The sequence below is a fragment of the Miniopterus natalensis genome, chromosome 1 (genome assembly GCF_054644295.1).
Source record: "Miniopterus natalensis isolate mMinNat1 chromosome 1, mMinNat1.hap1, whole genome shotgun sequence".
NCBI classification, from domain to species: Eukaryota; Metazoa; Chordata; class Mammalia; order Chiroptera; family Miniopteridae; genus Miniopterus; species Miniopterus natalensis.
In genome coordinates this window covers 172,528,957-172,599,762 of record NC_142081.1, presented here as the reverse complement: position 1 = coordinate 172,599,762, position 70,806 = coordinate 172,528,957, and the positions used below count along the sequence as shown (strand labels likewise).

Genomic DNA, 70,806 nt, shown 5'->3' with positions numbered 1-70,806 from the left:
TCAGGGCACATGCCCGGGTTGTGGGCTCGATCCCCAGTCGGGGGCGTGCAGGAGGCAGCCGATCAATGACTCTCTCATTGATGTTTCTCTCTCTTTCCCCCTTCCTCTCTTTGAAATCAACAAAAATATATTTAAAAATAAATAAATAAAGGCATAACTTCATATAAAAAAAAATGAACGGTAGCTGGGTGGGAGGGTTGAGACTAGCACTCAGAGGACATTGCACATCTATAGCACGCTAGTGCAGGGAAAGGAGAAACTTGGAGTTCTCTGCTTAAATTCCTGACTCCAGCAGGAATCATCCTCTCCATGCCTCCTGGGGCTGCTTTTCTCCGCCAAGAGCCTGGTGGAAGTTTGGCCTAGACTCTCTGGATGGTGAACCTACAGATCATTTTATTTCCTCAAAATGTGGGCATGCAGTTTTCCTTTCTGAAGGCATTTGAAATTTTTAAAAAATTTTGATTTTTAGACAGAGAGGAAGGGAGAGGGGGAGAAAGAGTCATCAATGTGAGAGAAACATCAATGGGCTGCTTTCTGCACACCCCCTACCAGGGATGGAGCCCACAACCTGAGGACGTGCCCTGACCAGGAATTGAGCCTGCAACCTCCTGGTGCACGGGAATGATGCCCAACCAACTGAGCACACTGGCCACAGCTGAAGGCATATTTTTAAAGCACAAAAAACCAAGTGAGAATGTAAATACATTGAGGATCTGGTAGCGGCAAAGAGACAAGGCCCGAAGTGTGCAGACTGTAAGAGTAAAAGAAAGGGTAAGAATATAAGGAAGAATGAAAATATGAGACAAGGAGAACGAATGTGCTTTTTTTCTCTCCTGCAGAGTTTATGTCGCTGACTATCCAAAGACAGATTGAGTTGAACAAGCAGCATGTCTGAATCGAGTGTTGTAAACACACACACACCGAGAAGCCCACAGGAACACTGTAAATGTGAGCACGTCGGCAGCGAGGCATCCAAGTGTCGGGGGGCTTGATGGGGATACCACACAGCTGTGTGTTCTCAGCCCTTCTATCCCCAGACACGTTTCATTTTTGAGTGAGGGTGGTTGTGTTTGTAGTTAGGATGAGCAAACCCTTTCTAACTTTATTAGTTAGGATTGTCAACAAAAGAATGTCTAGCCTAAGAAAAAGTCTTTAAAAATTTAAAAAATATATATATTTGAGAGATAAAGAGAGAGACAGAGAGAGAAACATCAATTTGTTGCTCCACTTGCTTACACATCACTGGCTGCTTCTCGTATGCACCCTGACTGGGGATCAAACCTGATGCCTTGGCTTAGCAGGATGATGCTCTAACCACTGAGCTACTAGGCCAGGGCAAAAAAAGTTCTTAAAAGAGTTTATTTGAGCCAAAATGACAACAACTGCCAGGAAGCAAAATCTCAACAGATTGAGAAAATGCTCTGGAGAATGGCAGTTTTGCAGATAATTTAAGAAGGGTTACATGAGTCCATTGGTGGTAGATTAAGGGGGCAGGGGAAAGCAAAGCAGCAAAATCTCTGGGACTGGATAAAAAGTAAAACGGGGAGATACATTGGTGGGTCCAAGATAGTTAATAATTAATACTTACAGCACATAGAGATGGTATGGTATTTGGGGAACAAGACAACAATGGGGGGTTCTGTGGTCTTGTGCTCTGTTGCAGTGGTTGTGCCAAGGGGTCTAGAAAAGAAAATTATTCTGACATTGCAAAGGTATGTTATCTTAGATGCAAAAAGACAATAGACAGGCTCAGTTACGGTAAAGATTGACCTTTGTCAAGGAAGCTACAGGCCTAGGATACCACTACTTGTCATGACCCGCTTTCAGTTACAAATTTTAATGTTCAGACCATCCTATGTGGTTTCTTTTGGGCTCTGAGTTTGTAGAGACCACCATGCAGGACTCCCCTGAGCTTGTCAGGTTTAGTACATGGCCCCTTTTTGATCCACAATTTCCCCTTTTAGTCATAAATCAATATGAAAGATGCGTTGATGACCAACCTCTTGTTTGGATAATGTGGTCCCACGGTGGTAAGAAGGCTCATTCCTAGGAAGTCTTAGTGTCGGCATTTGTCTTGTGAAATGGTGAGCCATTGGGGATGGGGCAAGACTGTAACCTTGGAGGCAAATCAAGGACGAATTTTTCTCAAAAGAGAAAGGCAGGTAAATGGGAGGCAGTCAGGTCTTATGGGCCTTCATTAAGAAAAAACCCCTCTGGATCATTTCTAACCTGCGAGCTATCATGATCCAAATTTTGCTGCCTGTCTCACTTTTCTGTATTTTGCGTATAGTACTGTTGTAGGCGGCGGGAAAGGCATGAGGTATTAGACCCATGGGGTCAGACTAGACCTGGGTTCAGCAACCTCGGTACTTGAGTTCTGGTTAGGAAAGAATTCAGAGCCAAGACTCAAACAATAAGAGAACATTTATTTATAAAATCACAGAGGTAGAAGTAATTTGTAGGAGGAATGGGATTAGGAAACAAGTTATAGAGGCAAAGGAAGGGCCCTTGGAGCTTGGGTGTGAGGAAGCTAATAGTAATGAGCTGGCAGTGAGAGGGAGGGGGAGGGGAAGGGGGAAGGGAAAGGTGCGCATATGCTCCCAGGAGGGAGAGCACTACGGGTCCTAAGGGTTTTAAGGGTGGAGATTTTAGGAGAAGGCCCAGCGGAAGATCTTAATAGAATATTCAGGGTTGTGGTCTCCACTGATTGACTGGTCGGTGCAGGACAGGGGTCATTATTCAACGCAGCTGGTCCTGAGGGCAGCCTTGGTGTCACTGTCTGGTATGGCTGCTTTTCTTGGGCCTAGAGCTGAAATACAACTGAGGTCTAAAAGTTATCTCTAGGGAGCAATGGTCAGGGGGGCCAAACCTCAGGGGAGGAAAGATCACCCTGGGGGCAAGTTCCCACCCTATAATTGTCCTTTCCAGGTAGAGGAGGGAGGGTTGCTTTGTCCTTGCTCTGCTCAAGTCTGTCTAACTGCCTACCACAGTTTAACATTTACACCATATACCTCCTCGGTTTTCACAACGTGACCATGAGATGGGTTGCCATTTACTGGTGCTATTATTATTATCATTATTTTAATATGCTCCATCTACTCCCCATTGGAAGCACTCAAGTGTCATTCATTATTAATCTGATTCCTACTAGTTGTGCAGTTGGAAACGGTAACTTTGAGGTTTAATTGGGGCCAGGGCTGTAAGAACACAAAGGTGTAAATTACAATTACCATCAAAAAATTTCCAGAGGCCAGGAGGACAGTAAGGGTTTCATAAGTAAATGTCCTGCACCTCAGCAGCTGTTACAGAGGGCCATATTTTTCAAAATCCACTCCAGCTTCCACCTGAGTGAACAAGTAGTCCTTGTTGGTTAGGGGGTAAGCATGTTCCCGTAATTGGGTGCTAGCATTTTTACATAAAATTCCTTTCTCAAGATTCCTTTTCTACTAACCTTCTACAATGTCTCTTGTCCTTCTTAGTTTGTCTCTTTTCACTTATTCGGAAACAACCAACTTATTAGGATAAACTACTTCCTTTTAACTTCTCTCAAAAATGCATACATCTCTTTCGTTTCTTCTGTAATAATATTCCTTCTAAATTTCCAGAGAGAAACCATAAAGAGTATTATTGTTAATACAAAAATTATCTCATACGCTTTCAGCAATTATTAATAGTTGGGCTATACAAGAAGAAGTTTTGAGAAAAGCCCAAAGAACAACTATAACTATTATAATGACCAATATTATTAGCAGATAGATAAAGACAATCAAAGTTCAACATCAATTTGTAGGAATACAGGCCTTCTAGATGTCTAGGGATAGCTGTCTACCTCTGATGTGGGTGGCTTCTCCTCCTTGAGCAGTTGTTGATGTCTGCTGTAGGCAGAGGTGAGGGTCAGAGATGGGCAGATGTCCATCTGCAGTGAGGCATCGTTAAAAAATGTTTTTGATGAGAAATGTAAGTCCTTGAATTTACACCATTAAGTTCAGCTGCACATGGATTAGTTAGTAATACTTGATAAGGTCCCTTCCAACAAGGTTGGAGAGAGTATTTATTTGTTTGTTTGTTTGTTATATAATTTTATTGATTTTAGAGAGAGGGGAAGGAAGGGAGAGAGAGAAACACTGATGTGAGAGATATTGACTGGTTGCCTCCTCGTATGTACCCCAACTGGGGATCGAACCCCTAACCTGGATATGTGCCCTGACTGGGAATTGAACCAGTGACCTTTCAGTGCCTGGCATGATGCTCAACCAACTGAGTCACACCGGCCAGGGCTGGAGAGAGTCTTTAATTGATGTCTTTTCCAATGGACAATATCTCCTGGTTGTAAGTCATAATCTCTGAAGTCTTCATCTCACTGTGGAATGAATCAGTTGCTAGTTTATCACTTTCTTTAAGCTGGTTAATAAGTCCTTGATAATAATGCATAATGTTTCCTTTTGGTAAGGTTGGCTCATATGACCCTTTATCCAGATGCATGAGGTGGCCAGTGACTATTTAATGAGGAGAAAGACTGCGTTTACAAAAAGGAGTAGATCTCAGGCTGACCATCTGTGTAAGGATAGCTTTTGTCCAAGGGAGGTTAAAAGCTTTAAAAATTTTACCTAGTTGAGTTTTAATTGTACGATTTGTACATTCCATTAATCCAGAGGACTGGGGTAATGAGCCCAATGAAAATGCTGTAGCACAGGCCAAATGTTAAAGGTGGATTGCATTATTTGCCCAGTGAAATGAATTCCTTGGTCACTATGTAATTCAGAGGGAATTCTGCAATTGGGAATTTTTTCCCCAATAATAATTTACCTACCCTTAAGGCTGTTATTCTTCTGCAAGGTAATGCCTTAACCCAGTGAGAAAACAGACAGATCATAACTAACACATATTTGTGTCCTTGAGATGGTGACATCTGGATAAAATCCAATTACCACACTTCAGATTAACCTAAAGGAAGTAGGAGATGTCCTGGGGACCCATGCAGTGATTTTCCGGGGTGATATTTTGGATACATAGAACACCTGCTATACATTTTATGAGCTACAGTAAGAGGTTTCCAGTAATACAGGAGGGGGCAAAAGTAGGTTTAGAGTTGTGAGTATGATAAACAGAGTTTATTCTTGTATTATTATTATTTATTAATTATTGTATTATTTTCCATATGAACAGCTGTAAACCTACTTTTGCCCCACCCTGTGTTGTTTTCTCCATGAAATCATCTTCTAAGGACCCCAGTGTATTAGCTCATGCACATGTTGAAGTCTAGGTAATTGAGCTCCTGTAGGTAAGATTGGTCTCTGATTGGGTCCAAACCATATCTGCTTGTCTGGGTCAAAGTTTCTCCCTTTTACTGCCATGTCCTCTTTTCTTCTTCTGTAGCTCTCTGTTGGGACAGTAAAAGTCAACCTTTTATTGATTTAATAGGAAGCAAGGAGACTTTCTGGGTCTGGATAATCTGGCTGTTTCACACTGCCTGTCTAGCTGCAGCATCAGTTAAATGATTTCCCTTTGCTTCCATGATTGCAGCATTAGAACGTCCTGGAATTTTGATAACTGCCCATTGTGTCAGTTGCTGTATGGCACCTAACAGTTTTGCAACCTGTTTTTCATTCTTTCTGGGCTTCCCTGAGGAAGTCATAGAAGCCTGGCTGCTTCCATAACATTCCAAAGTTGTGAGCTACTCCAGAGGCATAGGAACCGTCAGTGTACAGACTGGATTTTGATCTTTGGCCGATTGGCAAGCTCGAGTTGGAGTCAGAGCAATTAGTTCAGCCTGTTGGGCAGCTCTTAGTCAGGTAAATAAGAACCTTCAGTGATGTCCATCATGGACGTAATTGCATATCCAGCTGAGTAATGTTCCTGTTCATCTTTCAGATCTGATCCATCTGTAAATTGAATTAAGTCAGCATTATCAATAGGAGTTTCCTGTAAGTCATTCCCAGGGACAAGAAGGTGGGCAGTGAGCAAAACACAGTCGTTGGATTCTGCAAAGAAGGTAGCAAAGTTGCTGGGTTAAGGTTGTTGCATCCATCTTCTTTGGGAAAACACCAAATGACGGATGACATTGGTGCTGCAGGAAGGCCTGGAGGCCCCAGGACCTTGGAATGAGAGGCTATGGTGACTTCCTTGGAGGATTTGGGAGCAGCATCCAGGGAAAAGTCATGGCCGGGTCAGACCAGGGCCAAGGACGTGGAGTTCAGAGAGGCGAGGCCAAGGGCAAGAAGTGGATTTCCATCACCAAGCTGGGTCACCTGGTCAAGGACATGAAGATCAAGTTCTTGGAGGAGATTTATCTCTTTTCCCTGCCTGTCAAGGAATCTAAGCTCATTGACTTTTTCCTGGGGGCATCCCTCAAGGACGAGGTTTTGAAGACTATGCTCATGCAAAAACAGACATGCACTGGCAGAGGACCCCGTTCAAGGCATTAATCATCCGTCATTGGAGACGGCAATGGACATGTTGGTCTGGGTGTTCAGTGCTCGGAGGAGGTAGCCACTGCCATCTGCAGGGTCATTATTTTGGCCAAGCTCTCTATTGTCCCTGTGCTGTGAGGCTACTGGGGACATAAGATCGGAAGCCCCACACTGTGCCTTGCAAGGGGACTAGCCCCTATGGTTCTGTGCCGGTGCACCTCATCCCTGCTCCTGGGGACACTGGCATTGCCTCAGCTCCTGTGCCCAAGAAGCTGCTGCTGAGGGCTGGTATCGACAACGGCTACACCTTAGCCAGGGACTGCACTGCCACCCTGGGCAACTTCTCCAAGGCCACCTTTGGTGCCATCTCCGAGACCTACAACTACCTTACTCCAGCCTCTGGAAATAGACTGTTTTCACCAAGTCTCCCTATCAGTAATTCACTGACCATCTTGTAAAGACCCACATCAGAATTTCTGTGCAGAGGACCCACGCTCCAGCTGTGGCTACCACATAATTTTATACAAGAAAAATAAAGTGAATTAAGCCTGTATTTTTTTTTAAGACTGTTACATCAAATTATAGTAATATTAGATGCAGAAAGCAAGAGTAGGTCATTAAAAGCTCACCGACTGACAGAAGTGTTGAGTGTGATGAAAGAACGTTCAGTGGAGATTCAACAGAATGAGGAACATAAATCGAGAGCCCATGATTATTCCTTGTGTTTGTTTGCGTAACATGGCAGAGCAGAGACGGCTGTCCTACGGGATGGGAGCCCTCTAGCTGCCGAGTCTAACTGCTGACTATAATATCCTATAGGTCTATGATGATCTCTGTATTTTTGAATTAAAACTCCTAAAGTATTTCCTTTATCTTCATGTATAAAAAGGGAAAAAGTTTATAAGTAAGCTGTCCCAGAGAAAGAGCTTTAAATAATTCTTTCTTTAGAGCTTTTACAGCTTGTTTCCCTTCTGGGTTCCACTGAATTGGATCAGGTTGATCTGATTTTAATAAGACATATAGAGGTTGGTCTGTTAATTAAAAATTTGGAATCCAATTGTGACAACATCCAGTCAGACCTAGGAACACTTTATGCTTTTTTTGTTTGTTTGTTTTATTTTATTGTTGAGAGTATTACTGATGCCCCCCATTTTCTCCCCTTTGCCCCCCTCCCCCACCTCTCATCCCTCCCCAGTTCTTCACCTGTCTGTTGTCTGTGTCCATGGGCTGTGCATATATGCTTAGCAGTTCTTTGGTCAATCTCTTGCTGCCCTCCTTTCCGCCTTCCCTCTGAGCTCTGTCAGTCTGTCTCCCGTTTTCATGTCTGTGGACCTATCTTGTTTGTCAATTTATTTTGTTTCTTAGATTCCACATATAAGTGAGATCATGTGATATTTGTCTTCCTCTGCCTGGCTTATTTTGCTTAACATAATATTCTCCAGGCCCCTCCATACTGTCCCAAAGGTTAGAGATCCATCTTTTTTACAGCTGCGTAGTATTCCATGGTGTGAAGGTCCCACAGCTTTTTCATCCACTCAGCTACTGATGGGCACTTGGGCTGTTTCCAGATCTTAGCTCTTGTAAATTGTGCTGCTATGAACATCGGGGTGCATATATTCTTTCTGATTGGTGTTTCAGGATTCTTAGGATATATTCCTAGAAGTGGAATCACTGGGTCATAAGGCAGCTCCATTTTTTATTTTTTAAGGAAACTCCATACTGTTTTCCATAGTGGCTGCACCAGTCTGCATTCCCACCAGCAGTGTACCAGGGTTCCCCTTTCCCCACACCCTCGCCAGTGCTTGTCATTTGTTGATTTGTTGATGGAGCCATTCTGACAGGTGTGAAGTGACACCTCATTGTGTCTTTTTTAAAAAAAAAAAATGTTTTTATTGATTTCAGATTGAGGAAGGGAGAGGGAGAGGGAGAGAGAGACAGAGAGAGAGAGAGAGAGAGAGAGATATCAATGGCTAGAGAGAGTCATTGACCGGCTGCCTCCTGCACGCCCCCCACTGGGGATCAAGGCCGCAACCCAGGCATGTGCCCTGACCGGGAATTGAACCTGGACCTCCTGGTTCATGGGACGACGCTCCACCACTGAGCCATGCCTGCTGGGCTCATCGTGGTTTTAATTTGCATCTCTCTAATGATTAGTGACTTCGGTCACTTTTTCATGTCTGTTGGCCATCTGTTTGTCCTCTTTGGAGAAGCATATATTCATGTCCTTTGCTCACTTTTTAAGTGGATTGTTTGTCTTCCCCTTGTTGAGTTGTCTGAGTTCTTTGTATATTTTGGAAACTAACCCCTTATCAGATGTGTGGTTGGCAAATATGTTCTCCCAAACCGTGGGTTCCCTTTGCACTTTGAGGATGGTTTCTCAAACTATTCCAGAAAATTCAAGAAGAGGGAAGACTCCCAAGCTCTTTTTATGTTTGTTTGTTTTTAGAAGAGGAAAGGATATCAAGTAACTAAAGAATTTTACTTGGGGTAAACAGAATCGAAGCTTATCCATTGAGACCCTATGTCCCTTTATGGCTAGCTGTGAGAATAGGTAAATTAGGTCCTCTTGAGTGTCTAACATGTCCCAAAGCATATAAGTGAATCATCTATATATTGAATTAGAGTGGAATATCTGGGAAATTCAACATTATTCAAATCAGCCTTTAGTATCTGAGAAGTAGGTGAAATTCTTTGTATATCCCAGGGGCGTTGCTGTCCTGGTACACCCCTGATCTTCTCAGGTAAAAGCAAAGAGGTAGTTACTGTCTTTTTTTTTTTTTTACAGGAATGCTGAAAAAGGTACTACATAAATCTATCACTGAAAAATATTGGCAGTCCACAGGAATAGCTGATAATAGAGCATGTGGATTGCAATCACAGGATGCCTGGAAATAACTGTTTTATATATAGCTCTGAGATCCTGTACAAATCTCTATCCTTTCCATTTGGTTTTTATACAGAAAGGATAGGAAAATTAAAGGGACTCATGCAGGGGATTATAATCCCCTCTTAAAGTAACCTTGCAAAATGGGCTTAATTCTAGCTAGTGCATCGGGTCTTAAAGGATATTGGTGAATATTAGATAAAGGCAGAGTATTGTCAATAGTTATTTTAATAGGAGTGGCTGACTTAGCCTTACCAATATCTGTACTGGGTAAGGCCCGAAGGTGCACTGGAACACCGTGTAACAAATGTTCAGTCAGTCTCAAGATTAGTTTCCTCTTGAGGAGTTTCCTTTAAAGTCATTATTTTCCCACTTGGTTCAGTATCTGATTTATTTAGTTTTAAATACATTTCACCCTTCTGGGAAAAGAATATGTGGGCATCATTGGTTTCAAGAAAGTCTCACCCTATCAGGTAAACTGGGGAAGATTTGACCACCAAAAATATATGGTGCCTTGTAAATCCCCTAGTTAAAAGGGAGCAGGTTGATTAGACATCTGCTGTTCAGATACCCATGCCATTGGGACAGAAGCTTTACTCCAAGGGACAGGGCAGCTGAACTGAATAGAGTTAAGAATAGATGGAGTAGCCCAGTACCTACAAGAGCCTTAGTAACTTTCCCTTTTAGGGTAATTTCTCCTGAAGTATTAGAAGAAGGGGAAATGCCCTCTCATAGTCCTTGGAGCAGCCCTATGGTTGCTTTTGTTTCTTTTCTTTTTCTAAATCCTATTCATTTTCTTTCTTTTTTTCTTTTTATGTTAATCTTCACCTGAGGATATATTTTCCATTGATTTTTAGGAAGAGTGGGAGGGAGGAAGGGAGGGAAGGAGGGAGGGAGGGAGGGAGGGAGGGAGGGAGGGAGGGAGGGAGGGAGGGAGGGAGGGAGGGAGGGAGGGAGGGAGGGGGAGAGAGAAGGAGAGAGAAACATCAATGTGAGAGAGACACATTGGTTGGTTGCTTCTTGCGCTCACCCCGACCTGGCCAGGGATTGAACCCGCAACTCAGATATGTACTTGCCTTTGATCAGGAATTGAACCCACAATCCTTTGGTGTTTGGGCCGACGCACTAACCGCTGAGCAACACTGGCCAGGGCCCCACTCATTTTCTACAGTCTTTCTTAAGGTGACTTGACTTTTTCTAATACGAACAGACTCCCCCTCCCTTTGTCTAAGATTTTTGGGAAGGTCTGAACTGATTGCTTAACTGCTGGAGCTGTAAGTTCATGATTTTGGCAGCTTTCTCTTTTTCTCTCTTTTGAATAGTTTTAGATAGCTAATCAGCCAGAATTGCCAGTTTATTAGTACACAGGGTCGGCTAGTTTAATTTATATTGTATAAGCTCTTCCCCTTGTCCTTCAAAAAATGCCAAATTTAGTAAGGGATCATTTTGATGATCTTTTAAACTGTCTGGAGACAAGGCCTTAGTATTGTTTGAAGGTTTTTTGAGGTTCTCTTGCATTGCTGGGTCTTGGTCCAGTTCATTTTCCAGGGAAAAATGTCAGGCATGGTTTGATAAAGTTGGGCTAATTCCCTGAATTTTTCCTGGTGTGTCTCTTTTTTAAAAAGTCCTAAGTTTTTCCAGCAGACCTGGTTTATCTGTTCTGTTGCTTTCCTCTCAGAAACCAGGCATAGTCATTGGAATAGGTCAGAACAGCCAGGGTCATATGTTTTATCAGTTAAATCAAATTCCTTTGTGAATCCATCCAGGTCCTGGAGGTGATTGGAAAAATCTTTAGGTAGATTTCTTAATTCTGTTCTAGTCCATAGAACATACACACTAGCTGGTTCCTCTCTGCCGGACACCGACTTTTTTCTCCAAAGGGAGCTTCCAGGCTTTCTGTCCTGTGTTGCCCCTAGGTCAGCAGGGAGCTGAAGTGGAGGAAGTGTGGAATAGAGACAGAAGAGATAGGAAAAAAGATAAGTCTGGACAACAAAGTAAAGGGTAGAGCGGGACAGATGGAGAAGAGGGAGAAAGGGGGTGTTGGCTTTGAGCAGCTTCGGAAATGGTCTTTTTGTAGTTCAAAGACGGTCTCTAAACTTTTCTTATGAACATCCTGGAGAGAAGAAAGTCTCTCTGTTACACTTCAGAGGCCTCTGTTTGACAATTGAGGTAAACCTCTTGTTCATTTAGTTTGATTTTAGGGCAGGCTTTTTTTTTTTTTTTTCTTTTCCTATGGTGTGGGCACACACACAAAAAATAATTTAGGTGTTAAAAGAACTCCATTTCAGCCATCTAAAGTTGATAGATATCTCTTTCTGGCTAAATCTTCCCACTTCTGTAAGTACTTGCATGTGAAGGCTTCCTATGAATTGTACATGTGCAAGAGTATTAGTAGGGGCAAGGGCCTGGGGGCTTGTGGACGTTAGATTTCATGTTAATTTTAGTTTTCATTTGAGATCTGCAGAGTCTGAACAAATTTCTAGGGATATTGAGTAGTGGGTTGAAATGTGCTACTTAGGGCTTGAGCTCCAATGGGCTGTCACCTCCCAAGTGGCTTCAACCCTCTTACGTATCTTGGTTTCTCCCCAGGCTGTCTAATACAAAGGTGAGGACTCAGAATGCTAGGTGACCCGCCTTTATGTGTGTCCCCCCAGATGAGTCAATTATTTAATTACAGTTGTGTTGGAATTCCCTATGGGGCCCTGCTCATTTTGAGGATTACCCTCAAACACCTCCTCGTAGATTCTTAGTCACCTAAGAATACCTGAAACTTGAGCTAAAGGGAGTAAATGCCCCTTATCTTCAGAGCTGAACAAGTTTAGACTCTCATTTATCCAGCAAAAGATTTTGTTCAGATCCATGGTAAACTTTTTAAGTTCCAATTGAAAACCCCAAATTAATAACAAGCCACCCATTTTTTCCTCCTGTCCCTGAGTTATCTCAACCCTTATCCTTAGCCTGCATTAGCTCTACCATTAACCTTTAGTGCCACCATGGTAGGCAGTTAGACAGACGTGAGCAGAGCAAGGACAATGGGTCAGGTACAGAAGGTCACCAGGGTGGAAAGCTCCCATGGGTGCCTAGCAAAGGGCAATTGTAGAGTAGGAACTTACCCCCAGGGTGACATTTTGTTCCCTAGCATATCACTGGTTATGCAGTTTGGCTCCCAGACCTTTCCTCTTTAGGAGATAACATTTAGATCTCAGTTGTATTTCAGCTCCAGGCCCAGAAAAGCAGCAAAACCAGACAAGTAGACACCAAGGCTGCCCTCAGGACCAGCTGCATTGAGTAATGACCCCCTGCCCTGCACCGACCAGTCAATCAGTGGAGACCACAACTCTGAATATTCTCTTAAGATCTTCCCCTGGGACCTCCCCTAAAATCTCCACCCTTAAAACCCTTAGGATGGACGGCCCAGTGTGCTCTCCCTTCCAGGAGCGCTCCAGCGCCTTTCCTCTCCCCCTCCCCCCACATGCCTTACCATTAGCTTCCTCATTTCCAAGCTCCAAGGCCCCTTCCTTTGCCTGTATAACTTGTTTCCTAAGCCCATTTTCCTAAGCTCATTTCTTCTACAAATTACTCCTTCTACCTCTGTGATTTTATAAATAAATGTTCTCTTATAGTTTGAGTCTTGGCTCTGAATTCTTTCCTAACCAGAACTCAAGTACCGAGGTTGCTGAACCCAGGTCTGGTCTGACTCCATGGCTCTAACACCTGATGCCGTTCCTGCTGCCTACAACACCACCCCAAGGAGATATATATATATATATATATATATATAGTCTTAATATGTCTTTATTGACTTCAGAGAGAGGAAGGGAGAGGGAGCGAGATTAGAAACATCAACGATGAGTCATTGATCTACTGCCTCCTGCATGCCCCCTACAAGGCATGTGCCTGGACCAGGAATGGAACTTCAGTCTCCTGGATCCTAGGCTGATGCTCAACCACTGAGCCACGCCTGTTAGGCCAAGGATATTTTTTTAAAGAACAGCCCAAATAATGTCAGAGCTGCTAACCTTAAAACAGGACGGCCCGGAATTCCAAGGAAAACTCATCCAAGTTCATCCAATACAAAGTGGGGAGCTGGCCACAATGGGCTCCTGTTGCTAACTAACGCTGGGTCCAGGTCTGCAGGGTGGTCCTCGGTGGGCTCCTTTGGAATCCTGCCCCACTATGCCAAGTAAATGTCCATGAAAGAATGTCTAGCCTAAGTAAAAGCATTATAAGAGTATGTGAGCCAAAATGATGACAATTGCTGGGAAGCAACATCTCCATGGATTGAGAAAACGCTCTGGAGAATGGCAGTACTGCAGCTTATTTTATGCATTAGAATCAAAGGAGGACAATTAAGGAGGTTTACACAAAATTGTGGGGGGAACAAACTCTTCTTTAACTTCAAGGTTCTTCTGGCTGGTCTAATAATCAAATAGACATAAGACAGGTTAGTAAGAGAAAATAACAAATGTAATACATACACATATGTGGTAACCCTGCATACAGGAGAGAGTCAGAGGCCCCACAGGAGTGAGAGGTTCAGAGAGAGAAAGGGGATCAGCTAATAAGACATCCTGAGCCAGTGATGAGGTATGTGACTTGGGAGCGTCAAAAAGTCATTGCAGGATGATAGGAAGAGCAGACGTTTAGTAAATAGGAGTTTGCCCTGCCCTAGAAACCAAAAGATGTTATCTCTGGTCATCTCCCATCCTGGGCAAGGCCCCTAATTCAAGTTGTTCCAGGTGGTCAAAGGAAGGGAGAAGTTTCTCTGGAGCTGGCTGCCAGTTGCCTTGATAGCAAAACAATCTGCCTACCACAGAGGCACATCTTGGGGTGACTCGTTTGGAACCCCCCACAAAATTCATGTGGTGGTAGATCGAGGGGGCAGGAGAAAGCAAAATGGGGAAATCTCTGGAATTGGATAAAAGGGAAAATGGAGAGACACATACTTCTTTTAAATTGGTGGGTAAAAATTAGTTAGAAGTTAACATATACAGCACACAGAGATGATATTTGGGGGACAAGATAACAATGAGGGATTCTGTGGTCTCTTGCTCTGGTGGAGTAGGGATGACCTGAGTGGTCTGGAAAAGGAAATCACTCTGACATTCCAAGGGTATGGTTCTCTTAGATGCAAAAAGACAACAGGCTCAGTTAAGGTAAAGGCTGACCTCTTCAATGAAGCTACAGGCCTAGAACATGACTACCATCATTACCCGTTTTTAGTTGGGAATTTTTATGTTCAGAACATCCTATGTGGTTGTTTTTAGTCTCTGAGTTTGTAGACCCACCATGCAGGCCTCCCCTGAGCTAGTCTGGTGTGTAGCATGTGGCCCCTTTTTTGTCCACAGGATCAAGCTTGGCTGCATTTAACAGAAAAATTCAAAATAAGAGTCTTAACAAGATAGAATTTTATTTCTCCTTTATTTCAAGAGGACAGTTGGTTATCAAGGTTTGTTTATAGGTTCACTGGCCAGGGACTTTCCATGTTATTACACCATTGTGTACAATTTTCTTACTTTTTTTAAAATCCTCACCAGAGGATATTTTTCCCATTGCTTTTCAGAGAGAGTGGAAGGGAGAGAGAAAGAGAGAAACATTGATGTGAGAGAGACACATAGATTGGTTGCCTCCTGCATGAGCCTCTATCAGGGCCAGGGATCGAGCCTGTAACTGAGATACGTGCCCTTGGCCGGAATTGAACCTGGGACCCTTTAGTCCACAAGCCAATGCTCTAACCACTGAGCCAAAAAGGCTAGAGCCAGTTTTCATTTTTAAGGTTGCCTCATAGTATAAGATGGCTGCTGAAGCTCCAGTCATACATCTGCTTTCCATCTAGCAAAAAGACTGGATTGAGAAGAATGTGTCCTTTACTATTAAGGATTCTTCTTGGCAGTTGCACACACAATTTCTTTTTACATTCCAGTGGCCAGAAGTTTTCTTCATGACCACATCTAGCTGTACGAGAGACTGTGAAAGAAAGATTTTGTTCCAGGAAGAAAAACAAACAAACAAAAGCCCCTAAACCAGAGGCTCAATTACTGAGAAAGGAGAATGATGACTGGAGGATAATATGCAGTCTTTGTCCCTGCAATCAAATATATATTCCCTGAAAGTGAGACCTGCCTCAGTATCTCCAGTGCACGCTGAGGGTGGACGGTTAGGAGTAGGGGATAGTGACCTAGTAAAGTATCCTCAGGACAAGGCTCTGGCTTCAACTCCACTTGGTTCTTTGGGTGATCTGAAATCCAAATGTGGATACAAATGTATATTTAAGAGTATAAATGAGGGAAACATGATCTAGTATCACCAGTCATATAATAATTAAAGCTCTCATGTTTCCATAGAATGTTTGTAATCACTCATACATACAAAATCGCCAGATATGTCTGGCCAAGATTTATAATGTTGAACTTAGATGTTAACTGTAGGCAGCTCTTTAAATTCAACTAACTCCCATTATATGAATTCAGAGACAACGGCTGAGTATCCCGGCGATAACGATTCTTGGTTGTTTCTCCTCAGCATCTTTTCTGCCCACCAGAAAATGCTGGAGTTACTTAAGATTCTGTTCTGGATTTTCCCCTCATTGTAATCCTTCCTTCCTGAGCTTTTCCAAATGTATCATGTTTAAGAGTAGACTTGTCCTTTGTCTTCCCAAATTTGTGTTCCTTTTGTCCCCTGAGTAAACAGCACCAGCGTTGGGCTAAGCCAGGGACTCTACTCCCCCTTACAGCTCACATTCAGTCAAGGGTGCCACGAATTCCACTTCCTTCTCTCAGATTCGTTTTCCCCAACCCCCCTGCCGTCAGCTCCAGGGCCAGGGAATCATCCGACCTTGCTAGATTACAGTGGGAGCCTCCATGCCTCCTGGAGTCACCTATACTGATCTTGCCTAAAACTCAACTCTGCCCTAGTCCCGCTCCTCCTTAAGTTAACTCTGATAGTTTCAAAGAATTAAATCTAGACGCTTGACATGGCCTGGAAGGCTCCATGATCTGGCCTCTCTCGTGGTCCTCATCGGGACCTTTACAATTCCAAATTCCAGCCACTCCAAACCTCCTTTATGACCAGTGACCTCGTGTTGTTTTCCACCTTTAAGCCCGTGCACATTAGATTCCTCCCCAACTAGAGTCTTAATCCCCTTAGGCTCACAGAGATGTCTCTTCCTTCTAAGATGTCCTCTCTGCCCCACAAGTTGGCGTTAGGCTCCTCCTCTGTGCTCTGACGTCACTGTGCACCTCTAACATTTGCTCACAGCCCTATATTGCAACTTTATGTTAACTGATTGTTTGCTCAACTAGTCTATAAGCCCTGGGGAGGCAGGGCTGTATCCTTAGAACTTGGCACAGAGTCTTGGTATCTTCAGCTCAGTAAGGATTGTATTCCATTGGATTAAGACAAGCTCCTCTCAGCCCACGCTGGGGATCCCAGCTGTACCCATTCTGCAGAGTTTGGGGAGGTTCTATGGCCCATGATTCAAGACTTTGCCTGGTCTGCCTTCTCTAGCCGTCTTTTTCGTGACAGTCTCACAAAGAAATGAGTGTTGTCCCAATGGACCCTCTCTCAGTACTCAGCAGTGAGACTGCAATGGGGAGAACCCCAGTGGCTAGATGAGAGTATTCTAGCAAATTCCTTGAAGGCAAGGACCATAGCCATTCTGCTTACTCCTCTCTCCCTAATATAGAGCCAGACACAAGCAGATGCTCAGTGAGCGTTTCTTAAATCAATGAAGCAACTCTCCAAAGCTGAGAGGAAAGTATTCTGATTGGGACGTGCCATATGTTTTTGATGAATTAAAAAGTGGAAAGAGAAACTCTTCCAAAAGTAAGATTAGGGGGCAGTCAGGTTAGGGAGGGCGACTGTGTGTGAGATGCATGCATGGGACACCTTGCCTTACCAAGTGAATTCTCTAAAAGTCAGGGTGTCTGGTGCACAACCCTGCAAGACATCAAGGGGTTCTCTCAGTGATCCTCACATCAGGTTCCCCAGGGCTGAGGCCTCAGTGTTCCTTCTCCCAGCTTCCTTACAGGGTGTGGGGGGATATGCTGCCAGGCCTGTCTTTAAATTGTCAGTTGCTCGTTCTGATCCTTCCTGGCTTCACCTCCTTCTTTCTGTCTTCCTTCCTGCGGCCCGTTTTTTGAGAGGGCCTGAGACACTGGGGGTTAATAACTGGGAAGATGCCCCCCCGCCCCACCCTTATGAAATAGAATATGAAATAGAAAACTAGAGAGACCTTTACCCAGCTCTTGAAGCCAATCCAAGAGCACAAGAGGTGAACGGGACAGTGACTGCCTGTGGAAAAGCCTGAAAAAAGAGAAAGAAAATTCCTTAGCTTCTTTCTGGGCTTCGTATACATCATCTCATTTAATTTTCATAACAATCCAGACATTGGGCCCATTTATAGGGATGAGGAAACTGAGGCTAAGAAAAATGAGCTGTCTTGACCAGATCACACAGTAACTGGAACTAGGACATGGTTAGGCAGATCCTGGCACTGCTATATGCAAATTGCTTAATCCCCTGCTTTTGTTTGCTCTCCCATTAAATGGGGATAATCATGCACAACCCAGAGGGTTGTTTCGGGGATTAAATAAAATAATACGCTGATTAAATAATGTGGCTCATATTCAAACATATGTACTATAATTAACGTAATTGTGGAACCCGGGCTCCCCTGGGTAACTGGCTTTCCACTCACAATGCCTCTCTGGGGGAAGCTTTTTCTTTTTACATCACAGGGCCCTGCTGTACTGGTACTCCTGGGACTTCCAGAGGACAAGGCCCTTTCTTCAGTCCGGCTGACCTAAACAGAGCCACCCCCTCCCTCCCCTCCCAAGCCACAGCTGTGTGCTGGAAAGCTGGACAGCCAGGCCCCTAATAGAGAGCAGACCTCCCAATCCCCTCAGTCCCTCCCCCTCCCCTCGCAGTGGTTTTCAAATTAAAAGTAACTAAGAGCTAAGGCCTTAAAGAGAAGGAGAGGGGAGTAGGAGGCGCAAAAATATTAAGGAAGTGGGGCTCTCTCCCTAGGAAAAGGGTATCCAAAATCTGCATCCAGATCCACCTCTCCCACCTCGGAGGAGTGCAGGCCCACCCGGGCGGGGCCGGGCAGGAACAGAGCTTGCAGTCTCCGGTCCTCACGAGGTCTGCAGGCAGGTGGTGGCGTTAGGAGCCCTAGGAGAGGGCGCAGCTGCTCACCTCCCAGGAGCCGCTTTCCACTTCTCACTGCAGACATCTCCAGAGACAGAGCCCCCCCCCAGGAACCCAGAAGAGACGCTGCACCCTTAGGTCAGCCAACATCCGGAAGAAGAGGGGGTGCGCAGGAAGCCTGGAGAGAGAACTGTCACCCCAAGTTACACAGGCCAGTGGGGACCCTTTTGGAGAAGTAGCTCTTCCTCCTTTCCCAAGACTTGGGCGGCTCTGAATTCTAGGTGTGTAAAGGGAGGCTCGGAGCACATTTCCAAGCCTCGGCCGGCTCAGAGCCGAGGCAAGGGCTGAGCGCTCCCTGGGCTCCCCCGGGGACCCCACACCTGTGTGCCACCTCCACGAGCCTCCTCCGAGTCTCCCCCACGAAGGGTCCCTTCGCGGGGCCCGGGGAGGCGCTGGCGGTCGGGAGCTGGAAGGGGTGGGGGAAGGGGCAGTTAGCGTCTTTATTTTCAAACCTGGAGGCTGGAAGTGTGCCCCCGCCCCCTCAAAAATCGCGCTTGTTTACATGTGATTTTCACAGCGGCTTCGATAGCTGCCACTGTCCTAGGTCTTCTAAGGCAAAAGGACCCACGGCATCCTACGGGAAAGTAGAACTGGGGGGTGGGGCCGACAGCCGCGGAGCAGCGGGGAGGAAACAAAAAGCCAGCTCAGCGGGAACGCCCCCGGGAGTCGAAGGTGAGACGCCCGAGCTGCGGCCGCGTCTACCGCCGGGCGGGGGTCGGAAGAACGAGCCTGGGGGGCGGGGCGGGGCGGGGGTGTGTGTGTTTTGGTTTTCAGTGACCATTTTAATTTGGTTGTAAAAAGTTTTCGGGGACCCTCTTTTTGATGGCCGGCCCCACTGCCCCTCTCTAGACCCTCGCATCCAGTTGCGCGTCGCCTGCGGGCCCGGACGGGCGAGGCCGGGCCCCGGAGCTGGCCTCCTCCCCGGGGCCGCAGCCACCCAGGCTCCCGGTTTGGGGAGAAAACCGTCCTTCTTAACCCCATGATGATTTCTCAAGTAAAAAAACACAAGAGGTTGAAAACCAAAATCCAGTGCGGGCTGGGACCTTCCGACAGCTGCGCGGGCCGGCGAAGGTCGCTGTTCGGGGCGCCGGGCAGAAGCCGACGGCGAGGACGACGGGCCCCGCAGCCCGCGTCGGACGGGCCCCGCTTCTTGCCCGCTGCGGCTCCGGGACCCCCCAGGACCCCCCAGGACCCCGGGCGTCGGGGAAACAGCCTGGAAGGATCTTAGGGCGACACCGGCAGAGCGCGGCCAGGCCCGCCCGGCCCCCCCGGGCCGGCTGCCTCGCGCCGACCGACCTCCTCCGAGGCCTGGGAGCGGCCGCGGGGCGCACACGGCGGGATTCAAACCCGCCTATGAGCGGTGGGAGGGGCGGGCGGGTGGGGGCTGCGGGCCGGACTCGTTTTAGCCAAGGGCCCGCCTCTCTCCGTGGGCCTCCAGCCCCGAGGTTGCTCCTGACCACCCGGTTTATTTTGATTTTGCAGCAGGGAAGGCAGATGTTGACCTCTCTCCCTCTTTGCTCGGCCCAGGCTCGGCGACATCTTCCCCCCAACCATTTGTTTCCTCGCGCCACCCCCCACCGGTGCGCCATCCCGGGAGTCAGCTCCCCGGGCCTTTAAACCTTCTGGAATGTCACACATGGAAACCTTTAGCAGACGTTTGTTAATGATCATCACAAAGGCATCATTCAAATTAGGCAGGTAATTACTACCAGAAGGACAACTGGGTGCTCACTTGCTCATCCATTCTCTTGGCTTTAAACTCGTGAGGAGTTAGGGCCCCAAGACACCCCGGGCGAGCCCCCTTTCCGGGCCCCCGTAAGCGTCTCCGAAATGAACTGTGAGGTTACTATTCGTAGGCGGGAGCGTTGGGGTCCCGCGTTCAGGGGACTGGTGCGGCGGGGCTGGCGCTTTCCCAGTAGCAGAGCAGCCTCCCCGCCTCGCCCTCTGCCCTCTCGGTATTTGATAGAAAAACCTCCATCTCAACTTGTCTTTACTAGTAGCATGAAACCCGCTTTTTCCTATTATTCCGCACTCTAATTTTTACGGGGGTCGTTAGTGTCCGTTCGTTATCTACAAACATTACGGTATCCTGTTAGCATTCCGAACAAGGGGCTGTTCATATATTTGCCTTCAATGATTTCCTGCAGGAACATGTGGAAGTAATAGTGAGCAGTGCAGTCACCCGAACTGAAGATGCACGAGAGGTTGGCGCGCAGAAGGGCTGGAGAGTGGGGCCCCTGGCCCAGCCCCAGGCGTCTTCCCGAGCCTGACACCCCGGGAGCCCATCCCGGTTAAGCACAGCACCCCCTGGAGTACTTCTTTGTGACCCTCCCCTGCCTGTTGTCCCGCGGCCACCCTCCTGATGAGAGAGAAGGTGATGGCTGGCCAACCTTCCAGTTCCAACCTGGCCCGGGGAATTCTGAGAGTGTGGGGTGGGGTGGGGGTAAAGGATGAGCCCCCCACCCAACAAGAGAATTCAAAACTGGGAGTAGGCGGGGAGATGAATGCGCTCCCCTCCCCCGCCCTGGCTTGGAAGGTCGCTTGGTTCCTGGAGCGTCAGCGCCCCCTTTCCTTCGCTAGCAGGATCGTTCTCTAGCTTTGCGCTTTGGGAATTAGGTTTGGGGCTCCGCTCTTCACCCCTTTGGCGGTGGAAGGGTCCGACCCACTCCGCAGGAGGAAGCTTGGGGCACCGTCAAAATGCACCCTCCCCCCTGAACCCGGAGGTGGCGGGCCTGTGGTGGACGATCCCCCAAAGCCCAAGCCTGGGCCTTTTAATGTACTTGATAGAAGCCTGGGCAACCTCGCCCAGATAACCCGAAAACAAAGGCGCCACAAGATAAGTGGCTCCATGGGAGTAAAGGTCTTTCTTTCAGAGAACTTTCCAAACCTACGCAGACCCTTGATTCTTTGAATCCCCTTTCAAACCCGTGTTCAAAACAACAACAACCAAAAACAACAAACAAAAAAAGCCACGGTCTTCACGTCGGCCTCAACAGTTTGTCTAATCCCATTAAAGGATTAGCAACTACACCGCACTTTCCCAACAAGTCCTCGGGTTCAGAACGGCGCAACCGCCCGGAAACCTCCCCCGAGGGCCCTGCTTCTGGATGGGCCGGGAATGTCTACAGAAGGGGCACTTCTCGATTCCAGATTTATATTCTCTCCGGGCGCTAAGTGCGATTTTACATGGCGTTTGTCTTCCTTTCATAGAGACTACTAAGCAATAGAGCAGCGTAGGGTAATGCCCCCCCCCCCAAACCAGGAGGCCAGCTCCTTCTGGAAGATGATGGGCAGTTCGTATTTTCACGAACGCCTTTCCCGGCAGAGCATCAACACCTCCCCCTTCCACCACCCCCACCCCATCTGGTCCGCTTCTCCCCGCCCCCGAGTTGTTGTCGAAGTCTGGGGGTTGGGGTTGGACCCCCTGATTGCGTAAGAGCGCACGCGGAGGCGCAATCTGAAGGTTGGGAGATGGGAGGAAACTTTTATTTTGAAGACGCCAGGGGGGGTGGGGCTTCATTTCCTGACAGCTATTTACTTAGAGCAAATGATTAGTTTTAGGATGGACTATAACGTTGGATCAATTACAAAACGCGGGTTTTGAGCCCATCACAGTTGGAGCTAGAGGGAGAGAAACAGGAGGGGACTGCAAGGGAGCACTGGAGGCCGTGGACACACTTCCCCCTGCATATGTAGGATTTTCATTGCGAATTGACATAAGAGAAGGTAAGGGAGACGAAATAATGGTTTTTGTTTCTGAGAAGTCCCTGTTAGGCCCGCTGGGTAGCAGTGAAGTGACTCTACTCAAACTTTGGGCAATGAGAAAAAAAAAACAGAACTGGAGTAGAATTCCAGTGGAGTGTCCAGACAGTAATTTATTTTGAATAAACTTCACTTGGAGGGAAGATAACCATAGAGTTCGAAAGTCTAGGGATTTAAAAAAAAAACCATTTTCCAGACCTATTTTTAAAAGCAGTGTTTTTCTAACAACTCTATGGCCTCCCAAAGAAATTGTTCAGGCTGACATTTTTGAGGTTTCTTTTGGGGTTGGGGTGGAATTAGTGTGCACTGGGACTAGCACCGAGTAGTGCTGGGAGTGGGGGCAGAGGTGCTTGCCCTCCTCTTGGCGGCGGGTCCTGGAAGGCGACAGGTTTTTAATGAGTATTTTCATTCTTCGCTCGCGGTTTGGCGGGACAGCGTTGCAGCGGGTGGCAGGGAGCGAGGCTGAAACACCGGGGGTGGGAGGTGGGGAGAGAAGAGCTCCTAGTGGGGCGCGGGAGGGGTTTCGGGGAGACTAGGAGTGAAGGGCTCGCCTGGAGGAGGCCGGACCTTGGGTGCCCGCCGGGTGCAATCGGCGCCGTCCCAAGGCGCGTAATTACTGGACGGTGCAGCGCCGACTGCAACCCGGGGCCAGACTCAGCGCGACCGTGGCGGCTGCAAGATAAGCAGAGGGGGCGCGGACTTGGGCGAGGGTTCGGGGAGCTCTCCAGCGGTTTGTGGGCTCAGCGAGGTGCTAGGGAGAGCGGGCGCCAGCCCCGCGGTGCGCTCGGGTTGAGCGCCGTTACGCGGGGGCGACTGCGGCGCGGGCTGGCGGGCGGGCGGGCGGTCTGGAGTAATGACAAACACATTTGGCCCCGAGTGAAGAAGTCGTCGTCGCCTGGCATTCCAGCAACTGGGATTTGAGGAATTTCAACTGCGCTCCAAGGGGCCTTCGTTTGCGCTGCGCCCCCCACCACTATCCGCCTCTGCGCGCCCCCTTCCTCCGTGGACCCGTTTTTGCAAAGCTCGGAGCTCTGCTGCCGCCCAGTCCCGGCCGCAGGAAGGAAAGAAGTAGGTCGCCAGGGAAGTACCCAACTTCTTGTGGGAAAGTTAGGGATGACTCGGAACGCAGAAACTTTGTTCCAGGTAAGACGGACAGAGGGAGGCGAACCATCTTCACCCCCGCCCCCGGCCCTCCCCCCCTGCCCCGGCCCGCGCGGGGATGCGTGGCACTCGCCGCCTGCGCGAGCCCCGCGCTGCTTCCTCTGGTGTCCCGTCCGTACTCCGCTCCCCGCGCCGGCCGCCTTCTGCCTTGTCCTGTGCCCAGCGGTCTCCTTACCCCCCTTTCCCCTGCCATCTATCCCCATGGAAATCGGCTTTTACACGTGAGATTAACTTCTCCCAGCAGCGTAAGGGGAGGGGGCGACGTCCGCTTGGCTTGGAAACAACTGGGAACGGCAGTTCTGTTCCGAAAGGGTGGTCGCGGCCAGCTCCGAGCGAGAGGGAGTGTGGCACGACCCGAGCACGGCTGCCCAGGGGCCAGGAGCCCCGGCCGCGCGGCCAGGTGTGCAGGGGTGCCAATCGCCTGGCCATACGTCTCGGCCCGAAGCAAGTTCTGGGCTGTCGGCCGTCCGTCCACCCTCAGCCAGCGCGCCCGTCCCGCACTTGGCTTCTCCCAGCCCCGCTAAGACATTAGGGTGCGCAGAGAGTGTCTGCGAGAACTTGCCACTCATCTCCGAGAGGGAGAGGCGACCGGCTGGAGAGGGAGCGTGAATGGCCTTTATCGCGTCCGGGCTGCCCCGCGCCTGGCCGGGCTGCCTGGAAAAGCTTGGGGCTGGGCGGTGTGGGAAATGGCTTTTTGGCTCCACAGCCTAATTGCTCAACGTTTTGGATCGCCTCGCCTCACCGCGGTCGCTCCCGACCAGAACTAGGCAGCTTTTTAGAACAGGAAGAGACATCCAGGGCAAATGGGCGCGACAATCAGCCGCGCGGCTCCGGGGACTAACACCCTGGAGCCCAGCGAGCCCCGGGGACGCCGGAGGGGGAGGAAGGGGCGCCCCGGGCGTGCGCATCTAATCTGCCGCCGCCTAGGCTCGGTTTTTACACCCTCCCCCCATCTGACCCACCGGTCTCTTGTGCTGCTGCGTTGCATCCCCCCCACCCCCACCCCGGCTTCCTCTTTTCCACAGTCCTCACGATAAAGGGGGCCCTTCCTCCGCTCCCCTACAGGCGAGGGCCCGACCAGCCTCACTTTGACGCCCTGGTCAGTCCTTGCTTCGGGGCTCTTGCAGTCTTGCTTTTGGTTTGACCCAAGTGCAGCTGGACTCCAGGACTGGAGTCCTGAGAACCCTGAGGGAAGCCGAAGGAGGTGGGTGGGTGGGGTGGGGGGAGGAGACACCGCTGAGGAAGCCGTAGGTGACCCCCTGCCCTCGCACCAGCCTTATATAGACCGAGAAGGACCCTAAGCAAAGCCCCAGCTCCCGGCGCGCAGCCCAGGTCCGCTATCCTCCCGGGGCGCGGACTGGGGAGGGGTGAAAGGGGAGGGGCTTCGGATTTGGCTTTCCAGCTGCAAACGCGTCTGGCGCCGAGGCGGGCGGGTTTTGTGCCTCCTGGGGACCGGCCGTGGGCGGCGCGCAGCTCGGGGGACGCGTCCTGGGGACCTGGTGGTCAGCGCCTCCTCGCAGACTCCAGCGGTGGGGGACTCATCTGGCCTCCGTGGAGCTGCGAGACGGTTACATGTTGCTGATGGAAAAGTAGCAATTCTGGGGAAAGAGTTAAAAGCCTGCTCGGTGGCCGAAAGGTGCGGATCTCAGCGTCCTTTGCGTCGGGTTTCGGGGGCTCGGTGAGCAACATTAGCTGTCGGGGGCGACGCTGGGAGGTCTTGCGGGCTCGGTCCCCGCGCGGCACGCAAGGTAGGGGGCAAATTGCTTTTGCCCACTGCCTTCTAGTCCGGGCTCGGCCGGTGCTTGTCTTTTGCTGAATTTGCTCGGCGGCATTTCCTTTTGTTTAAATGTGAGCAGTGAGCCAGGGATCGGTTAGCAGTAGAATGGGGCAGGGAAAGACCTCTGCCTCGGGCGCGTCCTCGTCTTAGAGCGACTCCCTTCCCCACGGAAGCGAAGCGAGAGGCGCGGGCGGGCGCGAGGGTGCTCTGGGCGGACGCCGCAAAGGCGAGAGTCGGGCGAGGGGGTTACGGAGGGAGGTTCGGTTCCTAAAGCCAAGGGGGCGCAGTGTCGGACGGATCGCCGGGGCCTTCACCGCGAGCAGCGGCCCGCGGCCATGTCGCTTTCGGGCCTATAGGAGGCGCTGGCGCGCGGCTGTAACCCTAAACCCCCGATTCCTTTCCTTCCACTCCTCCGGGCCCCGCTCCCTCCACCCGGCCCGGCCCCCTCTCAGGTCTCAACCGAAAACAATGCAAACGCCCAGCATCTTGCCTGGGGCACCGCGGCCGCTGCAGCTCTGAGGTCTGGAGCGCTGCGGGCCCGGGCGCAGCAGCCCGGAGGGGGCGGTCGTCGCCACCATCCCCAGGGTGACCGAGCCGCAGAGGGCTTGGAGGCGGCGGGAGGGGCAAAGGCCGGCTCCCTGCACCCTGTACGTGTGGGTGTGGCGGGGCCGGGGGCTGGGCAGTGTTAGCGCGGAACATCCCGGGCGAAGGTGGGAGAGCCGCCGTGCGGGCTGCGCTGTCGGGGACCCGCAGCTCCGGCGGCCGACTGGAGAGCTGGCCAGCCGGAGGTAAGATTTGCGGGGCTGCTGCGCCCTCTAGCGGGCCCCTGGAGCGCGGTCCCGCTTTCCGCCAGCCTCGGAGCGCCCCGCTGAGACCAAGGGGGGCGCACAAAAAATAATTTGGGTCACTTTCCTCCTTCTGGAGGCCTCGAATAGACGCCTCGCAGGCACTGGGCGCGCCCGGGCGGCGATGGGTGGGCCGTAGGGAGCGGAGGTCCTCGAGTTTGGGGATGAGAATGGCGCGTCATCATAATTAAATGCAGGAGAAGCGGGGACCGCGGAGGTCGGAGGGTCCCGGGCGCTCGTTGGGGGGGAGGGAGAGCTAGTCTGGGACTTAGTTTTCCGACCTCTCCCAAGTTTCCCTGCCGCCTAGGCGGCCTGTTGCTGTTTGTTTTACGACCCCGCGATATTGTGTAACGGGAACAGTCGTTTCCAATCAGCGCGCCCTTCCCGGGCTGCGCGGCCGTCGCGGCCCCGCCGGAGGGTTTACGAGGGGTGACAGCGGCGTGCGAACAGATTGGGCGGCTCCGCGCCCGCAGCCGCCCCGCGCGCCCAGGTGCCCGCCCCCCTCGAGTGGGGCGGGAACCCCGAGGTGGGGAGAACGCTGGCTGAACAAAACCCGGAGCCACTCAGCCTTCTCGAGTGGCTTTTCCTGCTGACCTTCTGCGGCCCGGGGCGGCACTGTCGCTTCCTGGCTCCCGAGGCCCTTGCGGCCGCCGCTCGCAGTGACGGTGGTGACGGTGCCTGTCCCCTGAATTCTCCCAGGCTCCGCGGAGGGTTTCAGGAGCAGTCTCCCATTCCTGCTTCCTTCTGCGGACTCGGACCTGATGTCACGACGAAATCTAAAAGGACAATCTAAGAAAGGAAGAGATTGAAAATTAAGATTTGGGACATTTTAGCACAGAATCTGCAGAGGCGTCTGCATCCCCAGGAACTGCAGGATGGCCCGTCCTTGGACCGACACTGCCATCTGCTGCCACACTTGAGAACTGCAGCGACCCTCTGCGGGGATGGGATCCTCGGAGATTCTAAGCAAGTCCTAGCGTCAGGAAAATGCATTTTTTTGCCCGGTAGGACCAAGTGAAAGATGGCTATTCCTATAAGGCTGCAAGAATCAGTGGGGAATCGGCATTTATTTTGGGGATCTTTGTGGAGTTATTTTGCTTTAGTAGTTACTTCTTGGCATATCAGAGCAGAATTTGTATTTCCCTTTATGAGTGAAGCCCTAGTGTCCCGAGCTTGGTAATCTCCAACTAAGGGTACTACAAGCTGCTACACCTAAGGCCATCCCATTAGGAGTCACACCAGTTTGGTTACAATCAAAAGGAAGTGTCATGTTAGCTTCTGTGGTTAAATATCTGGTACAGGGAGAGCAGAAAGATTTATGAACTCACATTGTCCCATAAAATGCTTCCATGTAAAAATGCTCAAGCCCCCACCCCCCACTGGAATGTCTAATGGAGCACAGGGAGATCAAAACAACAAAACACACTCTCCCGGATATAGATCCTGGTCAACACACCCTCCTGAAGTTACCACCAGTGTAGACAGGCACTTGGATTGCCTGGGCTGAAGTTATGAGACTGGGTAGAACATTTGTCACAGGGAAAAAAACAGGATATGCAATTTTCACAGTTAGAATTAACTTAGGAGAGCTGAAATTAACTAAACCTCCAAAATCTGAATCTTGAAGCCATCAGTGGCTTTTGGGACTGTGAGAGCATCTCCTGTGGCCTTTAATCATGCCAGGGTGGAGTGAAATTCAATATTCATTGGCCCTGCAGTGGGTGCATCGTGCAGTTGGTGACCGGGAAACAAGCTCTGTGGCTTTATGGGAATAACGCTGCACTCTTACTTCTGGAAATAGGGCCCTTGCTCTGTTTACTCTCTAGCTTAGCGTGTTGCCTTTGTTTATGGAGTCCCACTCAATGTCTCTTCACTTCTGCTCGCAGGATGAGATGCCAGCCTGTTAAAGAGAGATAATCATGACTGCAAACAGATTTGTTTCTCTGTTTATGTGATTGTATATTGGCTCAATTTAAAGTAGTCTGGGTAGCTACACCAGGCCTGGGCAGAGTCGGAGTTCAGATCTGCTTCTCCACTGGGCAGATGATACAGGGCAAGTCACATGGCCTCTGGGGCCTTACTTTCTCAGGAGGGAGAAGGTGAAGTAGCCACTCCTGACATTCCTCTCATCTAAAACATCTGAGGAGCCCAGCTGGTGTGGCTCAGTGGTTGAGCATGATCCAGGAGATCTTTTTCAAGGTTCAATTCCCAGTCAGGGAACATACCTGGGTTTCGGGCTCTGTCCCGAGCAGGGAGCCTGCAGGAGGCAGCTGATCAATGACTCTCATCATTGATGTTTCTGTCACTCTCTCCCTCTCCCTTCCTCTCTTTGAAATCAATAAAAATATATTTTAAAAAATAAAATAAAACATCTGAGAAGTCTGCAGAAAAAGTCAATAAGAAAACCAATAGCTGTAGTTTCCAAAGCAATTTAACTATATAATTTAATCTTTACAGTAGGTACTAAGGCAAGCTGGCAAGTCAGGTGTGATTATCCGGTTTACAGAAGAGGAGACTGAGGTTCAGAGAGATGAACTAGGTATCAGATATGGGTCAGAGCCTAGTCCAATGTGATTTCTGCTATACCTTCTAAGAGAAGGAATGAGAAAGACGAGAGAGTGGGGTGTGGGGGGGCAGGCATTGTGGGGAGTATCACAAGTCCTTGCTTGAAACTGATCGAGGTAGGGATCTCTTTCACCATTTCTTTCTCTAGCGTGCGGCAAATGTTTTTGAGTTGTGAATATAGAGGATTGAGACCAAAGTCTAACATGTAGTTGGCATGAGAGAAATGATTAGGATTTTTTTTAAAAAGCTTTGGGTGAAATTTATTGTTCCTCCTCGCAAAGAGAATTGTTTTTGCTGACGCATAACGTGCCATGTTTCTCTGAATCTGTAATGTCACGTACTTGTATTTGCACATCTGACTTTTAGATGAGCTTCAGGAGAGGGGTTACTGGTTAAGGATGAACTTTTCCTCACAGAATAGAAAAGCACCGGGTATGGTAAGACTCCTGGTGGTTGTCACTTCAGGGCCACCAGGCAGGGAAGCCCCTCTGCTCTCCCTGGTTGTTTCCCATTACCTCCCGGCAGGGCAAACACTGCTACCAGTAAATTGATGAGTAATGACATGAAACCTCACAAATCTGCTTTGATTTCTAGCCAGGCAACCACTCTTATCCGAGAAGGGAGTTTGAAATCTTAAGCAAACACGTGTTGATTTTCAGTATTGGCGTCATTATCGCTCCCTCCCAGGCCTTGTTTTCGTTGCCCACTTTGTATGTCAGTCAGTAAGCATCCCACCTGGCAGAGGGTCCACCATATCTGCATGCACAGAAGGAAATCTGGTGGGGCCTGGCCAGGGCAGAACGATGCTCAGAGCTTGCCCTGTAAGAGCGGCAAACCCCTCTCTTAAGCCAGGGAATGCTTTAAAGATGCGTTGTTGGCAAGCCCTGCTAAAGAAATACAGGATATAAATGTGATAAAACCCAAGACAGCAAGCTGGCTCTGGAGGGCTCCTTTGAAGTTGGCTAAGTGGATTATCAGTGGGAGGCTGATATATATATGTACAAACACACAAGCCCTTACTGCTAATTGAGGTAGATCAGGCTGCCCATCCTGGCTCTGGGGCCCACTGTGCCCATCATAGCAGCAGTGTGGAAACCCTGCACCCCAGGGACATGCGAGGATCCTCAGAAGCCCTCAGCCGGCCAGTATTGTGCGAATTGCATTAGTGTTCACAGCACTGCAGTTGTGCTTCTCTCACTGTGGTGAGCAGAGGGGAAAAGCAGGGCCCCAGTTTGCATTAGGAAATCGTTGGGAGCGGGGAGGGCAACACACAGGCCGAAACACTGACTTTCCCTTGAGAGAGACCATATGGTGGATTGGAGAGAGCATGGCTTTTGCATCACAAACTTTGCGTTAGAATCCTGGCTTTGTCACCAGCTGTGTGACTTCTGGTCATTTGCTAAAACTCTCTGATCCTCAATTGCCGCTTCTTAAAATCAAATAGGTCACAGGGTTATTATTAACAAACACAGCGTATACATGAAAACTTTGGCTTAGTAAATACTGGTTTCTCATTCCTGTCTTGGAGAAAACAGTGATCATTGTTTCCTGCCCAACCCATCCCCTTCCCTGTTACCTGCATTTCATCTTCCTTCCTCCTTCACTTTCCTGGTAGAATTCAAGGAAACAAATCTGATTTCTGCAAGTAGGTCACCTTGCCACTTTAAAGCAAAAATTTATGGTCAGGCACACCAGAAACGACTAGCTGATTATCTACTGAATTCTCTCCCATCACACACACAGGCACACACACTCGCACAGTCTCACACTCACACACACCAAACCGAAAACAACTAGAATAAACAAGCATACATTGAATTTCTCCTTTCTTAATTTTTTTTTCTTAGTTTAACTGAGGGATTATGTACACACATCTTAGTTTCCAAGGTCAGTGATGGAACAGATTAAGTCCCATCATGCCATTCCAATGCATGACTTGGGTTTTAAGTCACTCAGGGACCCCAGGCCACTTCAGTTGAAACTCTGGTGCTCAGCAGCCTCACGCCAGCAAGCCCGTATACAGTTCCTTTTCATTGCCTTCAGTAAGATCCCTTTATCAATGACTTCATGTCGGAAGTGCAGGGGGAGATAAAATAAAGTGAGTCAGGGGTGTGCATGAAAAGACCAAGATCCAGAAAAGGGGACTTTCCAGAGAGTTGACCAGATCAGTGCTTTTATCACAGGGCAACATGGGCCTCTCTTTAATTTTTCTGTTCCTTCATTTTATTTATCCTGCTTTCCTTCCTACTTGCCCACTACTTTCCCTGCTTGTGTCTTATGGACATTTAATTTCAATCTGTCTCCATTTCTCCTCCATTCCCCAGATTTTGTTGCAGGGAATCAGAGTCCAGAATTTGGTTTCTGTAGGTACTATGATAACCTTCACATGAAAACAAATCATCAGACTCCATCACATTTGATCCTGTGCTCTGCTTGCATCCCCTGAGATATAGGAATTTAGTCATACTTTCCTGTCCCATTTCCTCTCCCTTCTTTATTTTCTTTACTGATCTTCCTTCCACACCTGTGCCCCAGGCTTTCTGCTCCTTGTTTAGCTCGACTATGAGTGCAGCAGGTCCTAGGAGAAGAAAGTGGCATCCTCCTCCAAGTGACATTGGTTAGTGGGACTTTCAGAAACTCTAGATCTGAATAGCTCTTGGAGAATAAGATATTTGCTCCAGCCAAGCATCTTTTCCAAAGGTTGTAGAGGATGTGACCTTCATGTACTTTCTGGAGTGAAACAGCAAGTGACAACCCATTTTGAGTGAAAACAGTTCAAGTTTGAAAAGTAAATACATGTGTTTACATCTTTGTTTTTTATGTTCTAAATTGAAATGACGCAAAAGGAACAGTTCTCCTGTGCTCTTGGACACGTTCCAAGACCATAAAACGAGACATTTTGGAATTTGAAAACTGCACGCAATCAAAAAGCGTTTCAGCTTTGGACGGCTCGTGTTGTGATCTTGGGGACCCATCAGGCTATTTGAGTCTTCTTAGGCATCTTACTACTTTAACTGTGAATCTTACACTGGGATGTTTTTTACTAAAATGATGCTGTCGAAATTTTCTGTAGCTCAAAACACAAAAGAGAAGTAGGCTCCTGTTTCTATTGGCTAACACTGTCTCTGTTTGACTTTGGACTTTTTCAGTTTTCCAGAGCTATGGGGACTTCCCATCTGGCACTCCTGGTCCTAGGCTGTCTCCTCGCAGGTATGGATCCCCGTCTCCCTGGTGTTTGCAGTCCTGGGGGAAGCCTTTCTAAGTTCTGTGCTCCGGGCCTTCTTACCTGCCCGGAGCACAGAACTTAGAAAGGCTTCCATAAACAGCCCAAAAGAGTGAAGAAAAGTAGGAAATGATAGGACATTATCTAGGGTCACCGCAAACCTTCAGTTCCCTATTTCTAAAAGAATGTCCTCCAGGGACAATTTTAGTACGTATTGCTCTAGCATTGAAATATTGTTAGGAATAATAGCCTAAATTCACCCTCTGCCCCCTTCCTGTTCCTCGGACATGGGTTTCCAGCCAAGGTGGAGCAGAGAAATTAAGAAATATTTTTGAAAAAAGAAAATTTTTGTCCAGGAAATTATACCTGTCTTAAGTCATACATGTCTTAAGTGGAAGATGCTTACATTGTTGGATAGTCTTAGAACCACCTTTTCCAGCTGTTTCTTTCTAAGGAATCTAATAGACTATTTGATTCTTACCAACTGTTTTTCAGTGGAGGATGCCATTGGAGCCATTTGTTGAAATAGTTATTGGGCTTTTCTTAGTTGTCATCTAGATATTTGTGCATTGCAGACGTGCACCATGAAACCAGTGTTTTTCCTCGTCTGAGGAGTTAACTTCAGCTTATTAGAGCCTTTAGGTCTCTCTATGGGTGCGATAGACCTGAGCAAGATCAGTGATGCAGTAGCTCTAAGCTCCACTGATTATATGCCGTCTGCAGGGTGCTTAGACTTCCACCTTAACAAGCTGAAGGGATCATAGTGGGCACATAGTAAAGATGGGTGGGGCACCCCACCTTGGGCTCCGGGGAGATTAGAGGCCGAAGTTAATAATTAACCCATAATATCTCTGCTATCAGTTAGCAGCTAGACTGAAATTTTAGGTTCTAAGATAGACTTTTCACTCTTGGGCTTTATTTACCCCTGTTTTTGAGTGAAAATCCACATGGTCCCGCTTTGGTTTCTGGAAGTCATTAGAGAGAAGGCATGTCCGAGTGTTGTAAGAAAACGAAAGGTGTGTAATTCTCGAGACAAGTCTGCTCTGTGCTTGGTCCAGTCAGTGTCCCTGCCCCTGTCCCATCCCCTTTCTTACCCAGGGAAACCTCTGTAGGAAACATGCCCGATAAAGGACCCACGTGTGCTCAAGGGCCCATGCCATCTTGCGAGATTTTACGGCCACGCATGAGAGCCTGAAGTGGCAGCGGAACCAGACGCCCCCATCCATCTGAGAGTTTGGGGGCTCGGGGGGCTCGGCTCGCTGTTGGAGCCTTTGGAGCAGTGGCCGCTCTCGGCAGATGCGTGGCTGTTGTCCGGGGGCCTTTCCCGCACCCAGGCTGGCGGGTGTCCGTGTGGAACGGCCACTGCTGGGAGAAGCGGCCTCTGCTGCCTCTGGGCCCCGCGGGCGAGCCCGTCCCCGGCCGCACCCTCCAGAGCCCGCTTCCTCCCCCAGGGCCCCGGCGAGGCCTCTGCCAGCTCCCTCTGCCCTCCATCCTCCCAAACGAGAACGAGAAGGTCGTGCAGCTGAACTCGTCGTTCTCTCTGAGATGCTTCGGGGAGAGCGAAGTGACCTGGCAGTACCCCATGTCGGACGAGGACCCCAATGTGAAGATCAGGAGCGAGGAGAACAACAGCGGCCTTTTTGTGACGGTGCTGGAGGTGGCCAACGCCTCGGCGGCCCACACGGGCCTGTACACCTGCTATTACAACCACACGCAGACCAAGGACAGCGAGGTCGAAGGCAGCCACATTTACATCTACGTGCCAGGTGAGCCGGGCCCTCCTGCGCTGCGCATTCGAGATCTAGGCAGATAGAAAAGTAACAAAGATTGATTGGAGAAAATTAGAAAAAAAACCACCACAGGTGAGGCTCTCACTCTTGGGAGCACGCCCATCCCTTCCCCTTCCCCTTCCCCTTCCCCTTCCCCTTCCCCTTCCCCTTCCCCTTCCCCTTCCCCTTCCCCTTCCCCTTCCCCTTCCCCTTTCCCTTCCCCTTCCCCTTCCCTGCCCCTTCCCCTTCCCTGCCCCTGCCCCTGCCCCTTCCCTGCCCCTGCCCCTTCCCCTTCCCTGCCCCTGCCCCGGCCCCTCCCTTTTCCCCTTCCCCTCCTCCTACCCAGAAAAAGAAAATGAAAAACTAAAAAAAAACAACAGGCGAACACACAAAATGAATTCAATCATTTGTAATGTCATTATCAAGAAATAATTCATTGTTGACATTTTGGAACTGTAGTAAGTTTTGAAAATCATTTTTATTGTAGCATATTCTTTATTGGTATTATACACAAAAAGTCTGGAATGTACTCATTTCTATTCAGTTCAGTCAAGTTCCACAAATACTCCCTGTGTGTCAGACATCCTGCTAAAGGTTGGGGTCACAAATTAATTAGGTAGGCCCTATCTTGGAGTTGCTTGTGGTTCATTATAATAGTTTACAAGTAAATACACTTCTTCTCAAATTCACTAAAGCATGTATCTACTCGTGATGAATTGGAAGGGATTTTTTTTCTCTTTTTAATTAAAATTTAGGGGCAAGCCCTGACCGTGTGGCTCAGTTGGTTGAGCATTTCCCATATACCCGAGAAGTTGCCAGTTCAATTCCCATTCAGGGCATATGCCCAGGTGTTGGGCTGGATCTTAGTAGGGGGCATGCAGGAGGCAGCTGATAGATGTTTCTCTCTCGTTGATGTTTCTCTCTCTCCCTCTCCTTTCCTCTCTCTAAAATCGATAAAAACATACTTTAAAAAATAAAATAAAATTTCGGGGCAAATCTCATAGTAATGATGTTATCTCCTGTCCTTTGAGAAGCAGATGCCAAGATAGGAGTAAGGCGGGATGAAACATGCCAGGGCTTTATTAAGGGAGAGGCCTATGTGAGAAAAATGGGGAGGGATCCCGCAGAGGCTGGGAGAGTTGTTTGACTGCATGGTAAGTGTGACCCTGAATGGAGGAGAGAGGGAAGGTGGGGTAGATGAGTCCTAGGCTTCTAAGGAAGGTCCTGGAGTTCTCCAGCCTAAGGAACCCCGGTTCCACGTGGTCATTGACTGAAAGCAGCCCAGAGGGCGGAGGGCATGGCCTCTGGTTGTGATGGATTTCAGAGCTGACCCCTGCGGTTGGAGGAATGTGTGTGGCGCTTTCTCACAGGAGCCACTCTGACCGGCTAGGCTTAGCCATGAGCTGACTATAGGAGGTAGGAATTTTAAAAAGCATTTCCTAATTTTTTCTTTTTAATATGTCTTTATTGATTTCAGAGGAAGGGAGACGGGGAGAGAAAGATAGAAAGATTAATGGTTAAAGAGAATCATTGATCGGCTGCCTCCTGCACGCCCCCACTGGGAATCGAGCCAAAACCCGGGCATGTGCCCTGACTGGGAATCGACCTGGGATCTTCTGGATCGTAGGTCGATGCTCAACTGCTGAGCCACGGCGGCTGGGCAAAGCATTTCCTAATTTAAATATCATTTCTGTTTTCTACAGAGTTGATTATTATATTTTCCAACTTGTTCTTAGTAGTGTCAATTTTCGTTTCAATTCCTGGCTAATATATGTATCATCAGTATTTTTTATTAGGGTACAGGCAATTTGGCATTATTCATACTTTAAAATCATCTTCTAGCTATTATGATGACTGATGTTAGTGGGGTGACAGCTCCTGGACATATGTGTGAACGTAAAATTCATACCTAGTAAAATGACTACCAATGGGAGAATTTTTTTTTGCATATATATATATATATATATATATATATATGTATATTTATATATAAAGCTGAAATTAATACCTAACGTGCCTTTTTTCTGTTTGACACCACAGACCCGGATGTAGCCTTTGTGCCTCTAGGAATGACTGATTACTTGGTCATCGTGGAGAACGATGATTTTGCTGTTATACCTTGCCGCACGACTGACCCGCAGACTCCGGTGACCTTGCTGAGCAGTGATGGGGTGGTCCTGGCTGACTATGACAGCAGACAGGGCTTCAACGGGACCTTCACTGGTGGGCCCTATATCTGTGAGGCCATCGTCAGAGGGAAGAAGTTCCAGACCATTCCATTTAACATTTATGCTGTAACAGGTAATTGTCTCTCTCCCTCCTTCTTTAAATGAGTTACAGGCCTGTGTTGTATGCCTGCGGCTAATACAATATTGCACATCAACTGTAATTGAAAAATTAAAAATTAAAAAAGATAGGAGTTACAGGCAAAATAATCACATGCTCATAGTATTTTTTTTTAAATTATTGTTCCTGGTGATGGAGATCCTGAATTTTGATTTGAGCATTTGGGACCCCACCTTTTTCATACAGTGTTAGGCTGACCTCTGTGGCTCTAGTAATACAACGCTTAGCCTTACTGAAGATAAAAGCTTTCTTACCCCTGTAAGATTTCATGTTTCATCAGCTGACTTCAAAATACTATAAGGAATTTGTTTATTGTATAAGCCTCTTACTGTTTTTTTTCACATTCCTGACTACAGAGGCCCTAAAAACAAATACACACCTCGGGGGTTTGGATGCCGAGATTAATTTTAGTAACTAGAGAAAAGCGATTTTGATTTTGAGAAAAGCTGGTAGTTGTAGACTTCATCCCTTTGATGTGAGATTGAATGAGAGTGGGAAAGTACAGTACATGTTTGCGGCAGTGACTGAGTGAACCCTTCCGTGCAGGCAGGGCGGCAGTGAGAGTGTGCCGTTTAACTCTTAGGAAGGCCTTGTCTTATGCCAGGCACTGTGCTGGTCTCTGGAAAAGTGCTGAGGATAATTAGGAGCAGAGGAGGAAGAAGAGGAGAGTGAGTGATGGGACAGGAGCTCAGTGCCTAGAGGAGTGCTGGTCAGTAAAGGTTGGCTGGTGAAATGAGTAAATACACCAGTAAAGGCGCCTGCCAAAGAGGACAGCCACAGTGAGCCAAACGCTCGGGACCGCGGTGTTCTCTTCAATTGGAAGTTAGTTTTACTATTATTGTTCATGTGTGTGCGTTATTTTGTATTATAACTACATGCCAAATTATGTATGCAAACTCAAAATCAAGGCTTCTAAGATTTTTAACATTTCGTCTTGATCAAAGTGGTTTGCAAATTATTTTCCATAGTTTTCTTAAAAAACAACAACAAACTCCCCAAACCTTCTAAGATCCTAACTATACTACGGATATTTAGGTCCTTTTGTTTGTTCCTTTTTTAAAAATAGCAACATCAGAACTTGATCTAGAACTGGAAGCTCCTAAAACTGTATATAAGTCGGGGGAAACAATTGTGCTCAACTGCATCGTCTTTAACAATGAGGTGGTTGACCTTCGGTGGACTTACCCTGGAGAAGTGGTAGGTACCGGAGGGGCTCCTGGTGGCATGGCGAGGAGCAGGGCTCAGAGGACCTGTGTCACTGACAGGGCACGACACAGCTTCTCCGGAGCTCAGCTTCCCATCTCTACAGCAGGCACATTTGGCTGGATGACTTTATGGCTCTTTGAGCAGTGGGAGAGTTTGATGTGACAGTAGCTGGACCAGGACATTCAACATGTATCAAAGTTGTACCCTGAGCCTTCTTGTTCATAAGTCAGAAAGAAATAGGAAGGGCCAATGCCTATAAGATAACAACCAAAATATTAGAAAAGCAAAAAACAAATGGATTTTGAAATTTGCCCATTGTTGGAGTAGTCATTCATTCGTACTTCCTTGGCTCCCAGGCCTTTGGGGTTTGAGGCATTAGTAATGTTGATTGTGTGACCCCTTCCATTTCTGCTTTGTTGCCTGCCACCCCGGACACTGTCCTGCCTCCTACCTGCCTGGTCTTCCTTTGCACGGCTCACCTTTAGTGGCCAGGCATCCCTTCACTCATTCAGCAAAGATGTAGTGATGTTTGCTAAATCCCAGGCAGTCTGCTGGCAGCCAGCCCATGCAGAAGGAGGAAGGGAGGAGTGGAGACGGAAGTGGGGAAGGGGACCGCTGCGTCATCTCTGGTCACCCTGGATTCACGCACAGGGTCCCGCTCATTCTAATGAATCGTGGCACATGTATAAGAGGCAGGGACAGCACCATGCAGAAATGATTAACATGCTTAATACAGCAGCCCGGAGAACAAAAACCATATGTACATATACGTATATATTTTCCTGATGTGCAAATTTCTGGTTTTATACATCTTCCCTGAAATAGGAAGCTATTTGATTTTTCTGTTCATACGTGATTGCCTTTAATCCTTAAAACAATTTTTTTTTCCATTTATTAGAGATAGACATTTTCCCCCCTAAACCAAAGTACATGCTATTTGGGCCCCAGATAGTATATAATTAATATATACTACAAGTATATAATTAATTGTTTTGTCCAGTAATAAAAGTAGTGCAGGTTTATTGTTGAAACTTTGTAAAATATAAACAGGAAAAGGCACTACCCAGAGCATATTTTAGAGAGATAAATCCTTGAAATACTTTGTTTACATGATAAATGTTTAATAATTAATAGATATTATACTTTAAATAGTACCTCATTATATCCTTTCTCCTTTGGCCGTATAGCACCAACACTTCATTACGTCATTACATATCCTTTTAAAATGTGATTTTGTAAGGAACTAGCTTAAAAACAATTTTTTTTAATCAGACTTTATTTTTTAGAGCAGTTTAGGTTCACAGCAAAATTGAGTGGAAGGTGCAGAGATTTCCCACAGCCTCCCCCCTTCCCGCCATCCTCGCAGGGTGGTCCGTTTGTTGGAACCTGCATTGTCACGTCGCTGTCACCCACCATCTGAAGTTGATGGGAGGGTTCACTCCTAGGAGCTAGCTTTTTAAAGTCAGTTTTCCTTCTGCTGTAGAAAAACAAAGGCGTCATAATGCTGGAGGAAATCAAGGACCCATCCATCAAATTGGTGTACACCCTGATGGTCCCCAAGGCCACGGTGAAAGACAGTGGAGATTACGAATGCGTTGCCCGCCTGACCACCAGGGAGGTCAAAGAAATGAAGAAAGTCACCATTTCTGTCCATGGTACATTCTGCTTTCTAAACTGTCAGCGTCCACGCTGCTCGGGACCCACTGTGCGGTAATCATTGTTTAATGGAAACTCTTCCCTGTACAGAGAAAGGGTTCATTGAAATCCAACCCAGCTTCAGCCAGTTGGAAGCTGTCAACCTGCATGAAGTCAAACATTTTGTGGTGGATGTGCAGGCCTACCCCCCGCCCCGGATATCCTGGCTCAAGGACAACCTGACCCTCATCGAAAACCTCACCGAGATCACCACCGACATAGAAAAGATCCAGGAGATAAGGTAAAGAAACACCCTCCCCACCTATGCCTTTTCTGTTTATTGTGTGTCCCTAGGTAGGCAGAGGTCTGTGTGTGTCCTACAGCCCAAACCAGGAGTCAATCTAGAAAACTGAGCAATCTGAGTTAGGAGATGGTGGAGATCAAGTACCTTTAATGATAACGTTGCAATGTGGCAATAGGACGTTGGTAAGTATTTCACGATAAAGTAAGAAGAAAGAAGAACCGAAAAGCTCTGTCCCCCAGTGAGAAACAGTTTCCTGGATCCAGTGAGGTTGGAGGAAGGAAAGTAAATTGGACCCACTCAGATTGAATATATTCCTTGATGGGCACCATTCATATTGCAAATAGGCATGTACAGCGATTACAGTTTCAAGGCAATTATCACATAAACTGACATAAAACAAATCATCATTGACTTAGTTTGAAACACATTTGCCCCAGTGAGACCTCCATAGGAAATTAAATGGAGTCTGGTTAAGTTTGGTGGGAGAAAAGGTAAAGTGAGGAGGTTGGATCCCTCTCCTCTGATGAGCGGCAGGCTGCTCTCATCTCCTAACTGGTGGTGGAGTTTTGGGTAAGTCACGCCTCAGCCTCAGTTTCCTCATCTATAATATAGGGTTAATAATACCTTATGTCTGCGAAGGCAAGAAATTGGATCAGGTGATATTTGAGGTCTTTTGCAGTTTTAAGCTCTGATTAGAACCCAGGAGCAGAAGGTACACCATGAAGAGCTCAGCTAATCCAGCCCTGTGCCCTTGTCAGCAGCCATCCCACAGACAAAAAAAGTCAGTCCTCTATTTCAAGCCACCAGGAGGAGGAGACAGAACCTCTCTCATCAGTTCACTTAACCTCAGGATTTGCTTTCTGCTTTCTGAACTAAATTCCATGCATAATTGAGAAGCAGTATCTGAGAAAATGGTATTTTCCATCTGTAGATGATGGTGGAAAAAGAAGTGGAATTCAGGATCTGGAAGGCTTTCTGATGACACACAATGAAGGTGCACAAAGCGGTGGGAAGCACTGAACTTCCCACTAGGCCAGGAGGGGTAGGGTACCCCTGGCACAGCCAGCACTTCAAACACATGTGCGAGCACTGTCTGCAAACGATAGTCAATAACAGTGGCAACTGAGGGGTGCAGGAAAGCTTCATGTGAAAGTGATGCAGAGTTCCTTCAGCACATACTCTTCTAGTTCCCGTTTTGGGCCAGAGGTGAACACAATGGATGGGGTATCTGGCTTCCTGGAGCTCAGAACTAGTGGATCCACTGGCTTTCTTGGCTGAAAGTATGGAAAATGGATGACAGAAGATCCTTTGGTCATCAGCCAGATGTGCCTAAGGGTTCTCTCTAAGGAAATCCAGTCCTGGAGCATGTCCAGTATGGTGCAGATGAGGGAAAACCAGGCCTTCATGCTCTCATCAAGGTCCTGGTGCCCAGCATCTTCGTCTAGAAGACTCTAATTTGCAGAGCACTTTTGAGTCTATGAAGTGCTTCTACATATGTAATTTTATTTAATTCATTTTCTAAATGACTCTATGCAATGCATACAGGTTTTCTATGCTACACATACGGAAACTGAGGCATTTCAATAATGAGAATTGCAGTAATGCCCAAGGTCTGCTCACCATGAGAATGTCAAGCATGGCCAAGGTCTGCTCACCTTGGCCATTGCTCTTCTCCACTCTAGTTGCTTTACCATCCTGTGATGTTTTATAAAGAAGGACAAATGGCCTGGCTGGTGTGGTTCAGCAGTTGAGCATCGACTTACGATCCAGGAGATCGAGGTTCTATCCCTGGTCAGGGCACATCCCCAGCAAGGGGCTTGCAGCAGGCACCCGGTCAATGACTCTCTCATCATTGATGTTTCTGTCTCTTTTCCTCTCCCTTCCTCTCTCTGAGATCAATATATATATATTTAAAAATATATATATATATATATATTTTAAAAAAAGACAAGTGGGCAAATGCTATATTGATGCACATGCACACACATTTGCGTGGCCAAATGTCATTTATAATACACATATGTAGGAATCCTTTGGGGAAACTTTGCTTTGATAAAGTATGAAGAAATATATTTTTCTAGTTGATTTCTTTGAATAGGTGATGGAATCCTGCACCTTAAAACCTTTCAAACATAAAGAAGGTGTATTGTCAGAAGCCCCCCACCTGCCCAGTTCCCCTCTCCTCCCACCCACAGGGAAATGCTTTTGTTAGTTTTGTTAGGTTCCTATGAAACCTTCTAGAGGTTTTTTTTTTTTTTTTTTTTTCCGCCTTTGATTTCAGAGAGAGGCAGGGAGAGGGAGAGAGAGATAGAAACATCAGTGATGGGAAAGTCATTGATGGGCTGCCTCCTGCACGCCCTGCACTGGGGATTGAGCCTGAAACCCAGGCATGTGAGCCTGGCTGGGAATCGAACTGCGATCTCCTGGACCATAGATTGATGCTCAACCGCTGAGCCATGCTGGCCAGGCCCTTCCAGAGCTTTTAAAAGCAAATACAGGCAAGAAGGAATGTTATATCCTGACCACCTCTCCATATCCATATGTATTCATATTCATTCATCCATTGGTGTTTCATTGTCTGGCTGAGCCATCCAAATGATTGATATTTAGGGGAAGCAAGTATTTTTTCAAAAGGTAAAGATCAAGTTTTTTTGTTGTTTTTTTTCAAAAAGGAAAGTTGGTGGCATGTGTTTATTTCCATTCAGAAGTCAAGCCTTACCAGGGCTGATTGCTCTTGGAGCCACACAAGCCATTGCTCATCTCAAAATGTCTGGTCTCTCGCTTAAGAATTAAGCATCTACAACTCAGGCCTTCAATAGCTACAGTGTATCAGAAATCCCGATGATCCAGACAAGAAAATAAAGATATTTTTATTTTCTACAAAAATAAAGTTTCTATTGAACATGGTAATTGCTGACGTGATTGGAATGTATTTGGCTGCCACTTGCTGGAACAAAGTCCTTTCCTTTTAAGGTACCGAAGCAAATTGAAGCTGATCCGTGCTAAGGAAGAAGACAGTGGCCATTACACTATCGTAGTTCAAAACGAAGATGACATGAAGACCTACACTTTCGAACTCTTAACTCAAGGTATGCCAAGGGCAGCCTGAGGTAAGGCTCGCGCAGTGAATGAGGGTGTGCCCCCTGAGGAGGGCCTGTACTCTTCTCCCAGGCCGTGGAGGGGAAAGCACGCTTCTAGGGGAGAAGCAGGGATTGTAGGTGCCCGGTGTCAGGGAGAGCTTGGCTGGATTTGAGGACTTAGTAATTCTAGGAGGTTTCCGGCTGCTCCCAGTCTGATTGGAAATTCCTCAGCTCCAGCAGCTTCCTTACCACCTGCTTCTCAGTCCGGCGCCTACTGTTCTGGGAAGAATGAAGTGATGCCTTTTGGTCCAGGTGACCTTAGATTGTTCCAGAGAGTTTGGGCCTTTTTGCTTAGCTTCCCCATAGACATGATACAGTGGCCCTTACCAGAAAGGAGTACCCATGTCTTTTTATACTCGGGTTCAGCTCCTGTTCGTTGAGTTCCTTCCACGTGCCGGGTACTGTCTTAGGTGGGCTCATGTGACCCCCACAGTCAATCTGTGGTACAATCAGTAACATATTTCTAATTTGCTTGATCACAGATTAAAAAAAAATCTTTAAAAACTTCATAATATCCTGCAGATGCACTTTGGTTCATGCTGCTTTAGATTCCACTTGAGCTGAGTCCATTGGTTGAATCCCAAGCTATATTAATTTTAAGAGCCGCTTTGCCTTTCAAGCCAAATAACCACAGGGGCTTTTTGCTTTCCTCGTCCCAGATTTAAAACACCACAGGGCACAAATCCCAGATCGCGGAAGCTGTGAAAATGCTCTTAACCAAGTGGGCCTGTGCGAACTGGGGTGCGATCACGCACACAACCTCCTCTGGGGCGGTTACTTGATTTGTAGGTTTGTGCGCCCCACGGGCGAGGTCTGAGCTCACATTCCATGTTGTAGTTTCCAGGAGTTTTGGCTGAGGAACCATTCAATTCTGATTTCTTTCCATCTCCTGCAGTTCCCTCATCTATTGTGGACTTGGTGGACGACCACCACGGCTCTTCAGGGGGACAGACTGTGAGGTGCACAGCGGCAGGGACGCCTCTCCCTGACATTGAGTGGTTGATCTGTAAGGACATTAAGAGGTATGGAAACCAGATGTTCCTTTTTCATTCGTGGGCGGAACGTTTCTTCCTTCCTCAAGTGCATTTTGTTTCTTTTGTATTTGAGATTCTTATCTGGCCCAAGTCTCATAGACTACAAGATAGGGTTCTGAACGTGGCCCTTGTGTGTGCGTGTACATGTGTGCACGTGCACCTGTGTGCTTATGAATACGGGACGAGAAGGTCTGTGGCTTTCATCACATTCCCCAAGGGCCTCTCATTTAAGAAGAAAATGAATTTAAAGAGCTACTCTTCCAAGAGGATTTTTACTAGCCTGGGTCACATTTTCACTTCACATTTCTTATATGGTGACCTTTTTTTGGTGGCTAGACTGGCATGTGAACATAGATGAAAATACAGCCCATGTGACTGCTCACTACCTCATTTGCCACCTGCTGTTTGATGAGATTTAACTCCCCAGTTCCTCCTTCATCCCCTGTCCTCAGTCTTTTCTAATGGACACTTGAGCCACATGTTCACACTTCCTGTGGTGACTGGCTGTGTGTGGAATCCTCAGTTGCTTCTCCTGAAGGCTGAGACTACGCCCTCCTAAGGGCTAAGGGGACAGATTTGGATCTTGACTGGAGCTACAATCTAGGTCTCAAAACACAGCCAGGTCATAATTCCAACCCTATGACAGACACCTTGAGGGCTCTTCACAGTGTAGATAGAAGGAACTGCTCCAGGCCTTTTTAAAAGGGTAGAAAATTAGGATAGTTAAACATTCTTGAAGTAAAAAAAACAAAACCTGTTCAGTTTGCTCCTGGGTTCAAGGCTTGGAACTGGTAGTTCTATTTGATTGGACTTGTTTATCTCTGCCTTGCCTTCATAATCAGCTAACTTGCAATTATCCACAAATAGGTTATTCAATCTTGGGTGTATGCAAACAAGCTTTAAAGTTAATATGCACATAAAATAAGAAAATCAACCTGTAGCACCCCCAAATGTAGACCAGGTCAGAATGGCTTGCCGTCTTAGGTAACTCGCACTGCTCCACTCACCTCTGTTATTCCCGATAAGTGTCCCTATATTTGTGCCCTTTTTCTTTCCAGATGTAATAATGAGACTTCGTGGGCAACTCTGGCCAACAACATCTCAAACATCATCACAGAGGTCTACGCCCTAGACAGGAGTATGGTGGAGGGCCGGGTGACATTCGCCAAAGTAGAGGAGACCATTGCAGTTCGATGCCTGGCTAAGAATCTCCTTGGGGTTGAGAATCGAGAGCTAAAGCTGGTGGCTCCCAGTAAGTTGCTCACCAGTCAGGACAAGTCTAAGTGATCAGCCAAGCCCTTTCTCCCTGAAGTGGAGCTTTGAATCCCAGATGGGGTCCCAAGGCAGAAGCTCACTTGTGATTGCTCTTTTTTAAAAAAAAATGTTTTTATTGACTTCAGAGAGAGGGAGAGAGAGAGAGAGAAAGATAGAAACATCAATGATGAGAGAGTCACTGATTGGCTGCTTCCTGCACGCCCCCTACTGGGGATTGAGCCTGAAACCCAGGCTCGAACCGTGATCTCCTTGTTCATAGGGTGATGCTCAACCGCTGAGCCACACTGGCTGGGCTCTGATTGCTCTTATAGCGCCTTCTCATGGCATCTGTATGAAAGTCCTTTCTTTCAGACTCAGATCCAAAATTGCACCTTGCAGAGGCCCTTGACATTTTGCTTGTCTAACAGTATGGCTACCCAGCCTGTCTAGTCTGAGTGTGGGAATGGAGGGGCCAAGAAGGATCTTTGCCTCATTCCGCGTTACAACATTTGAGACAGGTTGAATTCCTTAAGGAAAACACTAATGACGCTAAAAGCAACATAAACAACGTGCAGTCTTTCAAAGCAAACTGAATCGAAGTTTCAGAACTTGTAGTAGTTCTCAGTCTCATTTGTCAGTCCTTATATTCCAATTCACACTCTGTCCAGAAGGTTAATGTTGGAGCACCTTTAGAGAAAGTATTGCATTCCCCGGATTGGATTTTGTCCCTTTGTTTTTTAAGGGAAGAGTTGGAGTAGTCTCATGGGTGTAGATAATTGAGAGATGCTATTGCCCATCCCGAAAATGAGCCAGGCAGCCCTCATGCTTCTCCGCCAGAGTCAGGGATTTCTGTCCCAGTCACCACTCTACTGCCTTCCTGCCCTCCTGTGTGTTCCTGCACGTTTTTTCTCACGCCTTCCTCTTTCTCCTCTAGCTCTGCGCTCTGAGCTCACGGTGGCAGCCGCAGTCCTGGTGCTGTTGGTGATTGTGATCATCTCACTGATTGTCCTGGTTGTCATTTGGAAACAGGTAGATATTTTTCTCAAAGAACTAAACATCTTTGAAGCCAATCAGAACAAGAAGGATAGCAACCTAGAGCAGTGCTTGGCACAGAGAAGGAGCTCAGTAATTGTGCTGAGTTACTGTGTTCCACTCTTCTGCTGGTGCTGCTAAGCCTCAGTGCATTCGGACTTTGGTAATTCACCAGTTACCTGTCCTGGTCATTTATAGAAACCAAGGTATGAAATTCGCTGGAGGGTCATTGAATCTATCAGCCCCGATGGACATGAATATATTTATGTGGACCCGATGCAGCTGCCTTATGACTCGAGATGGGAGTTTCCAAGAGATGGACTAGTGCTGGGTAAGCTCCCACTGGGGTGACCTCCCAAGACTCCCTTTCGATTTGTCCATAACTTTGCTCTTTACAGGCCCATCTGAGCTTGTGCTTAATAACAGTTGGTAATAGAAATTGGCTTTCATAAGTATTTTTTATCTTGATAATGAGTTAATTGGATCACTGCAGTGATTTCTTAAAACCTCATTTTATAGAAAATTATGGTTAAAGAACATTTTGTAAAAGAATACGAGAATACCTCCAGCGATACGCATCAAAATGGCTTTGCTTTAGACATGACACAAATTGAAAATGAGATGAATTTCTGTGACTACAAAGGAACAGATGAGAGACGAGTGAGGGCAACCACAAATATATCCTGATCCAGTACATTCTGAGGACGTATTAGATACTTCTTTAGACTATGTATTAGAGTATGTAATATAAAACTGTAGGTATATTTTTAAGCAAAACATGTAAGAATACTCGAGCCAACTTGTCAGACTTTTCAAAAATTTTAATCTGGGGCTGAGACCAAATAAATGAAGCTTTAGTTCAGGGGATTTAAAAAAAAAAATCACCTTCTGAATGAATGCAAACAAGACAAAGAAATGAGTTAGGCCTAGAGGTTGTGTCACCATGAATATTCTAAGGGTATGTACCTCGAAGGATGCCAAAGGTAGTTTTCAATTATCCACCTGTCTGATTCCAAAATACAGCAAGGTTAGGTCTTCTTAGGAAGTTACTCAACCTGAAGTCAAAGAAGACATCCTAGCTACTCCCAATTCAAATACTTATACCTGGGAACTAGGCTTTTTAAAATTATATTTCCCCTTCTTTTACAAAAAGGGACAAGGAGCTGAGGGAAGTTAAAAAGTAATAAAATATGAGGGCAAAGGGCAACATCCTTAACATGCCAAGAGGCACATCCGCAGCCCTCTGCTCCTGCACATCCCCCCGCTGCTGGGGCGCAGTGATCTCCAGACGGTGTCCCACAGTGCGGACCTGCAGTCAGAGGCAGTGTCAGCTGTCACTGTCCTTCTAGAGCTGAATCTTTTCCCAGCTTGGCTCTCTGTGCTGAGACCAACCACTCTGGGACGCATCCCTGTGGACTGTGAGCCCTTTAAGAGTGGGCATGACAGCTGGCACTTCTTTTTGTATCTTCCAACATGCGGCAAAGTGTTGGGCTCCCAGGGCAGGGTCACCTGAGTGGTTCCTGGTCCCCCTGACAAACAGGCAGCAGGGGGGCCAGCCTGAACTTCACTTTGTCACTCACTGGAGTCAGGGGCATCTTGAATACTGAAGTGTTTCCAGTGGGTAAGTAGTTATTGATGCAAAAGATGCCTGTTTACATATGGAAAACAGAAGGGCGGAAAACCAGGGGGTTTGGGCGAGAGCCACAGAAAGCAAGTGCGGTGGAGCCCAGGGTTTGGCCCAGCACGAGCTGGTAGACAGTGTGCTCCCGCCGGGGAGGCCTGCACCCTCCTTTCTCTGGGCTGTTTTCCTTTCCCTTGCAAATGTTTGACAAAAGCAATTATACTAATTTCCTTCCCTGTGGGCTCAGTTCTGGCTTTGACGTGATGACTTGTAGGAATCATTAGGCTTCCTCGGTACGGGAAAAACACCGCCCAGCTGTGCACCCAGGGGCGGGCGCTGGCTGGAGAAAATAGAGCTGATGGCCGCCTGACGTCTGCCTGTGTTAATGGTTCTGGTTGCCCACAGGTCGAATCCTGGGATCTGGTGCATTTGGTAAAGTGGTTGAAGGAACTGCCTATGGATTAAGCCGGTCCCAACCTGTCATGAAAGTAGCAGTGAAGATGCTTAAACGTAAGTGCCCCTCCCTGGGGATGGTTTTGTACATGGAGATATTAAGTGAATTGCTCAAAATCACAGAGCCAGTAAATGCCATACTTAGGACTAGAACTTGGTTCTTTGGACTATAGGCTTTATGTGTATTTAGACTCTTATCAATTAGGTTTATTTGGATTGTTTTCGTTGCCTGTGTGTTGGAAAATCAAGAGTTATTTTTATTTTTTTTTCAAATATGTTTTTATTGATTTCAGAGAGAGGAAGGGAGAGAGGGAGAGAGAGACAGAAACATCAATGAAGAGAGAGAATCATTGATTGGCTGCCTCCTGCATGCCCCTGCTAGGGATCAAACCTGCAACCTGGGCATGTGCCCTGACCTGGAATAGAACGGTGACCTCTAGGTTCATGGGTAGATGCTCAACCACTGAGCAACACCAGCCGGGCAAGAGTTGTTATTTTTAATGACTTTTTTTACCCTGATGACTAGAGATCAGGTATTAGCATCTAGACCAAGTCATTCTCTCTCTTTTAGACTCTTGGTCAATAAAATAACATCCAATCACAGGATGAGCCACGTTTTTGGCTTTTTCAGGGAAATAGGTTGCTTAGAACTGACATGTGATTTTTTTCTTCAACAGCCACAGCCAGATCCAGTGAAAAACAAGCTCTCATGTCTGAACTGAAGATAATGACCCACCTGGGGCCACATTTAAACATTGTCAACTTGCTGGGAGCCTGTACCAAGTCAGGTAGGCTTCCTGACCTGGGAGGGAGGGTTTTCTTAGGACACCTGTGGTTGTGAAAACCGTTGAACCCAGCTTTTTAAACCTCCACTTGGCTTCTCCAACTGAGCCAGCAAATGTAAGTCCCTTGAATGGAGTTGAATGGATTCCATTGAATTGATGAAAGCTCATTGTTTTTGAGCAGCATCTCTTGCCAGTGCAAACATAGCAATTCATGGCTTATCTGTTTTTCATTTTTATACCTATCTCTTAACCCTGTGTTGGTCCCCACAGGCCCCATTTACATCATCACTGAGTACTGCTTCTATGGGGATTTGGTCAACTATTTGCATAAGAATAGGGACAGCTTCCTGAGCCACCACCCAGAGAAGACAAAGAAAGAGCTGGACATCTTTGGATTGAACCCTGCTGATGAAAGCACACGGAGGTGGGTTCAGGGAGAGACCTTGCTGTGAATCATGGTTTTAGGAGCCTCACCAGTGGAGAGAACCCATGTCCTGATAGACTCCATATCTGCAGATTCTGTGCCAGGAGGTAGGATAGCAAGACTTAGAGTCTAACTACCCTGCCCCATCATCTCAGGACACAGTGCCAATAGATACATGATGTCTGCAGGTGTTTTGGACCAGGATATCGTGTGTGGAGCCTTGCTGATAGGTTCGAATGAAAGCAAGAGTTGGAATTGTTCGGGGAACAATTTTCCTGTTTTTATGTGGTCCACTGAACACCTATCAAATGCAGCACTGCCTAGGGTGCCTCCATGGTCCTATTTTGAGAGAAACTGTCTGAGGATTTCAGAGCTTGAGATACTGGTCCTTGTTGAACCTGGGCCTATAAATCGAACCAATGATAGTGATCCCTGCTGCAGAAACCCACAAGTGGCTACAAAGATCTCTGTAGATATGAAGTTCTGTAACATCAGGAAATACAATGAGTTAACTTCATATTAAATTACTCAGTGGACACCACATTGGTGCTAAATTTATGAAGTAGCGGGAATTGTCTGCCTAAGCCACACAGTCTCGTGGCATAGGTTTGTGACCTGTGAACTGAGAAACAATAAAAACAGTCACACCCGAGTTGAGATGGTTTGTGTGGTTATTGATTAATGCTCATCTCCCAGACTGGACCACCCCTGTGAGGGGTGCAGATGGGTTTTGCTTTTCCCCACCCTGGCCGCCCCCATGCCCACTGCACTGCCTGGCAGACTGCTGGTGCCTGGTCATCGTTTGCTGAATGTTGAGCGATCACTCCCAGGGGCACCTGGATAAGGTTTCTTTTTCTGTCTCTACAGTTATGTTGTTTTATCTTTTGAAAACAATGGTGACTACATGGACATGAAGCAAGCTGACACCACACAGTACGTCCCCATGCTGGAAAGAAAAGAAGTTTCTAAATACTCGGACATCCAGAGGTCCCTGTATGACCGCCCAGCCTCGTACAAGAAGAAGTCTGTGTTAGGTAAGTGTCTGCTGACTCTGTGGGTGTTGTGCTCCCCCAGCGGTTTAATGTGATACTTAGGGCACTCGGAAGAAGGTGGGCAGGTGTGGTAAGTAGAACAGCCAGGCCACGCAGACCCTGGATGCAGCTCGGCCTGTGACATTGGAAAGAAGAAAAAGAACAAAGACAGACCCAATGTAATGAATTTTTCAGACTTTAAACATAATCATTTTAAAGAATTGTTTATTCTGATATAATGATCTTTTTTGGTGTTAATGTCTTTTTTTTTTAAGCAAAAGTATGGTGATATTGATGTTGTTTTTTCAGTGCCCTTATTTGACAAAATTAAGAGATGTCAATCTTATATTGGTCCCTAATATTATTTTGAAAATTTAATTATGTAGGTCTGATATCCATGGGTTCAATTCGCTTGCTTTTAGCTTTGCTAGTATACAGTTTGTGATAGAAACTGGAAAGTGGACAATTTGAGGTTATGTTTTTCTGACGGGGGTGTTGGGTGTTTCTACTGAATGTTGTTTGAAGGAAGGTCTGTCTGTTTCAAAGCAGATGGGCACCTAACAGGGTTGAATTGATTAATAAACTCCAGGGAGCCTAGCCGATGCCCAGACCAGATGGACCACCCCACATCTGCTGGGGGGTGGCCCCTCTAGGGTTCTAGTCTAATCACAGGCTTGCAGCGGGGAGGAGGCTACTAGATGGATGTGATGTTGACTTGTCCTGTGATCTTGTATTATTGCAACTCCCATTGGTCAGTGCAAAAAAAACATTGAGCTGCTATGGAAATTGTTTTGAAAATCACTGATGTACTCTGAATGCTTTCAGGGTTCCTAAGTGAAAGGTACAATCCATTACAAAAAGAATGTGCTCATTTTGCAAAGCTCACTCAGTACACAATGATATTTCCATTGCTGCAGTTCCAAGTTCCATTCATTCCCCATTGCCAAATGGGTAAACTTCCAAGCCCTTTTTAAAGATGAGCCAGTGAGGGCTGTCAGAATCAGTGCTTCCTCTCCACTCCTGTATTGTTAAAAATAGTTTACATTGCTTCCCAGGCTGGACCTGGCTCCAGATGTCAGAGGAACCTGATTCATGCTCAGCCCAAGCCCTGTTGGCAGGCAGACCGCTGCTTCCTGGCCTGCCCTTAGCTGGCTGGAAAAATGTGAATGGCTGCAGCTACTCTTCACTTGCCTGAAAATTTCAGAGAGAACTGAGAGCTGTTGGCTTAGATTGCCTCCTTCCTCGAAAACCCTGGGACCCTTCCAGATGGAGTTAACTGGGGAAAGCGGACAAGTTACGAAGGGAACTAAACTGGAAGTTATTGGCACTGATCTTTAAGGTTCCTACCTCTAGTCTGACTGGTGGTTGATTTTATTCACCAAATAAGCCAAGTACGATGAAGGTGGCTTTAAAAAGAGAGAGAGAGAGAAAAAAAAAGCAATTCCTAGAGATACTTTTTCAAAAGGCCCTCATGTATATTCATTGTGGAAGATTTGTGTGTGTGTGTGTGCTTTAACGGTGGCTGAGGTGATTTGCTACGGTTAAAAATAATTTGGGAGGCAAACAACAAAATATGTGTGAGGACCTATTAGATTGGTTCTTATGGAGATATTTATCAGATATAATATTTTTAACCAGATATGTGTTTCTGCTGATATATTTGTTTTTAAAGATAGAGCCTTTGCATAGTATTTATTTATTTTTTGTTTTACAACGTTCAGCTACATCATTTAGTCATTAGCCTTAAATATGTAACATATTTTTAACCATGTCTGACTGTATTCCTATCTTTAGTCTAGTCCGGAATAAGACAGGTTACTAGCAGATGTTCACTTCCATCGGAACAGCTCATTCCTAAATTCCACGGTATTTTATCTAGAATTTGCATAGTTTAGATACCCACCTGTGAGGTCTAGAAACTCTGTAAGAAAGTTATTTTATGGGGATATAAGGACAGCATAGGACATATAGTCAATAATATTGTAATAACTACCTATGGTGCCAGGTGGGAACTGGAAATATCCGGGGGATTGGATCACTTTGTAAAGTATATGATTGTCTAACCACTATACTGCACACCTTAAACCAATACAAAATAATATTGAATGTAGACTGTAACTTTAAAAAGTAAAAACAAAAAACAGAAAAAGAGAGAAACTCACTTTCGATGTTTTTCGGGCAAGCCTGCGGGCGCGGCTCGGGGCGATGATCCGTGCTGTTTGCCGGCACCCACACTCTCAATCCCTCACCTGCAGACTCAGAAGTCAAAGACCTCCTTTCGGATGATAACTCGGAAGGCTTGACTCTGTTGGATTTGTTGAGCTTCACCTATCAAGTTGCCCGAGGAATGGAGTTTTTGGCTTCAAAAAATGTAAGTGTGTTCACTGGGACAGAGCGCTCTTTAGACCCAGGCGGCGGGTCTGAGTGAGGTGAGTGTGGAAGTGAGATCTTGGAGAGGCCAGCAGCAGTGGCTGCTTCTCTCTTCTCTTCCCAGAGCAGGTTGGGGAATCTGACGTCATCAGGTGTCTGCTTCTCTCCAGAGCTTTCTTGCTCTTGGGAGTAGTTGGGAGGGGAGCCTGGAGGTGAGCTCTTTATGCCAGAACATCCCCTCTGAGGTGCACCAGGCAGTGCCACATGCCACCATGAAGCAGCCAGTCTTGCTGGGGTGAGGCTGTCTAGCTGCAGATGGATTGACACTGACACCATTTCTTCTCATTCTCTGCAGTGTGTCCACCGGGACCTGGCCGCTCGCAACGTCCTCCTGGCACAAGGAAAAATCGTGAAGATCTGTGACTTTGGCCTGGCCAGAGACATCATGCATGATTCGAACTACGTATCAAAAGGCAGCGTAAGTGCTCTCTCCACCCCACTTGGCGTGCTCACTCTCCCTCACTTGACTCTCTGAAGCCGGGTGTTGCTTGCAGCCATTCGGTGCCCATACATCAGCGTGGAGTCCCCAAGTCCATGAATGGGCTCCAGGTCAGTATGAAAAGCACAGGCTCTGCAGCAGACGGCCTGGTGTGAGCACCAGCCCCAGAACTTACTAGCGTGGCGTTTGGGACAAGTTGTTTGACTGTTCTGTACCTCTGTTTCCCTATCTGTAGCAGGGAAGCGAGAGTGATACCTATCTCCTGAGGTGCTGTGGGGGATTAAATCAGTGAAGTCATGTAAAAGGCTTAAGGCAGTGCCTGGCACATACAAGCACCCAGTAAGTGTTAGCTATTCATGTATGTGTAAATTGTGCATATATGTGTACACACATGCATTTCCGAGGAGAGCTTCTCTAACTTTTATCAAATTTTCAAATGGAATCTAACTCCTAAACTGTTAAGACCATTTGAGTTCATATATCTTAGAGGCACAATTTCCTTAAAGATAGCCATTCTGTCTTACACTTGAACCTTTCTACTCACCCCTTTCACCTCTAAGCAGATGGAATAGCTGGGGATTTGTCTGCCACCTGTAGGTACAAATCCAAATCGCCCCACTGCTCTGGTTGTGAGGCCATTCACGGGGCTGCTGCATCCACCTGGAGAAGGAAGGACACTGGGCTGTGTCCAGGCTCTGCATGTTTCATGTACTCTGTGACCATGACCTGTAGCTTCAGACCCCTTGGGAAAAAACCAATGGACTTTGGTGGAGCCAAGGTCTTTTCAAAAAGGTTATGAATCTCTGTTACCTCCCCAGCGATTTTAGAGAGTGGGAGGATGCTAATGCGGCTACTTGATGTACCTGCCAGGTTTAGTATTTCCACTGAAGGTTGGACAACCTCACAAAGGCTGCAAATTATCGTGTCAGACTCTTTGTAGTGTTTCTTAAAGTTAAAAAATGTAATTGGCTCTCAGAACCCTGCGTCTGTTCTTAATTTTGTTCCAAGGCAAATAGGGGACAGGTCCCTTCAGGGCTTATAATTCTGGGGTAAATATTCAGGATTAAATATTTTGGGAAGCTATTCCTTGGAAGTACATAAGGGGTAAAACCGACCATCCATCATTCATCAAATATTTTTTGAGCACCCACTAGGTGCCAGGCCCTTTTCTGCGTGCTGAAAGTACAGCAGCAAATAACACCCACAGAAGACACTCCTGTGGGCCAACATTATTAGGGGAAGTTATCCTTAGCCCAGTAGAAAGAGAATGTCTTTCTGTTTCCGCTGCTGCAGATCGTCAGCGCATGTGCTGGGTTTAATTTCCTTCCCCCTTCCCTGCAGACCTTCCTCCCCGTGAAGTGGATGGCTCCTGAGAGCATCTTCGACAACCTCTACACCACGCTGAGTGATGTCTGGTCTTACGGCATTCTGCTCTGGGAGATCTTTTCCCTCGGTACGTGCCTGACATCTCTGCTTGTTTGGGCTGTTCTGGACCAACACTGGAAGGGAAATGCTATGTTTTCCCAAGCTCCAGGATGTAATCAGTGTTAGACATCTGGTGTGAGTCAAGCGCACTGCAGCCGATTTATACCACACGTTGTGCATGTATGAAGTGTGGTGATGGCCACGCTGAATGAGACGGGTCTTGGGGAACTGCACCCTCACCCCTGGCTTTTGCCCCTTCTTTTCTTTGAGCTACACCAGAGTGACTTTCTCCCAGTGGAAATGCTCCTAACAACATCCACTCACCAGCTGCTTTTTACTTTGCACTTTGGGTTAAGTGGGTTCACCAGTGGAGAGTTGCCACTCACTCATCACATCATGGTGATGGAGGCTCAGGTGACAGGTAGTGTGGCAAGGAAAAGGGCATGGCTCCCCTGCCTGGTCATCACTCTGGAGGAGAGAAACCTCCTAGTGCTCAGTCAATCATCAGTCACCAGCTGCTGAATAGAATAGGTGCCCCCCGCTGCCCGGTGAGGGCCTAAGAGAGGGATGATTCACGACCATGACCTCCAGAGACAGTTCATCCAGGGAGATGAGACTCACACACTTACTGATAAACTGATTGGTCCTGATTTAAAATCCTACTGGAAGTCTGGAGAAAGGAGCCCTAGAGTGGTTTTGGAAGGCTGGAGGGAGGAAGCTGAACTTGACCTGGCCTTGGCCATAAACGTGAATGTTTCAGGATTTACTGTCACTCTGGTCTGCTAGGACTGGCCCCCGTTTTTTTAGTTCTCCCTCCTTGGATGCCCTGTGGATCATCCCAGTGTGCGAAGTCCCTTAAAAGCAGATAACGATCTCAGTGTTCCAAGCCCTAACTTTGACGTTTGCTCTAATTTTTTGAACGTTTCCTGTGAAAATGACTTTTTGTGGCCTTAATGATTCAGAATTTCTTTTGCCTTTCTAGTTCGCTTAGTGTATGTAGGTGCAGTAGTCAGAAACATCGAAAAGCACTTGGGAGCTTTTCCTAGAGATTTAGAAGTTTTGCCTAGGGGGTCTGTTCTTGACCAGTCTAGAAGTCCTGCTAAAATTTAAGATTTGGGCAGGGAGATAATACTTTATTTTCTTGAAAGAACCAACACTTCATGGTGAGGATCCCCAAATATTTTCTAAAGGTGCTGTATCCCCCCAAGCGTTTCAGAAATGTACCACACACTTGTTAATCCTGGTTGCTTTCTTTTTTGGCTTCTAGGTGGCACACCCTACCCTGGCATGATGGTGGATTCTACTTTCTACAATAAGATCAAGAGTGGGTACCGGATGGCCAAGCCAGACCACGCCACCAGTGAAATGTGAGCCTCTCCCATGGGCCCTGGTTCACGCCCAGTGGGCCTGTGTGGGCGGTGGAGGGTGGGTACCCGCTGTCCTCCCTGTGCTCACTCAGTTCTGTGCTCCTCCAGCTACGAGATCATGGTGAAGTGCTGGAACAGCGAGCCAGAGAAGAGACCCTCCTTTTACCATCTGAGAGAGATTGTGGAGAACCTGCTGCCTGGACAGTATAAAAAGGTTGGTTTGTGCGACAACGTGGATGCACTTAGAGTGTATGTTAAGTGAAATAAGTCAGACAGAGAAAGACAAATACCATAAGATTTCACTTATATGTGGAATCTAAAATAAAGAAACAAAACAGAAGCAAACTCATAGATACAGAGAACATTTAGATGGTTGCCAGATTGGGGGTCTTGGGGGACTGGGTACAAAAGGGGAAGGGATAAGTTGTGTAAATTGCCAGGTATAAAAACAGTAACAGCCCTAGCTGGTTTGGCTCAGTGGTTAGAGCGTCAGCTCATGGACTGAAGGGTCCCGGGTTCGATTCAGACCAAGGGCACATACTGATGCTGCAGGCCGGATCCCTGGCCCTGGTAGGGGTGTGTGCAGGAGGCAACCAATCGATGTGTCTCTCTCACATCGATGTTTCTCCCCCTCTCTCTCTTTTTCCCACTCTCTCTGAAAAGCAATGGAAAAAATATTCTTGGGTGAGGATTTAAAAAAAAAAAGCAGCCGCAGGGATGCAAAGTACAGCCTAGGGAATATAGCTGATAATATTGTAATAACTGTGATGTCAGATGGGTGCTAGACTTATTGGGCTGATCCCTTTATAAGTTATATAAAGGTCTAATCACTATGTTGTACACCTGAAACTAATATAGTATTGTATGTCAACTGTAATTTAAAAATAAAACAAATATTTAAAAACAATGAAAGGTTTATGTGGGCCTCTTAAGATGGGTGGAAAGGAAAGAGCAACGGGAGAAGACAATAGCTGGTAGTTAGCGAGCCAGCAGCACTGTTCGACACTGCTTTAAAGGAATATTTTCAAAGGAGGAAAAAGATTGTGTGCTCCAGTGGCTGCGGTTTTATGGAGTGCTCCCCAGGGCCCTGGTAGCAGTGGTGAATGAAAACCCTCCTCTTCCCTCAGGGCTCCTCTTTCATCTTAAGGCTACAACACCTGTAAGCACTTTATTCTCCAGATGTTTGAGTATCTGAAGCTACTGTGCACTTAATCTCAGGGCATCCACAGCCATTACATCGCTAATTTGAATGCACTTAAATCCATGCAAAATTGGCTTTTGCCAGCTGACTGGAAGGAACAACCTCAGCTGTTATCTGTGGCTCCAGCTGGTTTTTTGTGGAATAGGAAACATTGTTCAAAGGAACAAATGTAATTTCATGGAACCAAGCAGATAATGTTAATGAATGAAACAACTTTCTGCCGAGATGCTGAGAAGGAAACCAAGACACAGTTGTGTAATAAACTGAATTTCTTAGATTCAGATCAGTCACCATGTAGACTTCTCATACTTTCTGCTTCTCTTCTTCTCAAGGAGGAGCAGTGTTAGGAAGCTGCACCCTGAACTGGAAGTGAAATACTTTTCTCTATTGATGATCTCGCTGCCCATGACGAGTCCCCATAAGTGAGGCAGTGGGGAAGCAGAAGGAAATTCACTCTGGTTGGTGAAGAAGTGTTGGTGGAAAGAGACTGGAACTACTGTTGAAAATAGGATCTTTTTATTTTATTTTTAATTTTTACTTTTTAAATATATCTTTATTGATTTCAGAGAGAGGAAAGGAGAGGGAGAGAGAGATAGAAACATCAATGATGACAGAGTCATTGATCAGCTGCCTCCTGCACACCCCCAACTGGGGATCGAGCCCGCAACCCAGGGCATGTGCCCTGACTGGGAATTGAACCCTGATTGCCTGGATCCTAGGTCGATGCTCAACCACTGAGCTACGCCCAGCAGGGCAGAAAATAGGATCTTTTTAGATCAAAGGTCCTAAGTTGTGAGCTAGATTTCTTCTGTGTTTAGGATCAGGAAGGCTTCAGGTTCTGGTATTCCTTGTGGAAGTCCTCATGACCTCTTACTAGCCCTGAGAGACTATGTATGTGATGAGGCCAGAAGGGTCCATGCTAATCCCAGAGAAGGGGTGTGTGTGGGGAGGGACATAGTCATAGTTGCTGACTCAGAGAAGGGACCTTAAGACCTGCCATTGGTGGGCCCGTTTTTTCCCTTAAAAATTTTTTTAAAAATTACAGTTGACATTCAGTATTATTTTATATTAGTTTCAAGTGTACATCATAGTGTTTAGACATTTATATAATTTATGAAATGATCCCTCCATAAGTCTAATACCCACCTGGCACCATATATAGTTGTTACATTGACTGTTTTCCCTGTGCTTTATATCCCCATGATTGTTTTGTAACTACCAATTTGTACTTCTTTCCCTTCACCTTTTTCACTCAGCTTCCCAACCCCTCTCCCATCTGGCAACCATCTGTTTGTTCTCTGTATCTAAGAGTCTGTTTTGTTTGTTCATTTATTTTGTTCTTTAGATTCCACATACAAGTGAAATCACATGGTATTTGTCTTTTTCTGCTTGACTTATTTCACTTAGCAAAATACCCTCTAGGTCCATCCATGCTGTCACAATGGAAAGATTTCGTTTTTTTTTAATACTACATTGTATGTATGTACTATATGTTTATCCAATTGTCTATTGATGGGCACTTAGGTTGCTTCCATATCTTGGCTATTAAAAATAATGCTGGTTCCATCTACACTTGAAAAGAATGTATATTCTGTTGCTTTGGAGTGAAATGCTCTAAAAATATCAATTAAATTCATCTGGTCTAATGTGTCATTTAAGGCCACTCTCCTTGATTTTCTGTCTGGAAGATCTATCCATTGATGGCAATAGGGTGTTAAAGTCCTCTACTGTGGCTCTATTATTGTCAATCTCTTCCTTTATGTCTGTCAATATTTACTTTATATATTTATGTACTCCTATAGTGGGTGCATAAATGTTTACAAAGTTTATATCCTCTTCTTGGATTGATCCCTACATTATTGATACCCTTCTTTGTGTCTTATTATAGCCTTTGTTTTAAAGTCTATTTTGTCTGATGTAAGTATTGCTACCCCAGCTTTTTGTTTGTTTTTTTTTGCATAAAATACTTATTTCCATTACTTTACTCTCAGTTGGTATGTCTTTCGATCTGAAGTGGACAGCATATGTGTGGATCTTATTTTCTTATCTATTAAGCTACCCTGTGTCTTTTGAATGGAGCGTTTAGTTCCTTTACATTTAAAGTGATTATTGATAAGTATGTAGTTATTGTCATTTTCTTATTTATACTTATGTTCTTTTTTCCCCTTCTCCTGAAAGAAATTTCTTTAACATTTCTTGTAATACTGGTTTGGTGGTAATGAACTCTTTGAGCTTTTTCTTGTCTGAGAAGCTCTTCATCTCTCCTTCAATTTTCAATTATAGTCTTTCTGGGTAGAGTAGTCTTGGTTGTAGGCCCTTGCTTTTCATCACTTTGAATATTTTGTGCCAGTCCCTTCTGGCCTGCAAAGTTTCTGTTGAGAAATTAGCTCACAGTCTTATGGGAGCTCCCTTATAGGTAGTTAACTGTCTTTCTCTTGCTGCTTTTAAGATTCTCTCTCTTTAACATTTGCCATTTTAATTATGATGTGTCTTGGTGTGGGTCTCTTTGGGCTCATCTTGTTTTGGATTCTCTATACTTTCTGGACTTGTATATCTAGTTCCTTCGCCAGGTTAGGGAAGTTTTCAGTCATTATTTTTTCAAATAGGTTCTCAACCCCTTGCTTTCTCTCTCCTCTCTCTGATATCCCTATGATGCAAATGTTGCTAGCTTGATATTCTGCCAGAGTTCTTTAAACTATACTCATTTTGGGGGTGATTTTTTTTCTTTTTCCCATTCTGATGAGGTGTTTTCTGCTATCTTGTCTTCCACATCCTCTGCTTCATCTTATGTACTGTTGATTCCTTCTAGTGTATTCTTCATTTCTGACTGGTTCTTTTTTGTAATTTCTAATTTTCTAATGCTCACTCTCTCTTTGTTGAAGTTCTCACTGAGGTCCCTGAGCATCCTTATCACCAGTGCTTTGAACTCTGCATCTGGTAGATGGCTTGTCTCCATTTCATTTAGTTCTTTGTCTGGAGTTTTGTTCTTTCACTGGGGACATGTTTCTTTGTCTCCTCATATTGGCTGCGTATGTGTATTTGTTTCCATGTATTAGGTAGATTTGCTACATTTCCCAGTCTTGGCAGGGTGGCCTTATGTAGTACGTGTTCTGTGGGGCCCAGTGGCACAGTCTCCCTGATCACCTGAGCTAAGTGTCCCAGGAGTGTCCCTTGTGTGGGTTGTGTGTGCCCTCCAGTTGTAGTTGAGCTGTTGGAACGTCAGTGGGTGGAGTTCACCCTCAGGCTTACTGGCAGTGAGTATTGGCCACAACCACACCATATAAAGCTGATGTGAGGGGGCAGTTTGGTTAATAACACTTGATTAACTATGTGAAACAAATGTTTGCAGAGTTATGAAAAGATTCACCTGGATTTCCTGAAGAGCGACCATCCCGCCGTGGCACGCATGCGAGTGGATGCTGATAATGCCTACATTGGCGTCACCTACAAAAATGAAGAGGACAAGCTGAAGGACTGGGAGGGTGGCCTGGATGAGCAGAGGCTGAGTGCTGACAGCGGCTACATCATTCCTCTGCCTGACATTGACCCTGTTCCTGAGGAGGAAGACCTGGGCAAGAGGAACAGACACAGGTAGATACAGGCATGGCCTCAGCTTCCAGCACAGCTCCCCTGCCCCTGCCCCTGCCCCTGCCCCTGCCCCTGCCCCTGCCCCAGCACATATGAAGGAAAGGAGCCGTTGCCCAGATGATCAAGCTCCCGGTAGTGAATCTGTTTTAAGGGAGCAAAGGGTAGTGTCCCCAAGGGGTTTGTTTAATTTTGAAAACACTTCCCAGCTGATGCTAATAGGCGCCCCCTGTGACTTGGGAGGTGTAGGGCAGGGAAGGTTGTCCTTCCCTGGTAGAGAACCTTTGATTGAAATCCTCAAGTAATTTGATCAAACTGACACAGCAACTGAGAGTATTGAGATACTATACGCCTCTTTTGCTGTTTCCTTAATTAGTAATCCAGAAAGGTGAGAGAGAGGCTAGACTGGGTTGTTTGATGCTACATCAGTGGTTTGTAACCCTAGCTACAAGTTGGAATCACCTGGGGAGATTTTAAAACTACCGATGTACAAGCCTCACCCAGATCAAGAACTTAGAGTCTCTGGGAGTGGGGCCCAAGCATGCCCTGGCTGATTTGTTTTTTCTTTTTAACTTCATATTATGGAAGAGTTCTAACATGCACAATTCAAATAGCATAGTGAACCGTCAGGTATCCATCACTCACCTCTAACGTTTATGACCTCACGGCCAGTCCACATGCATAGCCATATCTATTCTCTGTTTCTCTGCCTCTGCCCCCTCTGGAGAATTTTGAAGCACATCTAGACATCGTATCATTTTTTCCATAAACATTCCAGTATGTATCTCCATGCAGTAAAGGCTCTATTTTTAAAAAGAGCCACAGTTATTAAAAATAACTACATTATCATCATCTCACCCCCAAATTGACAATAAATTAATATCTAGTTAGTGCTCCAATTCCTTTGATCTTCTCACAAATACTATTTTACGTTTGCTTTGTTCTATTTTTTTTAAAAATATATCTTTATTGATTTCAGAGAGAGGAAAGGAGAGGGAGGGAGAGAGATAGAAGCATCAATGATGAGAGAGTCATTGATCAGCTGCCTCCTGCATGCCCCTGACTGGGGATCGAACCCCAATCACCTGGATCCTAGGTTGATGCTCAACCGCTGAGCCACACCGGGCCAGACTGCTTTGTTCTATTGAAGACCCAAATAAGAGTCACACATTGCATTTAGTTTCTGTGACTCTATATTGTCCTTCCTCTTTTGCCCCCTTGCATGTTATTTATGAAGAAACCAGAGCATTTGCCTGTAGAGTTCTCACATTTAGAATTTTGCTGATTGCATCCTGTAATGTATTTTACCATGTGCTTCTGTCTCATATTTTTGTTGTAAACTGGCAGTTCATCTTGAGACTTGATCTAACTCAGGTTAGATTTTGAAGCAAGCATGCTTTCAGAGCTGGTGCCATGCCCTTCTGTCAGGAGGTGCCTACTGTCCAGTTGTGTCTCTTTTTGTGACACTAGAAGCCATTGGTGATAATTACCTAGATCCACTAATTTATTACCAAGATGATGCAAGTGCACAGCCAGGACTAGAACCATTGGCTCACACAGTCCAGATGGAATGTCCCAATTCCTCCCTCTCTTTGCACAGCCCTTGAGCAGAGGCAGGAGAAGGTGATAGTGGCCCCTGGTTCAAGGTCAAGGTTGCTATGAGTCTCTTTTTCCCCCCTTCATTTGTGATGTTGTTGTTCCTTCTTTCTCATTCAGTTGACTACATACGATTATTTAGGCAGAAGCACAGGCATTATTATTTTGGAGGCTGATGATTGTGACCACTCTCAGCCAACTGAGGTATAAGGTCTAGACAACTCTTGTTTGTTTGCATGCACCAGGTAATTTTAAAAGTAAGGTTTTTGTTTTGGAATGCATGATTTATATGAGATTTGGAGATGGGGCAAAGTGGTCTGTCTGACTTACCTTTCTAATGATCCTTTGCTTAGAACAACTTTAAGAACATGTTTATATTCCTTTAGTAAACAATGCTTATCCAGGTTCTGGGGGATCTGTGGTGGAACTTCACGAGGATGGGGGAAGGCTGAGCAGTGGGTCTCAGCACCCTCCACAGCTCTGTGATCTATTTGGTTACTTTGTGTTTGGGGGCTCTGAATAATATTTCAGATGTAAAAAGGATTCTGCATCTAAATAAAGTTAGAAAGTCACATTGGGGTAAATAGCATAAGAAAGGTGTCCCCAGAATTTTTCTAGGCGTACAGGAGGTGAGACTGCAGAACTTGACACATACCCAACAGAGAGAATAATTGTAGTTGATAGCTGGTAGTTGTTTGGAAAATTAGAACTTCTGCTAGGCAGATACATTCGATCTTTGAATCCCACAAATCGAGTCCCAAATGACTACATGAGGTCAGATGAGACTGTGGCCCTGACAGGTGGGCCGAGCGTGGTGCATGTCTTAGTCAGCTCAGGCTGCCAGAAGACGATACCTCAGACTAGGGGCTTAAACAACAGAATTGATTTTCTCGCAGTTCTGGAGGCTGGAAATTTAAGATCAAAGTGTTGACAGGCTTAGTTTCTCCTGAGGCCTCTCACCTTGCCTGGCAGATGGCCCCATTTTTTTTAATCTAATTTTTTAATCTTCATCCAAGGATATTTTTCCCATTGCTTTTCAGAGAGAGTGGAAGGGGGAGAGAGAGAGAAACATTGATGTGAGAGAAACACATCGATTGGTCGCCTCCCGCACATACCTTGACCTGGGTCAGGGATCGAGCCTGCAACCGAGGTGTGTGCCCTTGGCTGGAATAGAACCCGAGACCCTTCAGTCTGCAGGCCGATGCTCTCACCACTGAGCAAAACGAGCTAGCGCAGCCACCTTCTTCTGTGTCTTCACATGGCCTTTTTCTGTGTGCAAGTGCCCCTGGTGTCCCGTCCTCTTCTTATAAGAATGCTAATCCTATTGGGTTAAGGCCCCACTTTCATGACCTCATATAACCTTTTTTTTTTTTTTTTTAAATATATCTTTGTTGATTTCAGAGAGAGGAAGGGAGAGGGAGAGAGAGAGATAGAAACATCAATGATGTGAGAGTCATTGATCGGCTACAGCCCGCAACCCAGGCACATGCCCTCACCGGGAATCGAACCCTGATCGCCTGGATCCTAGGTCGATGCTCAACCACTGAGCCACGCCCGGCTGGGCCTCATATAACCTTAATTACCTCTTTAAAGGTTCTCTCTCCAAGTACAGTCATATTAAGATGTCAAATTCAACATATGAGTTGGGGGTGGGCACAATTCAGCCTATAAAAGAGAGGGAGTCCCAGAGCTGGAATGCTCTGGGTTTAGGCAGACAGGAGTCAGCACGGTGGTCTGAGTGGTCCCAAAGAACCCTCTCCTCAGGCTCAGGATGCTTGGCCTTGGGAGGGGAGTAGGCAGGAGGAAGACAAGGCCTTGCTGTAGAGAGCTGAGGGGTTCTAGGTCAGGGCCTATTGGGAGCCAGGCCCTGAGCTGTAAGATACGCTTGGAAACCAGGAGTAATCCCAGGCATCAGCTCTAGTACCCACCATGAAGCCTAACTAGCAGCAAGGATGGTCTGGTACTGAGTTTTTGTGGGAGTGAGCTTCTGTGCCCACACTCTGCCTTCTCTCTGTGAGATGGACTATCAGAGAGAGAGAAGTATGCCGGGCCCAGGGCAAGTTCCAGGGAGACAGGCTCTACTGTAGGACTCAGATGTCGAACTTGCACCCAAAGAGGGGACCAGCGGTCTAAATTACATCATCCGAGGAAGTGTCATCCATGCAGCTCCCAGATGAGTTGGGTCAGTATCCAAGGGTTGACTCAGGCCCCTAGCCATTGGCCAGTACCAGGAACAGAGTCTGCCTGCCAGGGAAGAGGGATGTCAGGACTAGACAGTTATCAAGACCAGCCGGGTGGGCTGGGGTTCCCAGTGACGCTCCAGGAGCAGGGTGTAAGTGGGGGTGTAGGGTGGAGTACAAACTAGTAACCCAGGCATGAGCTCATGCTGGGGAAGGGCCTAATCCGTGGGGTTGTGAAGGGAAAGCTCAGTCCAGTAGCCCCATAGGTTTTTAGAGCTCTCCAAGCCATAAGGGCCTGGGGGTGGATGGCAGCAGACTTCCCCAGAGGCTTCTCCTTGGCTGGCTCAGTTCCCTGCTTAGAAATGGTGTGGAGAGGAGGGGAGAGAGGCTGAGGAATCAGGCTGGGCTAACAGCGGGAAAGAGCTGAGCAGGCTGAGCGCCTCTGCGGTGTGTGTGAGAGCTCCCTCTGGCCTGCTAGCCAATAGTGGGGTTTATGGCTGTGCGTGTAGCAGGGAGCTGCTGCCTCACGGCAAGGAGAGGAAACCATTCCTGCCTGTCAGCAGATGATAATCTGCTTGGAGCAAAAACGCATACATAAAAATTTAGCAATACAAGGCAGGATAACCGTAAAATAGTATGAGTTCAGAGAAGGAAGGACAAGCAGGGAATTGTGACAGGCTGGAGATTTTAGGGAAAATTATTTCCAAAAATTTTTGTGAAAATTTTTAAATGTCCAGAAAAATTGAGAGACTACATCTCCCACTTAGATTAGCAGCTGTTAACATTTTGCCACATTTGCTTTTTCTAGCTACATGTAAATAATAGTGGTGTGTGTTTCACACAAATGCATACATACTCATAGCTTATTTTCCTTGCAAAGTTGTTCGGAACTAAATCATTTGAAACTGTGGCGCACACACCCCTTCAGAACAAGGATACTCTCCTACATAACCACAACAGCATGATCACACATAAGACAATTAAACTGTTTCCTGATGTCATCTAATATCCAGGCCCTATTCAAATTCAGTAAGAGTTTGAATACTAACAATAATAACAGCTAACATTTATTGAACACCTATTATGTTCTAGGCACTGTACTCAGTGCTTTATGGTTATTACCTCATTTAATCACCCTAACAAACAGGAATATTGTCAGGCACTATTGTCGTCCTATTTTATAGGCAAGGGAACAAGTTCAGGGGGTTAAGTGACTAGTGTGAAGTCCCAAAGCTACTAAGGGGTGGACCATTCCAGACCTAAGGCTTTCCGACTCTAGGACGTTCTCTTTCAGCCACTACTCTTGTAAGTAAAGACCCTTCACCTGGGCCTTCAAGACTTAGGGGGACTGGATATAAAGGTGAGGGGAAGGAGGGCAGTGGGGTGACATCCTGAGAACACAGTTTGGACATTCAGGAGGCTTCAGGGAGATCAAGGAAGTGGCCTGGCTGAAGTTTGCCCCTGGTTCCATCCCTCTGCTTTTTCTTCCCCATGCCTTTTGATCAGGCATTGCTTATTTTCTCTTCTACTAGGAATGAGTTGGGAAAGTAGAAATTGTCTCATCTCGGCTGGTTAGCAACTTTGATGAGAGATTTAGCAGAAGAGAAGGAAAGCTGAAGTGTGGAGATGACCTGTGGCCCTTAGTTTTCCACGTGGCCCACTGCAGTGTGTTGGATCATGAGTAGCTACCTGGCTTGGTGGTAGAATCTTGCCCAACTGGGTAGCCCAAGTGTGAATGCAAAGGAGCTTGCAGGGAGAGCACCTTTGCCTTTGGGAGCCCACCCTAGAAATACCACCATGGTCAGGCTGCACTTTATATGGTCATAATCTTTCCTGTTCTTTCCCTCTCCAGCTCGCAGACCTCTGAAGAGAGTGCCATTGAGACAGGTTCCAGCAGTTCTACCTTCATCAAGAGAGAAGACGAGACCATTGAGGACATCGACATGATGGACGACATTGGCATAGACTCCTCAGACCTGGTGGAGGACAGCTTCCTTTAACTGGCAGATTCAAGGGGTACCTTCCACTCCTGGAGCCACCGTGGATCCTTTTAAGAAAACCACTTTATTGCAATGCAAAGTTTGAGAGGAGGACTTGGATCGTGTGTAAAGAGAAGTTCCCAGCCAAGGGCCTCAGGGAGCCTTCTACATGAGAGTGAGTGGGATATTTTGAAATGACCTTTCTCAGCATTGCCTCTTGCAGTGCTTCAGTAGCATCTCAGTGTGTGAAGTTTGGAGGTAGTTGGACAAGGAAATAATGGACCACACAAGACCAACTTTGTGTTTCAAGGCATTGGTGAGATTCCAACAATACACAATTTTTGTTGCAACGAAACTCCAGCATTGTAATTATGTAAATAACTCTAACCAAGGATGTGTTTAGATTTATAACTATCTTCTCTGGACCTCTGAAGAGACCGACCACTCAACCCATCCATGTACTTCCCGCTTGGAACCTGGTATCAGCTGCTGTTGAACTTTCTTGTGAAGTACATGCAAAACCACTTTTGAACCTTAAAAGGTACTGGTACTATAGCATTTTACTTTTTTTTAGTGTTAAAGAGATTAAGGCTAATGATTAACCAACCTTGTTTAATAGATTTGGGTCATTTAGAAGCCCAACAACTCATTTTTATATTGTAATCTATGTTTATAATAATACTACTGTTATCAGTAATGCTAAATGTGTAATATGTAACACTTTTTTCCTACAGAGAAAGCACAATTTTAAAAAATCTTTACTAAGTAGGTGACAAGTTTGACAGTTTTTGACGTTTATATTAAATAACATGTTTCTCTATAAAATACGGTAATAGCTTTAGTGGATTAAATTTAGTTGAACATAGAGAACAAAGTTAAAGAAAGTAGTGTCTTCCAGGAAGTCAGAATTTTTAACTGTGTACTGAATAATCCATTGTATTAAAAACAATTAACTCCCCTGGAAAGTAATGGGATTTGAAACAAATAAGCAAAACCCTTGAATCCTAAATGTTCTCAATATAAAGGCATATGCCTATGGCTAACATGACTTCTCTTGTTAATACTCAGTGGAAAATATAATCATCAGCAAAAAGATGGCATAAAGAGAGGTTTTATTCATGCCTGGTGATAACTTTGGTGGGTCCCAACATATGTATTTTTAAAATTCTCTGAACCCTAAAAGAGAAGAATATTCTGACCATGAGCCCTCTTTCTTCTTCTCTTACCACAGTGGGAAATAGTTAGCAACTCTGAGACCATAAAGTCATTGCCTAGTGAAGGCTGTGCATGTCTTCATTTGGGTCTTTTGTTCCCCAATGGAACTGCCAACCAAAACCCCCGATTCCAAGCCCTCATCCCAGAGATTCTGAATTATTAAGTCTGGGGGGAGCAGAAACCTGTATTTTTATAAACACCTTGACTATTCTGATCAGCCAGGTTTGGGAAATAACCAGCTGAGGTTACAGAAAACTGCCATGGGAAGAAAATAATTTGGAATCAGGAACTGCGCTAGAAAGCAACCATGCAGGAAGCCTGCTGTTTAAATCTTTGGCTTTGGTCAGTGCCATTTAATGCCACATATCTAGCAATTGCTACCCTTAATTTAACTTTTCATTCTTTGCGGAGGCTGAGCATGCTAAATCTCGGTTGGCAGGTCTTCTAAAAGTAAAGGCACTGCTTCCCGCTGCATGGGGGGACTGAACTCCCTCTTCCTCCGGTCCCCCGGAATGCATGTGTAAAAATGATGCAATTCAGTGTGCCCAGTCTCTAGAGCCAGGCCAGTATTTTGGTGGGGAAAAAGAAAATAAAGAAGTTTTACTGATATTTTGGGGTTAGATGGGAGAACAAATTGTCACATCCATCCAAGCTGTCAAATTGGTTGGCGTGGGTTCATTGGCATTCTTTGCAATACCGCTTAATCGCTGACACCGTATGAATGAAACATGGGCTGTGATTACTGCAATCACTGTATGTCTCCTGGCAGGTGATGCTTTGGAAGATGTAAAAGCAATAACAAGGTACTTGACTACCTACTGGTGTAATCTCAATGCAAGCTCCACTTTCTTATCTACCTTTTCATATTATGAAGACTGAGCCAGATTGGCCAATTAAAAAAAGAAAACCTAACTAGGTTCTGTAGAGCCAATTAGACCTGAAATACATTTATGTTTCTAGAATCACAGCTCAAGCATTCTGTTTATCACCCACTCTCCCTTGTACAGCCTTCGTTTGTTGGTACTTTGCATTTTGATGTTCCTTCGAGTCTTGTGTGACATCATCAGGCTGGATGAAAATTCTCAGACCAGCAGGTTCCAGCCCTAACGAATGCTCCCACCCAAGTTGTGTGTAACTGCATTTTTTTTTAAACAGTGTTTTCAGTGTATCACAGATTTTTTTTCCCCTTATGGCCTCCTGCGAAGTTCCCGGATGAAAATTTGCCAATCCTTCCTGCTTTCTGTTTCTATGAAGACAATCAAAGCTGAACTGGGAAACACAATTTGTGACTTTTAAAATGATCCATGATGTCCTTAAAATGTGGTCTGCCAACCTGTAGCAAAATGGTCCTATTTTTGTGAAGAGGGACGTGAGATAAAATGATGTTATACATCAATATGTATATATGTATTTCTATATAGACTTGGAGAATACTGCCAAAACATTTATGACAAGCTGTATCACTGCCTTTGTTTATATTTTTTTAACTGTGATATTCCCCACAGGCACATTAACTGTTGCACTTTTGAATGTCCAAAATTTATATTTTAGAAATAATAAAGAGAAAAATACGTAAGTGTTCCCAAAACAGTGGTGTGGTGAATGTGTGAGAACTAACTCAACAGGAAGGCTCTAGCGATGCAAAATGTATTACCAATCCCCGTTCGTGTTTCTGTTTTTAAACGTGTAAATGAAGATCTTTATATTTCAATAAATGATATATATATATATAATTTAAAGTCATGCTAAGGTTCTAACATTTCTGTCTTTAGTTTAATCATAGAAATTAAAGCAATCCTGTTCAATTTATTTTCTTAGCAGCATCCCAGTAGGCCTCCGTATTATGGTTGTAATGAAACCAACAGAAAATTTAAGATGTAAACATTATTTGGCCTAGTCAGTCCTCAGACCCAGCATGTGACTTAAAGATGGTTGACACATGGCTCATCTTTCATCCTTTGTTTGTTTGTTATAATAGCAAATTTTTATTTTTAAAAAAATTTATTTATTTTTTAGACATATCTTTATTGATTTCAGAGAGAGGAAAGGAGAGGGAGAGAGAGAGAGACAGAAACATCAATGATGAGAGAGTCCTTGATCGGCTGCCTAGCCGGCAACCGGGGCATGTGCCCTGACCGGGAATCAAACCGGGATCTCCTGGATCCTAGGTCAATGCTCAACTGCTGAGCCACACCCGGCCGGGCAAAAACATTTATTTTTCAATTACAGTTTACTTTCAATATTATTTTGTGTTGGTTTCCGGTGTACAGCATAGTGGTTAGACAACCATACTTTGCAAAGTGACCCCCCCCCTATTTCCAGTACCTATCTGGCACCATACATAGTTATTACAATATTGTCGACTCTGTTCCCTGTGCTGTACTTTACATCCTGTGGCTGTTTCGTGGCCACCAACGTGCACTTCTCAGGCCCTTCCCCTCCCTGGCCCAGGCGCCCCTCCCGCTGGCGGCCGCCAGGGCGCCGTCTGTGTGTGCGCAGCGCGCTGTGAGGCTTCTCCGCCAGCGAGGAGCACAGGCCTGCGTTTGCTCTGGACAGCGTTCGGCCACAGCACAAGAGTTATGTACAAAAAGCCTGTTTTTGTGAGAGTCTTCCCACTGCCTCTCCTTCCCTCCCCTGTCCCCCTGCCCCGCCTGCAGAGGCGGACGGAGCTGCATCACCCGCGCCGCCCTCTCCCCCTTCGCCCGGCTGCGCCTCTGCTTGTGCGCGTGCGCGGGCGGCCTCGGCCCTGCCGCCGGTCGGTTCCCACCGCCGCGGAGACGCGCGCATCGCGCTCAAGCCGGGCGGAATCTTCTCGCCCCGGGGGTCTTGCCTTCAGTTTGTAAAACACGCAACAGCTGTGAAGTGTGACAAAGCTATTTTTGCTTTATATTTTACTTAGATGGGATTGTACTTTCGGTAACGCGATCCCCTCCCCTCCCCTCCCCTCCCCTCCCCTCCCCTCCCCTCCCTTTCTTTTCTTTTCTTTTCTTTTCTTTTCTTTTCTTTTCTTTTCTTTTCTTTTCTTTTCTTTTCTTTTCTTTCTTTTCTTTTCTTTTCTTTCTTTTCTTTTCTTTTCTTTCTTTTCTCTTCTCTTTTCTTCTTTTCTTTTCTTTTTTCTTTTCTTTTCGTCTTTATTTTTTAGAGCAGTTTTAGAGTTTCAGCAAAATTGGGAGGAAGGTACAGAGATTTCTATATAACTTCTGCCCGCCACACATGCACAGCCTCCGCCCTTGCCCCCATCCCCCACAGAGGGGTACATTTGTTACAAACGATGGCGCATCATTATGACCAGAATCCACAGTGCTTTTTATTTTAAATACTATATTTTAGAGACCTCCGTGAGAAGTATATATAGTTAGACCTCCCTCAATTTTTTATCCACTACAAGGATCTCACTATGTGAATGTACTATAATTTATGCCCCCATGTCCCTGTTAGATGCATTTACATTTTTCAGTTCTTTGCTATTAAAGTGACTTCATGATCATCCAGCACACGGAGTAGTGTTTTGTTAGGATAGA

At 46.4% G+C, this 70,806-nt stretch overlaps 1 protein-coding gene and 1 pseudogene across 4 annotated transcripts; both read left to right on the top strand.

Moving 5' to 3' along the window:
* The first annotated feature begins 6,045 nt into the window (after positions 1-6,045).
* On the top strand, positions 6,046-6,927 carry LOC107533372 (small ribosomal subunit protein uS5 pseudogene; annotated as a pseudogene).
* A 15,138-nt stretch (positions 6,928-22,065) lies between these two features.
* Positions 22,066-69,028, top strand: PDGFRA (platelet derived growth factor receptor alpha). Of its 4 annotated transcripts, none has more exons than XM_016207201.2 (23): positions 22,066-22,227; positions 31,761-31,821; positions 33,286-33,600; positions 35,644-35,904; positions 37,016-37,146; positions 38,639-38,810; positions 38,902-39,091; positions 42,068-42,183; positions 43,130-43,256; positions 44,327-44,520; positions 45,457-45,551; positions 45,753-45,885; positions 47,581-47,685; positions 48,306-48,416; positions 48,684-48,837; positions 49,705-49,871; positions 52,124-52,239; positions 52,594-52,716; positions 54,079-54,190; positions 55,430-55,529; positions 55,638-55,743; positions 60,080-60,321; positions 65,944-69,028. In XM_016207201.2, the coding sequence occupies exons 2-23, from the start codon at positions 31,773-31,775 to the stop codon at positions 66,089-66,091; spliced, it is 3,267 nt and encodes a 1,088-aa protein (XP_016062687.1). In that variant the 5' UTR covers positions 22,066-22,227; positions 31,761-31,772; the 3' UTR covers positions 66,092-69,028. The 4 variants fall into 4 exon arrangements, with proteins under 4 accessions (XP_016062687.1, XP_016062673.2, XP_016062679.1 ...); XM_016207187.2 differs by lacking the exon at positions 22,066-22,227 and adding an exon at positions 23,323-23,406; XM_016207193.2 differs by lacking the exon at positions 22,066-22,227 and adding an exon at positions 24,926-25,060.
* Positions 69,029-70,806: the final 1,778 nt, after the last annotated feature.

Bases quoted from the DNA above. Each gene is read 5' to 3' on its own strand.
- PDGFRA (XM_016207187.2), top strand. From the start codon at position 23,377: ATGACTCGGAACGCAGAAACTTTGTTCCAG. The intron at 38,811-38,901 runs GTACATTCTGCT...TTCCCTGTACAG, and splicing joins AGTCACCATTTCTGTCCATG to AGAAAGGGTTCATTGAAATC. The intron at 45,886-47,580 runs GTAAGCTCCCAC...GGTTGCCCACAG, and splicing joins AAGAGATGGACTAGTGCTGG to GTCGAATCCTGGGATCTGGT.